General features: G+C 31.5%; 1 protein-coding gene across 1 annotated transcript; it reads right to left on the bottom strand.

Annotated features, from left to right (window-relative positions):
* Positions 1-37216: 37216 nt before the first annotated feature.
* HTR7 (5-hydroxytryptamine receptor 7) lies at positions 37217-59966 on the bottom strand (the record flags this gene model as incomplete). Its single annotated transcript, XM_012944163.3, has 3 exons — positions 37217-38110; positions 41340-41424; positions 58740-59966. The coding sequence occupies 3 exons, from the start codon at positions 59964-59966 to the stop codon at positions 37779-37781; spliced, it is 1644 nt and encodes a 547-aa protein (XP_012799617.2). The 3' UTR covers positions 37217-37778.
* Positions 59967-72089: the final 12123 nt, after the last annotated feature.

Here is a 72089-nt window from a genome sequence, read left to right as displayed (position 1 = left end):
ACTTTACATTTCTGGTATATATATATATATATATATATATATATATATATATATATATATGCTAGAGTAACAACGAATGAAAAAACTAGAATGACAAGTGAAAATGTTAAGCATCCGTCTTTCAATAGAATATTTATACATATTGGTTGTTCAGTATCATTATATTGCAGTATTGTTTTTCTTACCTAAAGATTATGTATATTTTTATTCAGTGATTTTGATGAAGGTAATGTTTTATGATGGAACAGCACAAATCTAAATGAAAAGTTACGTATGAAAAATAAATATAATTTTAAAAGAATCTGGGTGATATAATCAATGAATGAATAAACAGCTATGAGAAGAGCAAGAAGAAATATTCACAATTAATAATACTAAGTGCTCATTAGCTGTTTACTATTTTACTGTTAAAATAAAACATGAAAGTCCTTATTTTTTTATACAAGTAAAATTAGCTAAAAAGAGAATTTACATCGACACTGTGAAATTACTGCAAATCGATAAATATGGTGGTTTGTCAATTTTCTTTAGGATATTGAAGACTGGTGTGGAGTTGATATCAGGCTTATTGATAAGATATCACCTTCCGTTGTTAACTAATTTGTGTTGCGATGATCTTTCAACATTCATAATATAAGGGCTGTCAATACACGTACTTGTATTTTAAGTATTTCATAAGGAATTGTAACTTTGATGAGATTGAAATGAGTCGATTTCAATATTATCTAGACCAGTTCTTTCTAAAGTTACTTGACCATAGAATAGTTGAAAAGATTGGCTGATTGGTACCTGTAAAAGAAAACCTTAAATACACTTCAGAATTATAGAAATGGCTAACTATTTCAGGTTGTGAATTATTGAGATCGGTAGTTTTACTGGAATTGATTTAGTTCCAAATTTGTGGATGAATATAAGTCATCCTTAAGTAATAACGAACATAATGTGAACACTGAAAAGGATTGCTTTCCTGAAGTGGAGATAACAATTCTTATTCAATTTAATCAAAACATATACTTGACGATTTACCAGGCTGAAAGACACTTCAATTTGCTTAATATTACAATAGCAATAAAAACGAATATGAAATAAGGTCTTATCTACAGACAATGCATTCTTTAAACTGCCCTATGATATGCTTCATGTGAATAACAGCTTCGTCTAATTGTGTATTAACTTCAAGATTTGCTTTATGAAATTAATAATTCATAAAAATCAGAGGAAGAAGAATTATAAATGTTTTACTTCACTTTGACTAAATTGTGATAGTTATCTAACTATGTCAATTATGTCAAATTATCGTATTAAATTAGTTTGTTTGACAACACTAAACTAGCATTAGGGAAATATCAAAATATATATATTAACTATTCTTCGAATAATTGATTAGTCTGAGAAAAATTATAACGCACTATAGATTGTTAAATAATTATGTCCACTCAATTGAAATAATCGTGAGATAACAATTAGCAAAATTTTTAGGACGACACATTTTTGTATGTCTGACATTAATAGAACGTGTAAAGTTGCTAAATGAACAGTAAAGAGGATGGAAGTATAAGCTACGCCAATGAAAATATTTTTTCTGATTTAAACATAATATGATGAAATGTATGAATACAGTTTATATAATGTAAATAGGTGCCGATAGTTGTCTTAGATACAATGTTACACCTAATCTTTTATTTCCGATAATTTATTAAAACAAAGATTGTCATAAACACTTACAACAGACCACACTAAGCATAAAACAGTAGCTATCTGTTGACAATCAAGCAACAAACTACACGCTGTTTATAATATTCGTTCAACTTTCTGGATAATTCTTATCAGGAATTTAACATTCTGTAAAATGTACTGATTGCAATAACTTTTTTAGTCTTATTTTAAAAAGGAGACTTTACATAGAGATAAAAAGCAATCATTTCAGAGAGAAAAATGTCTTTCTATTTTGTCTTCCATAGGTCCGACAGAAGTAGAAAGTGTACTGAACCTGTGAACAGGTAGTTATTAGCTGTTTTATACTCACAGGTTACAATGCGGCTTAACGGTCAATTTAACAATCTAGTATATACTTGTTAAGTGACTTTTTTTTTACAAATTTAGTAAGTGAACATTTACAATATATAAGTTATTTAGTGGATTTTATTTCATGGGGTAAAACAATTAAACTATACAGAAGTTTATTCAATGAACACAATTAGTTAAGGTCAAGGTAAAGACAAAAAGAGGACAAATTCTTTTGGGATACGCAATTCAGATTAACACTTGTAAAAAGCCAAACATTTAATTCCTTTAAATAATACAAAACAAAATTTGTGAACCAATTTTACGAATGGATTTGAATCTATTGAATGATAAAATTAAGTTGTATGTTCAAGGATCACATTCATATCCAATGTCCTTTCATTCTTTTCAGAATGTAACTGCAATGTGTTTTAGACGAATACTGGCTATGGTTACAGTATGTGATGTTAGGTGAACGAATAAACAAAACTCAGATGTTTATTCGACAATAAATCATTTAAGTCAACGATTAAATGTCATCTGTGACCACTTCGTTATTGACAAAACATTATCGGAAAGAAAGATATGAAATAGAAAAAAAAACGTGGAGAGGGAGAGAGAGAAAGAAAAGATATTTTTTACTAAAGTAAAGAAAATATATAGCTCTTTTAAGCTGTATCATAACCGTCAATATAGTTTTGATTTCAACAAACTTACCCAGACCCATCAATCCATTTTTACCTAAAATTTAATATTTCAAATTAAAATCTAACGATATAAATAACAGTCTTATCGTTTAGTTTATCCGATACAATAAAATATGTTCTAATCATTATTCAAGTAAATTAAATCTAGTGCTTCTTGATTTTCAACTGTAGTTAGCCTATGTTGTTAATGAAAAATTGAATGAAGTATGGCGAAACTATAACTGTTTTACCATATACATATATATTTCGTAAATACAATAGTATTCTGCTTGAAAAAATTCCAAATCATACAAATTGTTCAGATTTCATATTTTAACTTAGGTCAATCAGATTGTTGGATTAATTCTGAACTCATACAAATTTTATGATAATGCAAATTATTTTTATACACAAAAATAGTAATCAAAATATGAAATGTGTAAAGTAAAGGAATCCCAATGATCAAATAACATCACAGGATAGACAGATATCTTCCTCCACTGAAAAAAAATTTTGGTTGAGACTGGTCAGAAGGTTGACATCAAGTCAGCATTTGTAGTGTTGTACAAAAGTCTTTAGAGACGTATACTAAAATTTATTGAAGTCTTGGCTATACGGAAACTGAAACCCCCTTTATGTGTTCTAAAAAATTTGTTCTTACCCTTAACGTACCCTGATAATTTTGATAACCTTCGTCTTCTCAACGCATTAACGAATTTTATCAAAGGGACTATTTTTAAAAAAAATTTAAGCATAAAATCTAATTAATGGATATGTAGAATTCTTCGTTTAGGCTTAGTTTATCAATCTCAAATTAAGTAACTACTTAAAAAAATTAGAATTATAAGTTTAATCTTTCTATTTTTTTAATCTTCTCATGTGATCAGCCTTTTAGTTACAAGTATGTAATCATGTACTTAAGGGATGTATAGCTTATGTTATTTCAATAGTTGATATCATGAGTCAATTGAAGCTAGACCACCATGGAAAACCTGGAAGCACTCGATGGCCGTTTGGTCCTAGTATGGGACTCCTCAGCAGTGCGCACCCACGATACTGCTCGCGGAATTCGAACCCTGAACCTATCGGTCCAGAGCGCGAACTCTTAACATTCAGAACACTGAGCCAACCGGCATTCAACTGTGTTAATGTCTAAGTTCAACTAATTCACGAAATTAAGCGACACATCCACCATTGTCTTCAGTGAATTACTATCTCACAACAGACCCGGTTGAACTTCACTGGTCACGGCTTCTCACTAGAACTCCATAAGTGTTACTTGAAGTCAGTCAACTAATCCACGAAATTGAACGACATCCAACTATTGAAATTACTTTATTCTCCACTAAGCCCCTTCTGATAATAATCATCTGCTCACTAGTGACTGATTTCAAGTTGCAAATCCTGCAGTTCTAGTGAGAAGCAGTGACCAGTTGAGTTCAATCGGGTTTGTTGTGAGACAATAACTCACTGAAGACAATGGTGAATGTGTCGTTCAATTTCGTGGATTAGTTGAACTTAGACATTAACACTGCTGGATGCCGAGCGGCTAAGTGGTGTAGAGGTTAAGCGTTCGTGCGCGAGACTGATAGGTCCTTGGTTGCGCACTGCTGAGGAGTCCCGTACTAGGATGAAACGGCCATCCAGTGCATCCCGGTTTTCCATGGTGGTCTAGCTTCGATTAAATCATGATTTCAACTATTAAAATTACTACGATCTCCACAAAACCCCTTCTGATTGTGTTATTCCATTTGTTGTTGTTATCGTCGTCATTTTTTCTTCTTTAAAAAAAATAATTCCTAAAACCAGTTTCGTGTCATTTTTTTTCTCTTCTTGAATTATCATAAAACTAACAATTAAGCAGCTGGATGTTTTTTTGCTTTAATAGCATAACATGGACTGAAAAAGAAATAATCTCAGTTCACAATGAGCCTAAGTGAATCTTATGGTTATTACTTTTAAATGAATAAATTGATACAATATAAAGAACATTTTATTTCTGAATACAGTTAAACATTTAGATATAAAGATAATATTGTTTAATGTCTGTCATATCAAGTGAACAGTATCGTTACGATTTTTACAAGTACTTAAATGATGTGATTTGTTTGATTAATGTAGTAAAGATAAATATGTCAATAACAGTTTTGTATGAGGAAACAACAGTTATTTACATTATGTAATACTGGTTATGACAGATTTATTTGTGAAATAGTTTTGTTTTTGGTCAAAAATAGGACAAATAAGTTAATCATATGTTTAATTGTTATGTAATGCCTGCTTATTCTCAATAATAGATGAATTGTGAGCTACCTCATTTCAAAACATGATTCAGTGTTCTATATCACTATTATTATTATTACTATTATTATTGTCTATTAATGAACAGCCTCATGTGTGCAATCTTCATTTGTTTAAGCTGTAATGAATTAGTCCAACACTTTTTGTTCTTTATTGAAATTAAATCTAAATAGTGAAATAGTAAAAGGTCAAAAACAAAGTTGAAAGATGTTATGTTAATGGAAATTTAGTGAATACTATTATTTTCATTATCATTTAACAAAACATTTTTAACAGTTTCATATAGTACAGCAGAGTTTCTGTCATATCAAGATGAAATACTTTTATGTATATTGCTTCTATAGGCTTATTTGAGTTTATATATAGGATATACTAATATATGTAGATATACAGCTAGTGTTTCGTACGAGTTATCGAGAAGACAGGATTTTCAAACCTCGTTTATTTGTTCAAATAAATTAAAATGAATTGATATATTAAGGGTAGCTTTAAAATAATAAATATTTATATGGACTGATGATTAAGTTTGTGAAAGAAACTGGTTCATTGTATTTAATTTATGTGTAAATATGTTAATCGATTTCGTGAATCAATTGAAGCCAAACCACCAAGGAGTCTCATACTAGGATGAAACGTCCATCCAGTGCTTCCAGATTTTCCATGGTGGTTTAGCTTCAATTGACTCATGAATTCAATTATTAAGTTACTATGATTTCCACAAAACCCCTCTCTGAATATGGGTAAAATTTTCGAAAACTATATGATGCGTTATAAGTGAACTTCAAAATAAAGGGTTAATGTTACCTTAAAGTTGATTGATAAAACTGTTGATTAACTAGATGTTTATCTAAAATCTAAACAGAGCAAGTACAACAAGGTTTGCAGAATAAAATGATGTCATTCTCTTTCACAGTTTCTCACCAGCTGCATACATCCTAAAATTACAATTATATACAATTATTAACAAATAATTTAGCAAACCTTAGTTTGTGAAGTGTAATTCCGCCTGGAGCCCCTCTGGGGCGACTGCCGGTCCCAAGCCCGGATAAAAGAGGTAGGTTGGGCATGGAGTTGTCGAACCCATCACATGGTAAACTAATTCGCTAAAAAAACGCTAACCAGAAAAAAATATTCAAAGCACTTAGACTCTCCCTGTGAGTCAGGTCTTCATTTAGAAGAGTAATGACGCCTCATGATGAAAGCCGAGTTCCTTCGAAAGTTACGAGGCCGATGCCCCTTCTGACAACCAGAGCGACCATTTATTTAGGTACATGGATTGCTCGTACAATGTGGGACACCGGGAGAGCCCTCCGAATCGCTGCAGAAATGAGAAGATACAACCTGGAGGTGCTTGGGATCAGTGAAACACATTGGACGCAAGTTGGACAACAGCGATTAGCTTCAGGGGAGCTTCTATTATACTCCGGCCATGAAGAAGAAAATGCCCCACATACACAAGGAGTTGCATTGATGCTGTCCAAACAAGCACAAAAGGCACTTATAGGATGGGAATCTCATGGACCAAGGATCATCAAAGCCTCCTTCAAAACAAAGAAAGAGGGCATTTCAATGAACATCATCCAATGGTATGCGCCTACCAACGACTACAATGAAGACGCTAAAGATCAATTCTATGATAGGCTGCAGTCAATCATCGAGAAGTGCCCAACAAAGGACCTGACCATTCTGATGGGAGATTTCAACGCCAAGGTTGGAACGGCCAACACTGGATATGAAGACATCATGGGACGACATGGACTGGGAGAAAGGAACGAAAATGGTGAGAGATTTGCAAACCTATATGCCTTCAATAAACTGGTCATAGGCGGCACCATATTCCCACATGAGCGCATTCACAAAAGCACATGGACTTCACGGGATCACATCACACAAAACCAAATCGACCATATCTGCATCAACAAAAGGTTCAGGAGGACGATGGAGGACGTGAGAACTAGGAGAGGAGCTGATATAGCATCAGATCATCACTTGCTGGTCACCAAGATGAAATTGAAATTCAAGAAGCACTGGACAATGGGGCAGACAATATCACAAAAGTTCAATACGGCCTTTCTTCAGGATACTAACAAACTCAACAAATTCAAGATAGTCCTTAGCAATAAATTCTAGGCCTTTCATGATCTACTCAATGGAGAAGGAACTACCATGAAGAGCAACTAGAAGAGGGTCAAAGAGGCAAGTACTTCAACATGTCATGAGGTTCTGGGCCGACAAGAAGCACCATCACAAGGAATGGACCTCTGTTGATACACTGGATATGATTCAAGAAAGGAAGAACAAGAAAGCAGCAATCAATACCAGCCGGACAAGAGCAGAAAAAGCCAAGGCACAAGCTAAATACACAGAAGTAAACAAACAAGTGAAGAGGAACATTAGAACCGACAAACGTAAATATGTGGAAGATTTAGCAACGACGGCGGAAAAGGCTGCAAGAGAGGGAAACATGAAAGACTTGAACGACACAACAAAGAAACTCCCTGGAAATCACCATAAACCAGAACGACCAGTGAAAAGCAAGGAAGGCGAGGTAATCACTAGCATCGAAGAACAACAAAAGAGGTGGGTAGAACACTTCAAAGAACTCTTGAATCGACCAGCCCCACTGAACCCACACATCATCGAAGTAGCGCCCACGGACCTCACAATCGATGTTGGCCCACCAACAATTGAAGAAATCAGCATGGCCATCAGACAAATCAAGAGTGGCAAAGCAACAGAACCAGACAACATTCCAGCAGAGGCACTAAAAGCAGACGTAGAGGCAACTGCGAGGATACTCCACATTCTCTTCAATAAGATTTGGGATGAGGAACAAGTACCAACAGACTGGAAAGAAGGACCTCTCGTCAAAATACCGAAGAAAGGCGATCTCAGCAACTGTGATAACTACAAGGGCATCACTCTTTTCTCAATACCGGGAAAAGTCTTCAGCAGGGTATTGTTGAACAGAATGATGGACTGTGTAGACGCCCAAATTCGAGACCAACAGGCAGGATTCCGTAAGGATAGATCGTGTACAGACCAAATCGCAACTCTATGGATCATTGTGGAACAATCAATTGAATGGAATTCATCACTCTACATCAACTTCATTGACTACGAGAAAGCATTTGATAGCGTGGATAGGAAAATACTATGAAAGCTTCTTCGACACTAGAGCGTGCCTCAGAAGATAGTCAATATCATACAGAGTTCATATGGTGGATTACACTGCAAAATCGTGCATGGAGGACAGTTGACAAAGTCTTTCGAAGTGAAGACTGATGTTAGGCAATGTTGCTTACTCTCACCCTTTCTCTTTCTCCTGGTGATCGACTGGATCATGAAGACGTCAACATCTGAAGGGAAACACGGGATACAGTGGACATCTAGGATGCAGTTGGACGATCTGGACTTCGCAGATGATCTGGTCCTTCTATCCCAAACGCAACAACAAATGCAGGTGAACACGAACAGTGTGGCAGCAGCCTCAGCAGCAGTAGGTCTCAATATACACAAAATGAAAAGTAAGATTCTCCGATACAACACAGAATGCACCAATCCAGTCACAATTGACGGAGACGATTTGGAAGATGTAAAAACCTTTACATATCTGGGCAGTATCATTGATGAACATGGTGGATCTGATGCAGATGTGAAGGCGCGGATCTGCAAAGCAAGAGCAGCATATTTACAATTGAGGAACATCTGGAACTCGAAACAACTCTCAACCAACATCATGGTCAGGAGTTTCAATACAAATGTCAATACAGTTCTTCTGAAATCAGGAAGAAGTGCTGGAAGTGAATAGGACATACAATGAGGGAAGCACCCAACTACGTCACAAGACAAGCCCTCACATGGAATTCTCAAGGCCAAAGGATAAGAGGAAGACCAAAAACACATAACGCTGAAAAATGGAGTGAGATATGAGAAAAATGAACAAAAATTGGATAGAACTAGAAAGGAAAGTCCAGGACAGAGTGGGTTAGAGAATACTGGTCGGCTGTCTACGCTCCATTTGGAGTAACAGGCGTAAGTAAATAAGTAAGTTTGTGAAGACTAGATAAATGCTCGAAATGTAAAAAAATCATAGTAATCAGAAGAATATGGATAAAAAGTTTATGATTAAACATAGTCAATATCGATGTGTATTTATGCGTTTGGAAGTAATAATTAAGAGGTTATGTAAGGGTAATTAAATTAATAAGTGATCAGGTAATTGCTCAACATAATAAAACAAACAAATACATGAACATTAATAGAATTATGTAATAGTTGAATATTTGAAAACGAAAGAATAATGAAAGGTTGATGATAGGGTTGAAGAAAATGTTAAAATTAACAAAAGATATTCGACAAATGAGCAATCAGCATTGCAGAGAAATGTTAATCAAACTTTCCTTCTGTAGTCTTTGTTTTTGACAAGCTACTATTTCTGAATTTCTAATAAGCTTAGTATCACATTAAAAAAAATTAACTGAAAAATAAGATGTACCGCTTGGTCAAATAAAAGAACTTGACAATATATAAAGTGAAAAATCAACTACACTATTTTATTTAACACAAAGCTTTCAGATCTTCCAAGTTCCTATTAACCATCTGTATCATGATGTGACATAAGGAATAAAAAGTATGTATCTTGTTTGTGACTTCCCCGTTATATGAATATGAAAGCAACAGAAGTTAGTACAGTCATAAAATTTCTGATTATATTTTTAACACGCAAATCAGATTGTCTGAATAGGATAAATACTCTTATGTTTATATTTTTAATGGAACTAACAAAATTTGAATATTATCTCTTTACTATGTTATAAATCTATATTTTACTTACTTGTTACACTTTTTTTAAAATTTTCAACTGATTTCATTACTGTTTCAACAGTTATCTCTCAATTTGATTCTTGTTCAATTGTTCTACGAAAAAGGATCGGTCATCGTTTGAATTAAAAAAAAAACTATCGTTTCTTAGATACACACTTTTTCAAATCATAGGTACTATTAATCTTGATAAAGTGTACCATACACTAAGCATTTGTTATTAGTAATGAAATAAATAAGCGTTCAGTTTCTGCTGTTCCTAACGTAAAGCTAAAGGAGTATGTTATCAATGAATAAATCCATTTAATGCTGAGCTAGATGTAAAAATATCCAATGATAATTTTCAATTGTCCTAGGTTTTTAATCAGCAGATAGATAGCTAATTACTACTTGGTCAGTCACGGAAAATGAAATTATATTTCATGTCGTATATTTAAGTTGTAAATAATAGTTTCAACGTTTATGTATTCTCAGCAGAAACGATCTCTTCAATAAAAAAAAACATTTTCAGTATAAGGTTGTGGAGATTATTAGGTCTTCTCATAGAGATCATGAAGCGATTGATGTTAGACTACCACTCAAAATCTGGAAGCACTGAAAGGTCGTTTCGTCCTATTGTGGAACTCCTTAGCTATGCACATCTACGATCTCTCCAATAAAAATACATTTTCAGATTTTTTTATCGGTCTTATGTGTGAGACATCTACTGACTAGTTTAATATTCTAACATCTAAAATAATATGTAAATAGATTTTCCTAAACGGATTTATATAACTCAGTAAATAATTTATCTTTTGAAATGATGTCCAAAATATAACTTTTCATAAGATGCCAATGTATGAAAGTACATTAAAATGATAGTTATGTATATTTTAAATGCAATACTGTTATCAAAGCAATAATTGTCATTGAAATACAAGTCAAAACTCATGATGAATAAAACTTCAAAATAAATGAGAATTAGAATGTTATATTTCATGATTAGATGATATTCAAAGAGTACTGAATATAAATTAGATAATTTTGTCATTTAGTATATTTCATGTTGATATTCTACACAGATCTTCCATAGTTGAATCAGTGACATGTGTACAAAAGTCCTTTTTTGTTGTTTTGACTCTTTTATGTAAAACATCAACGATTGGGAACTCATTAAAATTGAAAGAAAAAGTAATTGGTTGTTTAATACGTGACGTTATTCATTAACGAAAAAGTGTAACGTTGTTTACGATCAATCATTTAGGTAGTTAATGTTCTTTCATAAAGATCATGATGCTCAAGAGAAATATGAATCAAAATGGATTTTTCTATTTTTACTATCGATTTCTGATTTTTTGTTTTTTATTTTTTAAATCGTTAATTAGGCCTTTAAGTTTATTTAAATAATTGTTCATATGGTAACAACTGCGTTATTCAATACGTTATGATTATAAATAGTAATCTTTCTAACCCCCTGCTGCTACTGTCATTATGATCTATCACTTTATATTAAATGTTTCTAACGAATTTTTTACTTTTATTTTGTATATATATATTTACATTGATGACGATTATTCGATCTGTTTTACGTGAACTTATGAACAAAAGTAAAGAAAATTATAAGGAATGTAAATGAAAGTGAACATTGACGGATAGTGGCTAGCAGCAGGATCCAGGACGTGCATTTCGTTCTAATTGGGACTCGTCAGCTAAATGTACCTGCATTTCATAAATCATGTTCACTCCGAAACTCGGACCCAGTACCGTTCACTTCAAACGCAATCGCGTTATCTACTTAGCCGCTGACTCCGGATAGTCACCTACTTATCTCAAATCGGACGAAGTGCACGTCCTGGATTCCACTGCTACCTACTATCTATCTTTGCTTATAAAGCTTGTGACTTCAGGTAATATCCACGCAGTCCACACAGTATACACATATACCAATAAAAGACTGATCAATTGCAGTCTTAAATAACAATGGGAAGATACAAATAAAAAACATCAAGTAAAAATAAACATGATTTATGGTTATACCATGATAACAAAACATTCAGTATCGTCCGAATAAGTGTTGCATTTCACGAATATTAATAAAATTTCAGTGAACTATTAACATTTGTTCATAAATTTGAATAAAATTGTAAAAAAATTTGTTTGAACAACCGAGTGAATCACGCAAATATTCTATAAGTTATTCAAGCTGATTGCTATACAGTTAAATTGAAAATATTTTCATGAAAATTCAACTAATCAATAAATGTGATTGCCTGACTGAATTAATATTATGAAAAACCAAGGATAAAACAGTTACACACTGTTTTCATGTGAAAGTAGTCGTATATTATCACGGAAAAATTAAAATAAGACATACAAACTACTGAATGGCAGCTCATTATTCTTAAAATTAAGCTTTCACTGAGAGACTTGTATGTACTTAATTAGATACCCCGTAAGCGTGTGGATGCGCACTCTTAAGAAGTCCGATACTCGAAGAAGTCGGCTGTTCCTGTTTTTAATCACCGTCGAACTAGGATGAGTTCGTCGTATAAACTATGAAGTAGTATTTTAACATGCGAAGTGACTATGTAGGACTTAATAGATCTATTTTTAGGAAAGACATGTCACTGTCGGGAGTTATCATGTACAGAAAAGGATTACAAATATCTATAATAGCATACGATGCACGACAAAGGCTTGCATGTAACATCACTGTGTTTATAATGTTTCGGTAAACGCGATTATAGTTGTTGAGATTACTTAACTCCAATGACATGAACGTATTTATTACGACAAATTATACTCATTTACTTACATGTACAACGGGTGTGCCTAATTCTATGAAAATCCTTCAATTCGTTTTTCATTACTTCTCATTAGTTACAGACATTTAACTGTTACAATAAGATATTAGTTTAATTTAACTACAAGCGATGCAAAATATTTCAACTATTATATAATCAACAGGTGTGTACAGATACCCTGAAGGTAAACATATTTTACCTAACCAAATAGTCTGACACTTAAAAAACAAAGCACGAAATATTCTTATTACTTTGTCGCTTTTTTTCTGATTGCTTCCCATGTCTTTTCTTCATTTCAGCATACAATATAATCAACATTTGTTTTCTTTTGTTATTAAAAATTACTACAATCGAGGCTTGTCTTAAAAATTCTTTTTACGTTCAATGTTATTAATTTTTCCAGTGTACATGATAAAATAATAACATTTCTGATAAAAGAATGAAAGTTATATCGAGAAGTACATTGTTCTGTTGTAATGGATCTCATATTGATAGTTATTCATTATATACTAATAATGTGATGTGTGCTACTTATATTGACATGAGTAGTATAAAACGCGAGTCAGGAATGTAATGTCCGTCAGCAGAAGATTGGGAAGATCAAGAAAGGAAGAACGGGAATAGAAAGCAATTAGTATAGAAATGTAAAGACAGCGAAGTTCGAGACAATTATTGAACATTTTGTATATTAGGTATCATAGTATGATTTTTCTATTTTACCAAGTAACTCTGCAATGTTGTGATAAATATAATTCGGTCGTCCTCACCTGTGTTCTCCTTCACTACAATATGGTTTAATTTTCTGAATAATGGTGATTTTAGAAAAGTTGGAAAGGAAATCTATGATCAAATTAAAAAAACAAATTTGTAGGTACAATGCAAATTCGTTTCTCTATGTTTTGCTACTGTTTATAAACTTCATCACTGTCAAATGAAGTTATGAGATATTGAATGCATATGCTAATCAGTCATACAATAAATTTATGTAGTATCGTAAATTAGTAAAAAATCTGGTATATCTCAATCACTGGTAGTTTGAAAACTTAAAACTATGACATTTATATTTACATATGTCAGTTGGAATCAAATAACTAGAATGAAATTGAACTTGAAACTATTCACCGATCATGAATGCAATTCTGTAACATTCAGTGAAATATTTTATAGAAACCATTTTAGGATCTTTTCTCTGAAGCATAAATAAATGTCACTGCATTATGTTTTTTTTGTCAATTCAACATGAAAGTGCATAAGAAAAAAAACCGGTTTTCTGTAAATGTAAATACAATAGTTCAATGTTACAATTTTTAGAAGAATGTCATTTTCATACCAGAAAGTTCATCCAATTTACTGTCTTAGTCATATAAATAGCCTTAAAATTATATTTTGTGTTTAGAAAAAATGTGTTTTATATAGAGTTCATTTTGATAATAATAAATAAAAGCTTAGTTCTTGTATTCATAAATAAACCAATATCCGTACAACACTGTAATTTAATCGAATCGTTTAAGGATTAATAAAAAATCTGTGATTTTAAGATCATTTTCGGTTGATTTTTTAAGATAGAAATATTATATATAAGTTCTCTTACACTAGCTATCTAACTGTTATGTAAGAATTTCCTATGATTTATTATGACGAAAAAAATATTAGTTTTATAAAATAATGAAAATAGTAATGATTTTTACATAATAAAGATTGATATTTAATTTTGAGTTCAAAGTGATCTGTTAGTAGATAACAGAACTAGTCGGTAGTAAAGATTATTGTTCTGGTGAAATAAGCTTATTATACTTTACTGTTTACTAAACTAACTTAAGGCAACTAAGCGCATGAATAAATATTGTGTTTAGGAAAAATACATGCCTATACACAATATTCAACAAAGAATTTTCTACATAATCATAAGTTTTTAGGAATAATGGGTACTAGAAGACAAAGGCTATCTAATATACATGTAACGCAAAAAACTTAAGATCAGACTGTAAAGTTTGCTCTTCATATAAGTAATATAACTCAGGATTTTACTTCAGTTGGAGTTGTTATTTATATAATAGCTTTTTATAATTTTTCATTCTTGACTTTACCTCATTGATTAAGTCAAGAGTGGATTTAGTTGATTTAAAGCTAATCCACCATAAATAGATAAGTTCATTTAAAAACTACATCAAAACATTAAACCGAAACCTTAGATTATTCATTTACGTCTATGTATAAATTATTTTCATTAATAGAATGACATATAATCAGTTAATATAGAGATTATTAGGATAGAATGTGTATATCCTTCTGTTTATTTGAAAAATATCGATTTTTGTATCTGCCAATTTCTCCTCTTGAAACAAACATCTAAATAGTAATAAATAATGAAGAAAAATCTATCAATTTTAATAATTATGTTGCTGTAGTAACATTTATTTTTAGAAGAATACAAATACAACAATAATAATATAAATAACTTTTACGCTTGATAATTGTTCATACCCACAATCAATAAGAATATTTTAAGAAAGTATCTTGATTTTTGTTAAGTTCATTGGATTGTTCGTTTTTCTAAAACACTTAAGTCACAAGAACAAAGTCTTAACATTTTATTATATTTTGTACTTGTAAAACTACAAAAGTACAGAATTATGTGTTGGACATATTGACAGTTATGATTGTTTTTATTTTAATTTTAATTTTGAAACAATAATACAAGTATTACAGACTATCAATTAGTAGTTTGTACACTTTTTTGGCTTCAGTTTTATTCATTACTAAAGAACAAACAATATTGGCTCAGTGGTCTAGAGGTTAGGCAGTCGCGCATGAGACTGATAGTTCAGGGTTTGAATCTCACGAGGCCAGATGGTGGATACACACTGCTGAGGAGTCCAACAATAGGACGAAACGGACGTCCAGTACTTCCAGGTTTTCCATGATGGTCCAGCTTCAACTGACTCATTATCTCAACTATTAAAATATTGGATGTGTTTGAAAAAAAATTAAATAGTACGTCTGGAAATACCGTATTAACATTTGTAAGACATACACATTTGAATGAAGTAAACAAACATTGAGTATGAATTTAACTAGTGACAATTTCATTTTATTGGTGATGTTTTTTATCACAATAAGTTCACACATCATATATTTTATTTTCAGTGTTAATCATTAAGAATGTGGAAGCAACAAGTGAAAAGTGGTGAGTTATATGAATGTATACAATCCGTATACAGTAAAGTTAGTTGAAAGTCGATAAAAAAGTTTTATAATGCTAAAGTATGCCCATATGCTATAATGTCTCGAAAAAATGTTTTAAATTATCAGTATGGAGTTGTGGAGAATATTAAGTTTTTGATTGAGATCGTGAACTGATTGATCGGTTCTATTTCAAGATATAAAATAATTGCTTCGCATAAGGAATATTTAGAATTAACGAAATTTCGGAGATGTGTATAAAGTATAGTTGCTCAGTAAATGCTTTTAAGTAGTTATGGTTATGAATGCAGAAACATTTCACTCTGTTAGAGTGTATTCTATGGACGTATATTACATAACTTTCAAAATTTGAAGAACTGATAAAATCAATAAAACTAGCTCACATCTTTTAAAATGATCATTGTTTCACGTAAAATCAATACGAGTTCATTTATATAAGTAATTATTCCATTGTTTAATCAAACTCTGGGTAGATAACACTTACCATTTATGCATATTTTTGTAGTATGTTGAACCGTTTTTCAATTCATAATGTAGGTATTTAAAATCATAACAAATGTTTATAATTTTTCTTCATATATTAAACAAAAGGCTTAGAATTGTGGTTCTCAGGGAAAATAATTTGTGGAACATTTTAGTTTGGTACGTAACATATATCTATCAATACAATATACATTAGTGCATATCAACACATGCTTTATTAAATTATGTTTAATTCATAATTATATTATTTATTCAAATCTGGTTAACCATTAAGTAACGATGTAAACACAAATGTCACACACAGCATACATTCATTGATCTACTTGTTGAAATAATTCTGTAATAGTGCTAATGAACTATGAAACATTCTGAAGTAAAAAAAACAAGCATCTATTTTGTTTCTGTTCATGTTAGCAAAGAAACAAATTTGTTATTTGAATTATTAATCAATAAGTTATTCTGACAGTTCCTGACAAAACATACAAGAACTACTTTTTCTACCAAAGATAATTTGTGTTGTTGTGATCAAGAACTTTGACGGGGATAACTAATCTATTGTTTAAAGCAAAATTACAGTATCTCAGTAAAAGATAAAAGTCATAAATTAAATTCATTATTTGCACATCTTCCTTTAGATGTCTTTCAGATACTTTGTTATTCATCGTATTGTGTTGTTACTTTGATTCTTCTCCTATTTCCTATTTGTTCTCTTCAATTCAATCTTTCGCTGCCATGCACACTGCTTTTATGTCAGCATATGTAGCATACATCACAGTATTTTTACTTCTTTACTTATATGATGTTCATTAGTCTATAATGATAATGTATTGAGGTTGAATTAGTATGGCAAAATAACAAGTATGTGTATCTTTGATCAAGAATTATTTATTATGTCATTTGTATGGTAAATTTCAATGAGAAGTGAACTGAAAATGCATTTTAAAGGTTTAGTTTGAATTCATTAATTCTTATTTTTGGACTAAGTTCAAGTAATTCTTATAAAACTTATTTTAATGAAGGAAGGAAAACAATGAATAAAGAGTAGTCTGAATTCATTAGTTAAGTGGATTGTTCACAGTTGTTTACAACTAAAATCAGTAGTATGATATTGGTAGGATTCTTGCTCTTATTAAAATTTGCTAACAACGGAACTGTACCGAAGCTAAATGATTAGGTAGGGAGGCGTTTATTGAAAAATTTCATACACATAGTTCCCTTTGTCATTTTGATGACGACAAGAATAAACATTTGAGCTGAATAACATGAATTCATTTCATTTTGTTCGATTTATATCAGCTGCTTACAACCTGTGGTATACAAAAATCAAAATTACAAAATGGGTTTGAATTACTTCGGTGAAAGTGCTTAGTTAGAGTTTAGTATGAAAACACACACCATTTTACCATTAATATTGTAGAATGATCTTTTGTATAAGGTATATATATATATATATATATACGATATTTTGTTCATTGTTATACTATACTGATATATCTTCGAAGTAAATTCCAACTAAACTATTTCATGCAAGTAAGTTAAACCCATTTTTTAATTATGATTATATTAAATATCACAGGTTGTAATCAACTGACAAGGATTAAACAAAATAAAATGAATTCTTGTTATCCTGCCCAAATCTTTGCTTTTTCTTTTCCTAAAGGAACTGTACAATAAAACTGCCAGTTTTCAATGCACACTGATATTGAAGAAATCTTGTCATGAAAAAAAATGTTTGAAGTTAAGAAGTCGAACTGTATTTGAAATATAATTCAGTATCATTCTGTCAATCTCTTTATGTCCAAATTTATTATAATTATTTTTCAGGAAGCTTCATCCAATTATTATTAGCTTTATTCAATGTTATATTTTTCGTACAATATAGAATTCTCAGCAAAGAGTATTATAATAAGTATCCATTTCTTATTTCTTGATCGATCCTTGCAATATGTACTGAGTGGTTGCCAGTTAGATATTAGCATTTTTAAAATCACAATTTGAATAATGTATATACTTTTTGATGAATATTCCCAAAAACCACGATGTCTCTGATTAGGCTCTTTTGTAAGTTGTACAGCGAAATGTCGTAAACGCTTGACAAACGCACCTATAAAGGTTATGCAATTAATTGACATAATGATTTGTTAAACTAAACAAGATAGCAGATAACTAGTTGAAATATCTAGATGTCAAGAACAGGTAGCCCAGATATTCAAGTAAGCCCCCTTGGTAATAATGCATGATCATCGCAGTTTAACATATGTCATTATTGAAACGAATGAAATATGTTTTTTAAATATTATATTATATGAAATCAGGTGATATTAAAATAAACTCTGTTTTTGGCAACAATTCAGTCCAAGGTTTTTTTTTATTATTATTTAAAATTAAGATCTGTTAATCATTTTTAATGTTTTTCATTATGATTAAATAATCCCTTAAATTTCGTAATTTAGAAAGTATTATCGAGAATAAAAATAAAACGTTATTTGTGATTTATGGAAATTAAAGAAAAACAGCTATTCATAGATTAGTCGTGTCTTATTTTTTCTTTCTTTCTTTCAGTTTTCTCTCTGATTATATTCTCCTGAATGGCGTAAGAATCATTACGAAAAGAATTTTTTTGTAGAATAATCTCAGCTATTGGAACCTGTTTATGAAAACCCCCTTTAAAATACCAGAATATTTATTATTAGCTTTAAAGTAATTTTCATTCTAAACTTTTTGCACTATAAGTGATCTACGAAATTTTTAAACAAAAAATCTATATTCATGTACTTTATACGAATATTCGTCAAGATTAGAGTGAACGGTGAGACTATAATTTATGAACGACCTTTAAGCGAAGCTAAACTGAACTTGAGAGTGTTTGACTAATAACTACGACCAAATAAGGGTTATAAACCAGTGTGGAGAATCAGAATTATGATTTACAGTTGATGGATAAGGTTAGGAAATAGATATAACCAAATGGATTAGTGAATTTCGCGTCGAAATCCGAGACATATAAATTATAGTCTCGCCAAACGAATACTTTGACAATAAGTTATTATATGTGAAAAATGTATTTGAAATAACCTCAGTAATTGAAATTTAAAATAATTCCAACGTTTCGTTCAGCTAACTCGTCTAGACTTCTTTCGGGTAATAATCAAAATCATCAAAGAAATACATGGCGTTTTAACAATCAAATCAGATAAAATCAAAATTAATTATTATTATTAATACTATAAGCTTTATTCAATATTATATTTTTGATACAATATAGAATTCTCAGCACAAAGTATTTCAACAAGTCCCCGTTTCTTACTTCTTGGTCGATCCTGACGATAAATATTGAGTGATCGCCAGTTAGATGTTAGTATTCCAGTAAATGAACATTTGAATAATGTATATTCTTTTTGCTGCATATTGCCAGCGACCACATTATCTCTTATTGGGCTTTTTGTAACTTTAACAATGAAAAGTTGTACACTTTTCAGAAATCCACCAGATAGGTTATGCGATTAGTAGACATAATGATACATCAAAACAAACAAAAATAGATAACTTGTTGAAATATGTAGATGACAAGAACAGGTAGCCCAGATACTCAAGCAGACCAAAATACTTCAGAAAGATTTTAACACTCATAAAGAAAGATTTAAAGTAGAAGCGCTGTATATATGGGCAGACAATAATAACCTGAACCAAAAGGATGGTATTCAACTAGCGACTACTTGGCAAAAATCTTTATTCAACCTGTTTATTTCACATTCATCGTTATTTTAACTGAAATTAATCTGATTTACGTTTAGCAATACAATTATGTATTTGATGATTCTCATTTTAAATGCACATCAATGATTCATAAAAAATTTTTCAACCTTCAACTTGCACTTTTATTTTATTTTGTCTTCATATAAAGACATATTAACACCTAATTTCAACTGTTAATAACTCAACCTTACACATATATATACACAATTCGTTCAGTCATTTATTTTCACATCGTGAACTTTTCGCATGATTCGCATCCAGCTGATTTATGTTATCTTGTTTACTAAAGTCAGCATCTAAATATGATTGGATTAGTACAGTATAGATTTGATTTGATGTGATTGTTAAATGCAATATATTTCTTTGTTGGTTTTGATTTTGATTATTACCCTGAAGAACTTCAGACAAGGTCGTTGGACGAAACGTTGGAAATATTTGTTTAAATTTAAATAGCCGAAATTATTTCAGATATAATTTTCCCATATAATATATTTACGCACATGTTTTTGTTTTTGACAGCATTCAAGCGTTATACTTTAATACATACATTCTATTTCATTTAGAAGTAATGCCTGACATCTGAGAAGTGCATGTAATTATGAATTCATGATTATGAAAAGTTAGATTAGATACAAAAGAAAACAATCAGTATTCGAAATTGTAACAATAATATACTTATAGAACTCGTCTATATAAATGACAGTCATTAAATATAATTATGGTAATAAGCATAGCACAGCATATTTAAAAACCAATCTCATAACTACATTAATTGAATGAGTATAACATCTTTAATTTTACTGAGGTAGATATGTGTCCCTACCTGACATGGAGAACGTGAATGCTTTGGCTCTAGATCACTGAGTTTTCACGCGAGAGACCAAAGGCTCTGGGTTCAAATCCCACGGGTGGAATCGTGGATACGCACAGCTGAGGAGTCCCATAATGCGACGAAACGGCCGTTCAGTGCTTCCAGGTTTTTAATGATGGTCCAACATCAATCGGTTCATGATCTCAATCAAAAACTTAATAATCTCCACAACCACATGCTGATAATATAGCAAATAATGTTTGAAACTGATGAGAATCTATTGTTATTAAGTACATCCCAATCAATGTACATTTTTATATGCTTATCCAACCTTTAAAATTAGTTTTGTGATGCAATTAATCTCAGATACTCCAAATACGGTGACTTATTTTTCACATATCAAGATAAAAACCTGATATTCCCATTAAGTTAACAGAGGTTTAATCTAGTAATCAAGATGATTGTATCAATAAAAAATTATTTCCCATGATTTAAACCTTTACTAGCCTTTATAAATAAATTAGGTATAGTAAACAGCCCTCTTAAATCAACATACCAGGTAAACAAGTCAAAAGAATCGTTTTTGATGGAACAATACAACAACTCTGTAATTTTTACATGAAGTTCACCTATACATTTATTAGATTTTAGTTGATTTGTCAAACAAAATTTAAGACTGATCATCATATTTTCACAATTGAATTCACGAATCGATCTAGGCTAAATCACCATTGAGAACCCGGAAGCATTTGAAGGCCTTTATGTCGTGTTAAGATACTCCTTAGTAGTGTGCAACCACGATCCTGTACATGAGACTCGTTCCTAGGAACTTAGTTCTCGTGCGCGAGTACTTAACCATTAGACTGCTGGGCCCGTATCTATACTGAGACGAAACGGCCGCTCAGTGCTTCAAGTTTTCAATGTAGGTCTATCTTAGTTTGACTCATGGAAATAACAAAATCTCAGCAAATCTCCATACGGATCATTTTATTTGTTCACTATGCATAGATACCGAATGTTCCCAACTGTACTTAAATTTAGTGAAATAAAATAAAATGACATCAATTAAACATTAAAGTAGGTACAAAATATATCGGTATATATTATTTCACCCATGAATAACATTGTTTGTGATTAGTCGAAGCAAACTAAATGACATTTTAATAGCCTAATTGAATATGATGTTTGTATATTGAGTAAGCTTTACGTATCATCCATGTACAGCAGTTAAAGTAGAACAAAACACGAAAAAATTTTATTGTCGAAGATTTGTGATGTCGAGGATACTGTAAATGTCAATCTTATCATACTATAAATTAAATAAACAATTTAGATTGCTTCCATACCATGTTGCTGAAAGGCTATGGTTTTACATAGTTTTTGAGTAGTAATTTGATATTCATGAAGTTAGGCAATAATTTTAAATTACTAGAACTGTTTGGTCATGGATTATTCAAAAGTCTTCTGCAGATTTTTGTTAGGTCCAGAAGCGGGAATCAGTTATTTTAGTCTCGGTAAAATGTTTGTAATATACGTGCGGATGACGGAAAACTTGTTCAAAATGAATAACCATTTTGCTTTACAGTATTATAAATAAATAACTTGGTTTAGTAGGCTTTGTATAATAGCTTAAAAATATCTAGCAGCAATGTAGTAGCGTGATTAACGTATTCCTACACCGAAATTACGAGGTTTCAGGGACGGAATTCCTAGAGGAATGGTCATGATTTCTTACATAATAGAACTTAAAATTGTCTTTCGACACACAGAGATAATAGATTGTAACTAACAATTTATGATTTGATTTATTATTTAATAATATCTGTTTAGGTTTATAAATCATTGGGTCTTCAGTTATTCATCAACTACTTTTAAAACTCCTTAATAAAATTAAAAGGGATGTGAAACGTGATTACACTAGACATTCCCATTGAAATGGATACATTCATATGAATGTATCCATTTCAGACTGATTAAATATACTTCATTCAATTTTTAGAATTTGGAACAAGTAAATAAACATGGTCATTAGTAATCTATGTTTTTACTGTCGTTTTCACTGACTGTAATATCAACAGTGGTTTATTATAATTCATGCATCATATATGGTTCTTAAAATGCTTGACATCGTTACTTCTCCAGAAACAAATTTTTATATCATTAGAATGTGTTGAAATTGGCCTACCAAATGTACTTGTACTCATCTACTATACGACATACTAACTAGATTTATCACAATTTTCGGCTCTTAAATATATATTTGCGTTATGACTGTCTGGAACATTGAAGACAATAAAATTTACATTTGAGTTTTCAATTAATACACAAGAAATAAAAACAAAATTAAGTATTTTAATAATATATTAACATGAACATCTTTTGTGTATTTCATCAACATTAGCTCCCAAACTATGGAAAATTGGAAATGACTTAACATCTATTTCAAACTTATTAGAACTAGTTAGCAATCCATTGCCTACAGTTTCACTAGGGATTGAACTCTTAGCTTCAGATGACTTAACGAGCTTACTATCTTTAGGCTGTACAGCTGAAGACAAATACGGCATATTTCCAACTTCAGTTAATTACAAAATGCTTTGGTTTTCAGCACTAACTTGTTCATTCAGAAAAGAAATATTTATTTAAATGCCTAAATTACACTGGTACTTTGCTTATCAGTACTTTATGCTTCTTTAATGCTGATATGAAGATTTGAGTACAATTCTTCAGTTAGTTATGAACCTTTCGTTGTTGTTCTTTCCGAATTTCCAAACCGCTTATTTAACTTGTGTCAACTGATTTAGTCGAATAAAAGTGGTGTTTATTTTTCTTTTTAAGTGGAAGTTGAAAATGTTCTATTTTATGTATATTTCTTTAATAAAAAGCTTAATCTTGTTAAATGTTGAAATACATATATACAACAGTCATGATGATTTTATTTTTTTTCCTGTTTATTTTCAACAGTTACTTTTATGATATCACGAAGTACATTTCACCATGTTGTTTACTTATTTGAAAACAAATAAGCTGATTACCAGACTAATTGTTGTATAGATACAATGGTAAACATCTCTCTAGATTATATTTAGGTAAAGTAGTTAACAGAGCAATAAATTAGATGAGTTACGCATAAATAGCAATTATTTGAGTAAAGAGTAATTACACTTTAAAAAAGATTAGTAATATCAGGCGAATATAAGTATTTTATGTAGTACGGTATGTAACTCGAAACTACTGTAGGGTTGTAAGTGTTGAAGTAAAATAAGTACTTGTGCATTTCTTTCTGAATTAATAAATTCATATCAGAAGAGGTTTTGTAGAGATTGTAGTAATTTTAATAGTTGAGATCATGAGTCAATTGAAGCTAGACCACCATGGAAAACCTGAAAGCACTGGATGGACGTTTCGTCCTATTGTGGGACCCTCCAGTAATGCGCATCCACGATCCCACTCGCGGGATTCATACCTAGGACCTATCACTCTCGTGCGCGAATGCTTAACCACTAGACCGGCCGGCATCCAACCGTGTTAATGTCTAACTTCAACTAATCCACGAAATTGAACGACACATTCACGCATGTCCTCAGTGAGTTACTATCTAACAACTGACTCGGCTGAAGTCCACTGGTTACTGCTTCTCATATGAATTCCAGCAAATATGTCTTATAGCCAGTCACCCGTAAGTATATGTTGATTGGGATCAGATGTAGTTTTATGTCGATTGTAGTAATTTCAATAGTTGGATGTGTCGCTCAATTTCGTGGATGAGTTGAAGTTAGACATTAACACCGTTGGATGCCAGTCAGATCAGTTTTCCATGATGGTATAGCTTCACTTAGCTCATGATTTCAACTATTGAAGTTAATAAATTCATACTTTGAAACTTCACAATCTTCTCAATTGTTCTATATGAATTCATTGTAATTTAATTTATATTCACTTTACAGTTTGAAGTTAATACATTAATTATATAATCAGCCAATAAAAGCCTCATCTATTTTTATTATACAATTTGATTTGTTAAATACTGACTTCTATTTTATTGATTTTATTTATTTATATTTTTAATACGAAATCAAAGTAATTAGTTATTGGATCAGGGAAAAAAGAAAGCAAAAACCCAGAAAGAATTTACACTCTATGGAACTGAATTTTTCTGTTGAAATAATGGGATAATAATTTAAGTCATAGAAGTGATTCGATTCGTCAATCATGATTAGAATTGTTTGTTTGGCTTATGAATAGGTAATGACTTGATTTCTTTTCTTCTTTCCTTAAATAAATAATAGATAAGTATGACCATAATTTGATTTATTTAGTACAGCTTCAATGTAACCTTATTTTAGAAAATGTCAATTGAATGAAAGTTCTTAAAAATCATTTTATGAGTTAAATTATATTTTAGTTAGATGCATACTTACTTACTTACTTACGCCTGTTACTCCCAATGCAGCATAGTCCGCCGACCAATACTCTCCAACCCACTCTGTCCTGGGCCTTCTTTTCATATTCCATCCAATTCTTGTTCATTTTTCTCATGTCTATCTCCATTTCCCGGAGTAATGTGTTCGTTGGTCTTCCTCTTCTCCTTTCGCCTTGAGGATTTCATGTGAGGGCTTGTCTTGTGACGCAGTTGGGTGCTTTCCTCAATGTGTGTCCTATCCACTTCCAGCACTTCTTTCTGATTTCTTCCTCCACTGGGTTCTGGTTTGTTCTTTCCCACAGTACGTTGTTGCTAATAGTGTCCGGCCAACGGATCCGAAGTATTTTGCATAGACAACTGTTAATAAACACCTGTATTTTCTGGATGATGGCTTTTGTAGTTCTTCAGGTTTCTGCCCCATACAGTAGAACTGTCTTGACATTCGTATTGAAAATCCTGACCTTGGTGTTGGTTCACAGTTGCTTTGAGTTCCAGAGGTTCCTCAGTTGTAAATATGCTGCTCTTGCTTTGCAGATCCGCGCCTTCACATCTGCATCAGATCCACCATGTTCATCAATGATACTGCCCAGATATGTAAAGGTTTTTACATCTTCCAAATCGTCTCCGTCAATTGTGACTGGATTGGTGCATTCTGTGTTGTATCGGAGAATCTTACTTTTCATTTTGTGTATATTGAGACCTACTGCTGCTGAGGCTGTTGCCACACTGTTCGTGTTCTCCTGCATTTGTTGTTGCGTTTGGGATAGAAGGACCAGATCATCTGCGAAGTCCAGATCGTCCAACTGCATCCTAGATGTCCACTGTATCCCGTGTTTCCCTTCAGATGTTGACGTCTTCATGATCCAGTCGATCACCAGGAGAAAGAGAAAGGGTGAGAGTAAGCAACATTGCCTAACATCAGTCTTCACTTCGAAAGACTTTGTCAACTGTCCTCCATGCACGATTTTGCAGTGTAATCCACCATATGAACTCTGTATGATATTGACTATCTTCTGAGGCACGCTCTAGTGTCGAAGAAGCTTTCATAGTATTTTCCTATCCACGCTATCAAATGCTTTCTCGTAGTCAATGAAGTTGATGTAGAGTGATGAATTCCATTCAATTGATTGTTCCACAATGATCCATAGAGTTGCGATTTGGTCTGTACACGATCTATCCTTACGGAATCCTGCCTGTTGGTCTCGAATTTGGGCGTCTACACAGTCCATCATTCTGTTCAACAATACCCTGCTGAAGACTTTTCCCGGTATTGAGAAAAGAGTGATGCCCTTGTAGTTATCACAGTTGCTGAGATCGCCTTTCTTCGGTATTTTGACGAGAGGTCCTTCTTTCCAGTCTGTTGGTACTTGTTCCTCATCCCAAATCTTATTGAAGAGAATGTGGAGTATCCTCGCAGTTGCCTCTACGTCTGCTTTTAGTGCCTCTGCTGGAATGTTGCCTGGTCTTGCTGCTTTGCCACTCTTGATTTGTTTGATGGCCATGCTGATTTCTTCAATTGTTTGTGGGCCAACATTGATTGGGAGGTCCGTGAGTGCTACTTCGATGTTGGGTGGGTTCAGTGGAGCTGGTCGATTCAAGAGTTCTTTGAAGTGTTCTACCCACCTCTTTTGTTGTTCTTCGATGCTAGTGATTACCTCGCCTTCCTTGCTTTTCACTGGTCGTTCTGGTTTATGGTGATTTCCAGGGAGTTTCTTTGTTGTGTCGTTCAAGTCTTTCATGTTTCCCTCTCTTGCAGCCTTTTCCGCTGTCATTGCCAAATCTTCCACATATTTACGTTTGTCGGTTCTGATGCTCCTCTTCACTTATTTGTTTTTTTCTGTGTATTCAGCTTGTGCCTTGGCTTTTTCTGCTCCTGTTCGACTGGTATTGATTGCTGCCTTCCTGTTCCTTCTTTCTTGAATCTTACGCAGTGTATCAACAGTGATCCATTCCTTGTGATGGTGCTTCTTGTCGGCCCAGAATCTCGTGACATGTTGAAGTGATTGCCTCTTTGATCCCCTTCCAGTTGCTCTCCACAGTAGTTCCTTCTCCATTGAGTAGATCATGAAAATCCTGGAACTTTTTGCTAAGGACTATCTTGAATTTGTTGAGTTTGTTAGTATCCTGACGATATTGTCCGCCCCATCGTCCAGTGCTTCTTGAGTTTCAATTTCATCTTGGCGACCAGCAAGTGATGATCTGATGCTATATCAGCTCCTCTCTTAGTTCTCACGTCCTCCATCGTCCTCCTGAACTTTTTGTTGATGCAGATATGGTCGATTAGGTTCTGTGTAGTGTGATCCAGTGAAATTCATTTGGTATTGTGTATGAGTTCATGTGGGAATATGGTGCTGCCCATGACCAGTTTATTGAAGGCACATAGGTTTGCAAATTTCACCATTTTCGTTCCTTTCTCCCAGTCCGTGTCGTCCCATGATGTCTTCATATCCAGTGTTGGCCGTTCCAACCTTGGCGTTGAAATCTCCCATCAGAATAGTCAGGTCCTTTGTTGGGCACTTCTCGATGATTGACTGCAGCCTATCATAGAATTGATCTTTAGCGTCTTCATTGTAGTCGTTGGTAGGCGCACACCATTGGATGATGTTCATTGAAATGCCCTCTTTCTTTGTTTTGAAGGAGGCTTTGATGATCCTTGGTCCATGAGATTCCCATCCTATAAGCGCATTTTGCGCTTGTTTGGACAGCATCAATGCAACTCTTTGTGTATGTGGGGCATTTTCTTCTTCATGGCCGGAGTATAACAGGAGCTCTCCTGTAGTTGGTCGTTGTTGTCCAACTTGCGTCCAATGTGTTTCACTGATCCCAAGCACCTCCAGGTTGTATCTCCTCATTTCTGCAGCGATTTGGAAGGCTCTCCCGGTGTCCCACATTGTACGAGCAATCCATGTACCTAAATAACTGATCGCTCTGTTTGTCAGAAGGGGCATCGGCCTCGTAACTTTCGAAGGAATTCGGCTTTCATCATGAGGCGTCATAGCTCTTCTAAATGAAGACTTTCTGACTCCCGGGGCAGAGTTTAAAAGGTCTGAATAATTTTTTCTGGTTAGCGTCTTTTTAGCGAGTTATTTTTCTACGGGATGGAGTCGCTAACCCCATGCCCAACCCTCCTCCTTTATCCGGGCTTGAGACCTACAGTAGCTCCCGGAGAGACTTCAAGCGGAGTTACATGCATGCTACCATAACATTATAATATTATACATGGTTTATATATTATGACATTTATATAAATCATATGATGACTTGCCCCTGAATGCTTTGGTACTTCCAAGGATGGAGAGAGTCCGCTCTTCTTCACGAAATGCTCTCACATAGCCACATGTACACACCCACTGCCAGGGAAGTCATACTCACTGTTTTTCGGAGGCGGGGGTGTTGATACGAAATTGAGAAGATGTAAAGCGAATGTCCAGAGCTTTAACCGAGTTGGTGGATTTGGAAGTTTCACATAGAGGAGTTGGAAAACCTTGATTCCAAACCAATGGCGCGCATGGTCCCAAGGATCCTGAGGGAACAAATGACGTATGAACCAATTGTTGGTCACCAGCTATCATGGGACCGCATCTCCTGACGTTGATCCACTACGTTGTGGATTCGACCTTTAGGTTGAAGGCTCTGGGAGTGGCCCAATAACTAAACCACCTACTTCGGTTTGGGCACCTGGGCAGTATCACAGCCCACATACAAATCAAGTGACTTGTGTGGCGCACATTTATTCGGTGATCATTTGTACCAACATTTATGCGTCCAAGTAGAAAAATATATATATTATGACATAGACTTATATGTTTTTACTGAACTAGATCGACTCATACTCACTTAGTTTCTAAGTAGTAAATATCGAAATCAGTCTGTTCATACGGTAAAAATAGATGCTTGTCTGTGTCACAAGAGTGCTTATTCTTTCCTACCCTTATTGAATTTTATCATATTATAAAAACTGTAATAAGTTACATTATATACTAGCGAAACAATCATATTCCTCAAATATGTATAATTTCTACATATACTTTACTAGTAGTTTGTTTCTATGTGTATAACTAAATCCATATACAGATTTTCTATACTGGACGTTGATGTACTTACTCAATAGGTTAATTTTTGTTTACTGTAAGTATATTTTGTATTTTATTCAGTATATGAGTGATATTTGAAAAACCCTAGAACCTAAATAATATTTTAGAAGCATATTCTTTGTATTTATCATATTCATCATGAAATATTCGTACAATATCATGGAAATACAATAATTATTGTTTTGTTTCTTAACCAAAGTATTCAACGCTTTATCATAATCATTAATTTGTTTTTGTCCTTCAAGTGTCATAATCGTAAAAACAGTAGAGACTTCATTATTAACCATTTATTTCCTGTTTATTTCATTAGTTCGCAATGTATATTTTAGTATTTACCATAAATAATTTCGTAACCATACTTTTTCTTTTATTGTAAAACACAAAAACTCTAGTTTAACATTTCCTTGTTTAAAACATAACAGTTAGAATTTGTACGTGAAAGAAAAGTTATTCTCAGGATTTTGTTTTATTTGGGATTTGTTCAAACACTAACTCACCCTATTCATCTTCTGTTACATATTACATCATATAATTATGCTGAACAAGTTTTTTATTTTAATATGGGACTCGTTGGCAGTGTTTATTCATGAATCTATTACGAATTCAATTTAGGACCTTCAGTCTCACGCTTGTGTCATGTAGATGTACTGTTGATAAGCGATATACTTGTAATAAAAGCTGTGCAATGTTTCTTGGCTTTCGATGGTTATCTAAGTAAGGTCAATCCATGGCGATTCTAATACTGCTCATCTACATTGATCATCGAATACAAGATAGTTCTTATCAATAAATCTTCTGGAATTTGAAAATAATCAAATTTTTGAATTTTTTGGATATTTAAATAAATCAGAAAGATGTAATGATCTCTTCATTCGACACATATACAAAAATAAACACTTGTAAAAGAATCGAATAACTTCAACGTTTTTCATTTTCTGACTTGATAAAAATATTTGATGTTTAGGATCAAAACATCCATTTATTTAAAATGACCTATGTTCACCTTGGTCCATGACTTGATCATCAGATAGGTAAACTGCATAATATAAATCTCTTATCTCCCTCCCAATTCCTTTGTGTCTATAATTTTTTAATCCACACATTCATCTTTTCTAATTCAGATGAATTCTTTTTTACCTTAATTACCTTGATAACACCCTTCTTACTACATATTACATTCATACATTATTTTTATTATTATTTTAATTATTAGTATGTTGATTAACAAGATGAAATCCTCCCACTATCCATTTTATTTATACGATTTATTATATCACTATTATATTGATTATGAATTGACACTTTACTCCAAATCATTCTGACCTTTATTAAGTAAACTTTCTAATTTACAAATAGCACAATTTCGAAATATTTATGTCTTAACAAATGTAAATGTTCACTATTTTCAGCATTGTTAGGTTCATTAATGCATATCTTCTACTGTCATTTGTAAAAAAATTTAATAATTATGGACTTTTAACTGTAGAGCCTGATAATGAGGATATTGAAAACAGTTGTTCACCAAAATACTTTTCATTTTTAAAAAGTACATTTCTTCAAAATAATATTTTTCTTATAGAATTCAACCGTACATTATAATAATATTATAATAGTACAATATGTATATTTCAGTTGATTGAGATCATGAACCCATTGATGTTAGACCACCATTGAGAACCTGGAAGCATCGGACGACCGTTTCATCCTATCGTGGAACTCCTCAGCAGTGTGCATCCACAATCACGCTCGTGGGATTCCGACCTAGAGTCTTTAGTCTCGCGCATGAACTCCTAAATTCTAGACCAAGGGTGGTAGTGTCTAACTTTAACCAATCCACGAAATGGCGCCACCATCTTCAATTGTGCCGAGGTAGATACCTGTCTCTATTCGACACGGATTAGCTCCATTGGTCAAGGGTTCTAACTAGAACTCCGATAATTTCCTCCGTGTTGGGTAGAGACAGGCATCTACCTCAGTACGATGAAAGATAGTCGCGCAATTTCGTGGATTGGTTGAAGTTAGACATTAACACCGACGGTCCAGAGGTTAGGAGTTCGTGCGCGAGACTGGAGACCCTGGGTTAGAACCCCGCGAACGTGATCGTGGGGGCGCACTGCTGAGGAGTTCCACAATAGGATGAAACGGTCGGCCGGTGATTCCAGGTTTTCAATGGTGGTCTAACATCAATCGGTTCATGATCTCAATCAAAGGCTTAATGATCTGCACAACCTTATACTGATATTTCACTTGCAACTATTCTTTTGCGTGTGTATAAAATGATCCTTTTCTCTTCTAAACAAAATAATCTAACTAAACCATCAAATCTAGCAAAATCCTATTGAATAAATAAATAAAAACATAAAAAAGAATTTATTTTCAATTATATATATGAAGGAAAAGATATTTGTAGGAATCAAAGGACTGTCCAAATTATTTCATCCACTATATTTCTTTTTCAGTATATTAAATTATTATCATGTCTGTATATGGAAATAGATCACTTTTGCAACAAAATATATCTAAATCTTTTACGCTGATCATTACATAAGATTATGATGATGTTTATTACTGTTTAATTCACCACTGAATTCAGTTCATTCAGTGTTGAATATGGTAGATTACAAGATTCATTAAAAACGTCTAAGTATGACGAAATGATTAATATACAAGAAGAAGTACAATCAGGAAAATGATTTCAAGTTGAAGCTACAAAATAATTTAAATTATTGTTTCGTTATCGGTGAAAGGTTGTCGAGATTGTCGAGTTTTTTAAATTCAGACCATGAACCGATCAATGTAAGACAACCACTTAAAACCTGGAAACACTGGATCGTCGTTTCGTCAGTAGTGAGCATTTACGATCTCATACTTGCGAACGAACGCTTAACTTATGGACTACCATGTCGGCATTTATCCCGTTTTCTGTTTCTTACAGTTTAGTTATCAAACGCTTTAAAATGCTTAAATAATAAATCCTTACATTGGTCTGAATGAAATTTATTGTGCGATCTTTATCTCGAATTTGGTTTGCGTTAATACTGCATGCTGCTTCCTGAGTGGTTAAATTGTCCGTTCGCTTAACTTTAATGCTAAGTGACCAATCACCTCCGCGATCTTGATAAACTGTAGATCATTGCTACCTTGTCATGAGTAGCATAGAATACTGATTATGTTAAATATTTTTAACAAAATTGATAAAACTCATATTTATGGACATTTAAATAAATTATCATACAAAACGCAAGCTGTTACTGCCGAATGACCTCAATATTTATGAAAATTTTCAAGTGAAGAATAGCCACATAAGTAAGCATAGATGGATGGTGGCTTGTAGTGAAATACAAAAATGAATTAAATCCCAGAAATATTTAAGGGAGACAGCAGAACAAAAGTACAGGACTATTTAATATTAGTTTTTCCTATGTTTATTTGTCTATTAAAATCTTTGTTTAACATGAACTCTTCAGTTGAGTTTGTCCAAAGATGACTTAAGTTTAAAGAAAATTTACTCAATCAATGATGACACAATTTTCGGCCTAGAAATTAAGTCTTTTATATTCAAGCTTAAATAATTTTCTTTCGCATTAAAATATATTGCATATAGCTTACCAGTTCTTTATTACAGTTGATCATAGTTTGATTAAGAAATATAATGATAACTTTTTCATTAAGCAGATAGATAACAATTTGGTGAGGTATGCATTTGAAAAGCTACATTGGGATGATATATTAGGAAAAGTACAACGAAAGTTTTCCCATCTTAAAAAAGAATTGATTACATTGTACTTTTAAAATATCACAACTAATATGTTCAAAGTATACTGTCAATCTATTCTAATCATATATTTTATTCAAACAAAATACTCTATCCAGAAATTCCTTATAATCTATAGTCCTCATTTATGTATTTAGGACAAATGACAGTTTCGCTTCTATTAAAACTTACATAGATATTAAATTTACAAAAAATTTCAAATGATGACAGTTTTTCTTACGTAAGTTTATTAAAGATACAAGTTAGTTATAATTTCTATTTCCTGTCAAAGTAATAAAAAAGACGGAAATATGTTTGACAATATTATGAAAGAACGAGTCAGTTTCTCATTAAATAAGTCCTGAAAACAAAAACAGTTTTTGTAATTTGATTGGCACCTATTTATTCGATCATTAATGATGATCCATATTACATTTCTGTAATTTATTATCCTTGTCAATAATTTCGATAATGCTTGTCGATAATGTATATCGGTTTTATGTGATATAAATCATAACATCATATTGTATAATATGAAGTTTAGTATGAACGATTATATATGACAACAATAAATCATAACACAGGAACTATACAGAAAAAAAAGGAAGTAGTAAAATAGAATAATTGCAGACTTCATTTTTATTCATTTTTGAATAATATTATGATCACGATCCAGTCAAGCATTTATAATAGATCTTAGTTTTTACTCATTATTGATGAATAGCTGTATATGGTATCATTTTAATTTCTGTTTTTTAGTAAAAACAACAAACAAGATCAATTATTAGGGGTACATTATATTGTATTAGGAATTATTATAAACCAAAGATAATTGAATCCAAGAACACTTTGTAGCTATATTTGTTGTACTAAACAAATCTATTAGAGATGGAAAAAACAATAATTTACAAATTTTGTGAAGTAAGTATAATAATAAATTACCATTTAACAGCATCACTAATGTCAGAAGGGATTTCGTGGAGATTGTAGTAAATTCAGTAGTTGTGATCATGAGTCAGTTGAAATGACTACGATCTCCACTAAACGCTTTTTGATACTAATCAACATATGCTCAATGGTGACTGGCTTCAAGTTGCGAATCCTGCCGTTCTAGTGAGAAGCAGTGACCAGCTGAGTTCAACCGGGTTATTTGAGAGATAGTAACTCACTGATGACAATGGTAGATGTATCGCTCAATTTCGTGAATTAGTTAAAGTTAGACATTAACACCAGTGGATGCAGGTCGGCTCATTGGTCTAGTGGTGAAGCGTCCGCACGCGAGACTGATAGGTCTTGGGTTCGAACCCCGTGAGCGTATTTATGGATGCGCACTACTGAGGGGTCCCATACTAGGACAAAACGTCCATCCAGTGCTTTCGGGTATTCCGCTGTGGTCTAGCTTCAATTGACTCATGATCTCAACTATTGAAATTACTACAATCATTTTATTTTATCTAAATCAATGAGTGAACTCAACTGTCAATTATTTGAAAACGAAGATATTTATCAAAAATGATTTGAAATGACATATCTGAATGCCATTACCAGTAAAGGTGACTTTTGTAACTTATTGTTATGCAAATAATAATTATATTTACATAAAAGTAGATTTTATGTTAATCACTATATAGATACAAGTTTGTGTATTTGAACAAAGTGTATAGTTTAAAACCTAGTTGATTTGTTGAAAATAACATAAATACTTAAATACAATTGTCATTGAGAGTTAAATAAATAGTCATGTCACTCAATGCATATTTTTGAATCTATTAACTATGTCTTAGCATTCAACACTTCAGTTTAATCCATCAGACAGACAATTCGTTGGATAAGGTTTTACTGTCAGGAATGATTTATTTTAATTTGATTAACTTTAGATAACGTGAAATAAACAACTACACTAATCATTAATTTGACTGTAATATGGTTTTCTACAACTGAATTTATCAATTAGGCATCATATACTGAATAATATAAAATAAACAAGAATTGGACAGAACTGGAAAGGAAGGTCCAGGACAGAGTGGGTTGAAGAATGCTGATCAGCGGCCTATGCTTCATTGGGAGTAACAGACGTAAAGCAGCTGAATAATATTACAAAAAAATTCAAATAGCAAGAAGTTTTTTTCAGGTGACATTTATCAAATAGCAAATTATTGTGAAACATTACTTGAAACCCGATCGTTATAATGGATTTTGTTAAATTTTATTCTTTACATCACTGAATGATCTTAGTTAAACCATCAGTAAAAAACCAAGAAGTACTAAATATCTATTTCATTCAATGGTTTCTCGTTTTAAGTGATTGTCTAATTGTGGTTAGTTAAAAACAAAGAGTAACAAGTAGAATATTTTCGTCTAAACTTTCACTAAATGAATAAACGGAAGAATTATCATTAGTGTTATTTCATGTTCCAAGCATTTATATAATGCTTTAAAATGTAGATATAAATAAACATCATTTAAGTAAATTGTTCTTTCTCTCTAATTTCTAGGTTTATATTGTTTCGCATGTTACAACGTACACAACAACTACAATATCTCTCATCTCTACAATACATCTAGTACTTAATATAAGTTAAAAACAGGTAATTACCTTCCATTTAAATATAGATATGAAGATATTGACTATTACTTAAAGATCAATCAATCAGTCTAAGTAAGCTATTTTCCGGTTACTTATATTTTGTATTGATAAGAATATCATGCATTGAATTCAAAGATAATACTTCAAGGAATATCAAGGCAGTCCACACAGAATGCACATATATCAACAAGAAATTGACCAATAGGAAGATACAATGAAACAACATCAAGTGAATACAGAGTTTTACTTTGTTTAAAATACATAATCAAGAAATTTCTTTTGATCCAGTACAAATCTATATACAATAAATGATAAAGATTTTGATTCTTTATTTTGAATTTAAAAATTTTTCAATATTAAATTCCATGTTCAATTCAATCATAATGATTCAATTATTACTGATGTTGAAATGAAATAAGGTTGTAATTTTGAAATAACCAGTAACAATTAGCTTAGGTTATTGTTATGAAACTATTATGGTTTCATTTATAACCAGTAAAGAAATCCTATTCTTGTGAAAAGATATAATAGGGTTAAATTAAAAAAAGCGCATAACTATAGGTAAAAAATGTTAGAATCAAAGCTAATTAACTAAATTGAAAAAGAAAATAAGAAAGAAATTGAAACCTTCATCTTTATTACCAAAAATCACGTTTCAGGTTATATCAATTATAATATAAAATGGTCATGAAGTGAAAGGATTTTCATTGTCATATATCCAATTTTATCACGTAGCCAATAATATGCTTAAAACCATATTATATTTTATAAGTTTGGTTTTTATGGGGGGGAATAAATTTACAGATTAATCTTTGTATTACATCCAAGTTTACTTAGCTATATACAACACTTTACATATATATATATATATATATATATTTGACAATGAGGTTAGTGAAATCCAATTTAAGGTTATCTATTTTCTATTGGTGCTTTTATCAAATGTTGCTTCAGAATACAAACCACTCACTGAGAAAAAAAGACTCAGTTTACCAATTTAGATTTTGGTTGCCAGCTGTTACCGGTACCTAAACACATAAGTTCGTGAAAATCAGTTACTTTTTGATGCAATATACAATAAGTAAGAATATATATTGTGACATATGAGACGCGATTTATTTGGGGTTTAGGAAAGTAAATAAAAATATTGTGTCTTATGTGGTTTTTCCTATATGTTTATACTGGAAACTAACATATGAACAATAGACATGAGTTATAGAGTAAACTTTATAAAGTTATATTTTTAAATTCATAGATAAGTTCCACTTTGTTTCACATAATTCGTCAGTACAAATGATAAAGATACTACTGAAATGTAAGTCTTTTGAATGTAGAATCCGTTTGGTTTTTATAAAATTATTACAATTAGTGATTGTAAAGATTCGTATGTATGGTGTCCTCTAAATATAAACCTGGTATTTATTTCCTAACACACGTTCTTGACAATTACTAAACTAAAGGAATATGTATCATATATTTCCTAGTTTATTATTGACAAAACAAAATCCAGTGCTATGTTATTTTATTTGATCTTATTTTTCTTTTGTACATTAATTAATACACAATTTCAACATGATTTACAAAATTAGCGCTTATTACATGTGACTAGTTTGAAGTAGAAAAAAAAGCAACAAAGAAGAAGTATGTGATAAACCAAACAAGAAGAAAATTTACAAAAGAGAAAAAAATACATCTGTAAACACTGTCTTGTTACTTAGAAAAAATATGAAGTTGATTCTTTGAGAATAAATAAAATTAGTTTAGTATGCTTGGTGAATAGTATTTCATTGGAGATAAAATATTATAGTGAATTTGTTTTCTTTTCAAAAACATTTTTCTGTTGTTTTTTTTTAAAATGTAAAAATGATGAACAGATTGGGAGAAAACTGTTAAGTAGATCACAATGTACAAATAAAGAATAAAAAGTAGATAGTTTTGTGTAAAAAAAATGATCCCAATCATCCACTTATCTACGTATATATGCGTATATGTATGTATATGTATGTACTATGAGCTTTATTCCATATGATGTCGAATTTCGAGACATGTAAAAATTATGAAAAAAGGATTATCTTTCATCCGTTCGCCCTGAAATAGCGTTTCTGAAATTCATTTGAGGTCTTCGACGTGGCCTTATGGGCACGGCACTAGAACATCTCTGATTTACAGACTGCCCTAGACATCTTGAAGCCATATCATTACGTGTATAAAGTGAAGGTACAACAATACTTTGACGTTTACTTGATGAACTTGGTAGACCATATTGGGCAGAATAATGAACTGCACGTAATCGTGCATTAATATTACGACAATGGCACAGAAGTATCATTTTAAAAGGACCACGAAATTCACGATCAAATTTGGCATATATAAGTGGATTTAGAAAACTGTTCACGTAACCTGTCAACATAAAATATACGAACAATGAACATTTGATTGTAAAGTTTGGTTAAATATTTTTTATTATAAACCATCAAACTGAAAATACCTACAATAAATAAAATTATAATTTGCAAACGTCAACGTCAAAATTAGTGTCCCCAACTACTAAGATCAATCTGATAGGAAGACGTGATAACCGAATTTTTAAATTCTTGTTTAAATATTTTGTAAAGATTTACATTAATTACGACTTAAAACAAACAAACATACTTAAACGTTTGTGAATCGGATACGAAATTCTCAACAAAAAGTACTTAATAAATACATTAAAACGAGATCTTGGGAAAGAAACATGCTCACAGAGAATAGAAAATTTGAAGTGAAGTGTGGTTTTTGGTAAGTGGTTTACTATGTTAAACAGTCGTTATTCACTCCTTATGTTAATTTCTCACTTTACCACTTACAATGTTTCTCATCATACCTCGGTATTTACCGTAGAATTCTATATAACTCTATTCTGGTTACTGTTATACTTTTATATATTGCAGCAAAAGTTTATGAAAAAAGTAAAGGTGAATATACGTGTTAATGTTGACAATTTGCTTAATGTATTTATCACCATAACTGGTTACAAATAATTTCACAAAAAGCACTATTAGTCAGTGATAAAATTAAATTTACTAAGCTCATTAGTTAGTACGTCCCATTTGGATAGTTGACTAGTGATCAGACACTTCAAGCGTATTACATTCACTTAACAGCAATTTTTTCTTTTGTATGACGATTTGTCATAGTATAAATCCAATTTTAGAAAACAAGAAAATGATGCAATGACAACAAAAAGCCTTAGAACTAAAACCACAAGCTTATATATATATATATATATAGAGAGAGAGAGAGAGAGGGAGAGAGAGAGAGAGGGAGAAGAAAAGAAACAGACAGATAGATTGTTCGGTAAATCAGTAAATAGATGGATAGATAGATAATTCTATTACGTAAACTATGCGGATGCAAATGTAGTTCATTCTAGCAAAATAGGATTTTCATTATCAATTTATAAAGTGAATAACTTTTTTTATTGAGCAAATTTATTTGATCCATTTTTTCTAGTGAACAGGTTACGAATCATATCGCCATTTAATGTGAATGTTTACAGCTGTGTATTTGAAAAGATCGCATTTTATATTATTTATCATTGGATTGATATTTTGTTTTTGATTGTTTAAGAAATAACTCAAATAGACTGTTTCCAATCGTTTTAAACGAAATACATATGATTGTTGAACTGGGTTCCTCTAAATGAAACTCTATTGAAGTAAGCTTAATTTAGAAAAAAAATTTCTTTCACATGTTTAGAACATTATGTTATCATTATAATTGATAGACAAAATGATCGTTAGTTAATCATGAAGAAAAATGAACCTGAATTTCGTAGATACGTATCGAAAAATTCATAGACAACCATAGAATATGATTAGAAATGTTTTTGATGCTGTAAAATGGTACAACTGTATTTTCTATTCATTTCTACGATCGACTATAATTCATATTTAAATAGTGATTTCGCAAATATCAGCGAAAAGATGTCTTTTTTGAACAAACTTATTAACGACAGATCTGAACTTATTCTATAAACAACGTTGAAATCACCAAACGGACTGGTTGAGTGGTTAAAGTCAATTAAATGCTAATGAACAGAATTCCTATCCTCGTTTCTCTCATTCGAGTGAAATCATACTGAAATATGTGCTCGTATAAATGTTCAAAGTAAGTTATGTTAACGGTATGTGTGCCTTCGTCAACAAGAGAAGGTGAACTAATAGATGGACATACTAGTGATCGAACGAGATAGTTTATCCTTTATGTATACGATAAGTAATTTTCTGCTTGTGAACGTAAATCACAGTTTTGTTGCAAATAACTATTTTTCTAATTGCTATGGACAACGAATTCTTAAATATATCGTAATTTTGACAATCTTCACACTCTAGGTCTACTTAACGTACACCTTACAAACGGCATTTTCGAATCCTTCAATCCAGCTGCCTATCAGGTTATTCTCTATGAGGTGGTTTTAATAACCGTTTTTAGCCAAAAAATTTCTGAAGAAGTCAATTTCTTCAACTCGTTCAGCGCTACAGATCTTCCGTATCCAGTAAAATGAAGAGCAAATAGTGTTCCTTTGTTTCTTTTATAAAATCAAGCCACATGGTTACTTTTAGTGATCTATCACCCTTCCGTGTGAGTGAGATATCGAGAAATGAGATTGAATGACCTATCGCATGTTATGACGTGAAATTTGTAGAAAGAGGGCAAGTATTGAAAGAATGCAGAGTGCTGATTGCATGAAAACCCTGTTTATAATCGATGAAACTATCGTTCATTTGCCTTCTGTACAATTTAAACCATTTGGTGGCAGAGCTAAGTTGATTCTTTTCAAGTTTAAACATGAAGATATTTAGTAGAACTGAGCTCAATAGGGACCCCATTGTAAATTCTTTGTACAAATTGATAGTAAATTGGTTTGAAAAATTTCCTAAGCCGAATTTCGTTTGGTTTTAAAATGATCTAATATTTATTCAGTCGTTATTTGAAGTGCTTAATTTATTCTTAAATGAGTAATTTTCTGGTTCCAATTTATATGAATTCGTAAGCCACATTAGAAAGTTAGAAAAAGTTGCTTACTGTTATTCTAATTATATTGATCAGTTATAAGTATATTGTTTCGCTATTCCGAATCAAACTAAATCAAAACCAACAAAGTCTAAAATATTAAGAAATCAGTGCTCAGCTTCATATTTCACTATAACCACGATGCATACTTCAATAGTTTTAGTTTTTTATGGGATCGCTCAATGGCGTTTAACAAAGATACTATTGTGAAAAATATCTCAATCAACGATTGTTAACCAACGGGTGACGTTAAGAAAACACTTTGAAGCTTGTAAAAGATAGATTACAACCTTAATAAAATTGAGACAGGAATTATCGGTAACGACAGATGACAGTAGTGAGAGCTTAAGACAAGTAAAATGGTTAAATGTAGAACCGATATTTCCTATCAACAGGGACGGTATCTGTTCATCAGAAAACCATGATTTGTGATTAATTGTGGAACATTCAATGTTTAAAAAAAACGATCAGTATAAGGGACTACTAATGAAAAATCTATATGTGGTTTACGTTTTATAGAATAAAATGTAATAGATTATCAACGAACTTTTATTCACAGTTCAAACCAACTTACCTAACCATTGCAAAAATCGGAACACACTAACTGGAATCATGTTTGCAGTGTTGTAACCAGCTGCACTTAAAAGGGCCAAAAGTAGCTAAAAGTAAAAAATTTGAAATTTTAAAAGATAAATGTGAGATATCGTACTTCGAAATTATTAGAAAAGCAAATTATTTAATATTTTAAAGTATCGTTAGCTATTAAGTTTATATCAGTATAATAAAAGGCTATCGCTAATAGAATCTAAAAACGAACAGGTTATTACTTAGCTTCAGTGTTCAACGAAATGAGAAATATCTAAATCACTTATAGATTATTGATAATAGAATGGAAAACATTATGCAACAAATTGATAAGCATAATAACACCGAACAACTGTTAGCCGTGTTTTTCACAACCTATAAATGATAACCTTCACTAAAATAAGCAAACTGGAAGGATAAGCTGGTGGGATGTTTAAGTCAGATTTAAGTTTTTATTTTGAAAAATGGTTGATCACCCGTTTTTTTAAATTCATGTAACTATAAGCAGTTAGACGCCCGTTTATCCGACATTAAAGTACATCTTTCGAAAGCAGTATGCATAAACGAATATTACTGTAAACAGTATTCAGTCCATAATTCATGCCTTCATAAAAAATTAGACTTCAATGACGGGTATATGAAACTCCATTTGATTAATGACTTACCTAAATTACATTATACCATAAATTTTAAAGCACAGTTACAGTAATATGTTGAAACAGATTTATTTCAGGTAAGTGTAACCATATTAGAAGAGATTATTTTGCATTAATAATTACTCTTAAACATGTTAAAACGATGATATCAAACACATTTCCACTAAATGATGAAGTTCATAAAAATAACAGTAAAAAACTTAAACATATTCTTATGTTGTACAGTTTTCACAATAACGATTCCTAGTTAAGTAACTTCAGACAAAAACTAGTATAACCATTTGGAAAATAAGAATATTGTAATCATCAGTATAGGGGTTGTGATGATTGTTTAGTATTGATTGAGATCATGAACCGATTGATGTTAGACCACCAGTGAAACCTTGGAAGCACTGGACGGCCGTTTTGTCCTATTGTAGGCCTCCTCAGCAGTGCGTAAACACGACCTTGCTCGTAGGATTTGAAACCAGGGCCATCAGTCTCGCGCGCGAACGCTTAACCTACTGGACCACTGAGGCGGCATCCAATGGTGTCTAATCTAAGGTGTCTGCGTAACTTTGTGGATTGGTTGAGATTTAGTATCATAACAAAAGCTTTGTTAATGATGACCCTAATGGAATTGAAAAATTCATTTAAATTAATCCATTAAATACCAGTTACGAGGATTAGAAATAATAAACTTTAGTAAGTATCACTGTACACAAACTGTAGCAAAAATATAACGAAAATTCATTTGGTTATTTAATACGAACATTTTGAAAATTGACCTTATATTCACCTTCAATTCCATTTGAATCAGTATTGATTTCCTTCCGCTTGTCGTATTTGGAGACTGTATATCCCAAACTGTTTATTAAGCAAGATAAAAGGACTAGAAATTGTGCAACAGGATTCATGTATATCCACATACTAAATATGAAATATATTTGTAACACACCATTTTCCAATGAATTTTGCCTCGAATTAAGTTAACCTTATTATCTCCACACTGTTCCTTCAGTATTTGTATATATGTCTTGGAATAAGCAGTTATATTTACTTTAAAAAAAAGTGATTCAAATACAGTTTTTTTGTCAGTGTGAAATTTTGTTCATATCACTTCAGTGATATGTCAGTGATGTATCAACTGGAGACACAAATAAAAATAACTTTCATCGAGATAACTGATATTCAGTTTTTTTTCTTTCAGATAAAGTTATTCAGTTTCACTGACAATTTATATCATGAAATATAACTATTATCAAAATAAATGAAAATAGAATATTTCCCATTGAAAAGAAAACGGCTAATAGTTATACAAAGTACATTAATTCATGTCACTTGGTTACTAACAACACGAGAACGATAAGTAGTATCTCTACATTACACTTAATTCATTACATAAAAAGAATATGCAAATATTCGTTGATGCATTCAATATACAAGAAAATTTTAAAATTATACTGTATCTCAAGCAAAATTTACAAAATTGAGTAAAGAAACTATGAAGTGAGAAAATGGAAAACACAATATAAACTGTTTTGATGAATTGAATATAGTTCTAATAAATAACTATTTAATTTATTATCACGTACTATTAGGGTGTAGAAGTAAATGTTCCCCAGTGTCGAGTCACCTAGACTGGTGGCCACATTGCAACATAATCGATAGCATTCGATCTGCACTAATAAGGACTAGACAAGCATGAAATTGATCACCACCCAGTGATCAATCAATTGTGATTACATCTCAGTCCTACAGGAGGTTAGTCACGGCTCGGATAGCTCAGTGGTAACGTCTCTGACTGTGAAGCTGGGTGACACGAGATCGAATCCGCCAGGGAGCATCAGTTCCCTCAAGATTATAGGTACACCTTGCTGACGAGTATCAAGTAGCACGAAACCCGAGTCCCGGGTTTCCTGTCGACCACCATCTAATTCCATTAATTTAGTTATATCAATGGGAAACTAATAAATTTCGTCAAGATTCTGGACCAAACCATTTGAGTGTATACCCAGTACTAGTTAATCTCATTTTGTCAGGGTCGGCTAATTTTCGTGGAAATTTTTTCTATAATTATATTTCATACACAGCACTATGAAGACTGTTGAATAGACCAGGACTCTTTAAATATCACGTAATCAATTTAATCAACACTGTTAAAACTCAAAATTTTACCATTAATAGTAAGTGGATTACCAAACATTTCAATTAGCTAATTATATGCCTATTAGTGAAATTTTGTTTACAATGATCACAGTAACTAAATGTTAAGGAAACAGAAGTTAATCATTAGATTAAAAGTAAATGAAAAAGGAATATGTTATTGAATTCCATTAGAAACACATAGATTACAATAGTCAGTTGTTTACGACTGATGAGTCGTTTCTCTGAGAATTCCTTCATGAAATTCAAAGTTTAATATATAGTTTAAAATCAAGAATGTTCGAATGAACGTGCTCCGAGAAATTTCTCTACAAAATCCCAGTTAATTTACATGTAAATATTAGAATTCATGTTAGTGGAACAAATACAGTAAAAGTGGATTTGGTAACTATTTTAAAACGAAATCTATTGTCTAAAGGCTTTGATCTGTCAACAATTTGGTCTATCATTTGTTAAAAAATGAGTATTCAACATGACAATGGATAGTGGAAACATAAAGATGGGAACAGTACTAGTTCTAAAGCAAATCTAGATACTTTCTTCTATCATTTTCCTTACAAACTAACACTAAATTCCTTTTTCTATTTCTAGCCAAATCAAATACGTATACTCTGCTGTTTTGTGCTATGTTCACTACATTCATACATAACCTCACAATTCTCAACAACTGAGCAATATATAGAATATGTTCAGAAGAACTATTTGGACAATCTAGACATATTAGACACTTTCGAATTAGATAATATTTAAAAAAGCTTAACAAATGTCCGATAGTATAGTTAGCAGGATTCAACCTCAGGATATGTCGTAATAGGATAAAAGATCAGGTTTTTGATATGTCTCACTATATACTGAATATTTGTAACAGAGAAAGCAAAAGTAGTTCAATATACTCATTCAAAACACCAGCAATTGACTTGAATTAGACATCTGATAACAAATAACGAACATTGTCCTCGTATTACAATATTGTTCTAACATTGTGGGGGGATTTGTAAATGGAACAGAAACAACATTTATTCTATCATATATATGTTTCATGTTCTTGTTACCCACTCTGTCTAGCAAGAAAGATTAATGAAGTCTATGGTTAGCAAAGATGATTCTTTTTTAATTATATCATTAGATTATTTTGTTTTTAAACGAAAATCATTAGTATCATCAATTCAGAAAGATGATTGTCAAATAATAATAAGACTTCAGATAAATGGTTATTTTACTACCTTGAATAAACTTACTAATAAATTTCAATAGTTGGGATCATGAGTCAATTGAAGCTAGACAACCGTGGAAAACCTGGAAGAACTAGACAGCTGTTTAGTTCTACTGTGAAACTCCTCAATAGTCCGCACCCACGATTCCGCCTCATGAGATTCGAACCCAGGATTTATCGGTCTAGCGCAAGCGCTTAACCACTAGACTACTGAGCCGGCCGGTATTCAACCATGTTAATGTCTAACTTCAACCAATAAATGTTTATATATATTTCAACATTTATGGATACAGAGAAAATATACAGATTAATGAAAGTGATTTTAATTATTAGTACGTTAATTTTCATTTACATCTTATTTAGAAGAATGAATAGATTTCTAGTAGGATTACTATACTGATAGCTTTAAGAATTCATTAAACAACAATTTCTAAATGGTATTTGTAAACATATTTACTATTTTATTGACCTTTTCAAATAAGAAATATTTGATAATCTAAATCTACTTCATATGTCATGTTCAAGACAAACAATCAGATGTGGTATCAGATCAAAAGTAATGCAAAGTATTAGACAAATGTATGTTTATAATGATAATGTAGTTGCTCTAAAGAAAAAATAAATTTTGTATATTATGGCGTAAACAGTTAAGGTTAGGATTATAAGATTCTCTGAAACTTGATATACCGAATAAGAGTGTTAGTCACTTCAATAGGAACAAACTGATTTGTACTTTACAAATAACACCAATACAATGTAACCATTTACTAAACTTTATATACAATTTATTTTTCTCCCCAAAATAAGAGAATAAAATAAGTTACACACTTTTATGGTAAAATGTATATCCAGGGTATAACCTGTTAGAACGTTTATCAAGAAAATCTGTATGGCATTGCTTTTTAAGTTATCCAACTTCATAAAGATTGTTTGGCTTAATATTTTGATTGATTAACTGCTTATTCTTAACAGCTAAATTGTAACCATTAAGTTCTATTCATCATGTTCAACATTTAGGCACATCAAATACCTTATTTATATTAAAAGATTAATATTTGAACGAAGAATATTCTTTTTGATAAATTCTCTTCAGGTTGCAAATTAATAATCCGAAAAATAGCCGGGTCTATGGTAAAGTGCACCGTTGAAAGCATGAGAATTTAGGTTTGTCAAAGCCGCTTCTCCTCCCTGTTCAAACTCAAGGCAATTTAACCAGTAGTAATCTCAGCTATTGAGTGACCTAATTTTACTATTGTACTTATGAACTTTCATACTCAAATGTAATTATCCCTGTTATCTATATTCACAAATCTTTGTACTATTATTATTATTATTACTATTGGTTAAACATCATTAGTAATCTCCCCAATATATGATTCATTTACTTCGCATTCAATCCACCTTATTTTTTACACAATATAGTCTTCCATCAAACATTCGACCAAATTGTAGTTGCACTATTATTTCTCTCACCCTATCTGACCCATATTTCTTCTTATCATGGATCTTAAATTTACACTTGACATATAAGCCGATTCGAGTTAACGTTCTACGTGAATCATATCAACATTAACAATTTTATAGTGGGATCTAGGGCGCGCGTTTCGTCCTATCTGGGACTCGTCAGACTGATGTTCACTCTGGAGCTCGAACCCAGTACGGTTCGTGTCAAACGCCCTCGCGTTATCCACTTAGCTACTGAGTCCTGACAGCTAATCGCTTGTGCAAGGGGGTGAAGTTGGAATTCACCTGATATAGTTTACTTGAATCTTCCCATCTTTATTTATGACTGCAATTGATCAATCTTTTATTGGTATAAGGGCATACTGTGCGTATTGCCTCAATATTACCCTAATTTACAAGCATTATACGCAAAGATGGATAATGGCTAGCAGTGGAATCCAGGACGCGTGTTTCGTCCTATTTGGGACTCGTCGGTCGGATATACCTTCATCTCAGAGTTGATGCTCACTCCACTACCCATCTTTCCTTAAAATGCTTGCAAGTTAAAGCAATGCGCACATTATGCCCTTATACCAATAAGAGACTTATCAATTGCAGTCTAAAACTTCAATGGGAAGATTCAACTAAGCAATACGTGAATTAACAATTTTATTGTATTTTGTTCGACAATCCTAAATTCACATGCTTCAGACGATGCACTTTACACTAAACCTTGCCATCTTTCGGATTATTAATTTGAATAATATAATTGTAGAACCTAAAGAAAATTTGTCGAAAAGTGTATCCAAATATTACTCTTATTTTTATGTTTTTTTAGTGTTTCATATAAACTGACTAGGTATTATTATCCAGTTTTTGTTGTTGTTTTGTTTTTGCTTTCAAACTGTTTGGTATATTCATAGTCAGTTTTCAGTGTGTACTAAATTGACTTAAAATTTTGTATAGAGAGCAGTATATACATACAAATATCAAATTAGAGAAAAAGGTAACCTAGTGACAAAAAAAACGAATTTCTTTAGAATGTATTCAAAAGGAACAAAAATGTGAATTTATTTAATCATTGATCGATAAGTTGACAAAGGTTATCACAAAAGGAAACGAATAAATAAACGTTGTAGAAAATTATTTAATACTGCTTTATTGTAAATACAAATATGGGATGTTCCGCAAGCAAACAAAATAATAACGCCTAATATGTCGTATTTAAATATATCATCGAAGAAGACTAAAATTAACGCTTTTGAATTAGTTACAAAAAGAATAATAGTCAAATTCTGAGCAACATTTAAACGAGTTTTACTGATCTGTTCGTTGTTTTCAGTTAGAAATTGTTTGCTTTCTCTGGTTCAAGATGTATCACCAATCACTGGGGCATTTTGAAATAAAATGGCGATTCTGTAATGTGTGGGGATGGTAGGTCGTCACAAATCACTTGGTAAACGTTTTATTATTATAATTTTATTTCGAAAATCTGAATTTCTCGTTTTTGCGCCAAAATCGCCCATTTTTGCTTTCAGATTGTATTTCCCACTTGAAAAGTCTCTAAATACCATTTGTCCATTTCCTCTGTTGTTATACTATTTTGTGAGGTTTCTCAAGGACTTGTTTATGCTGTATATATACGCTTGAGTTGTATGCTTGTTGTTGATCGTGCTTCTGTGCGCTTGTTGAATATACCTGGCCTTCAACTGAACCGTGTCTTCTCCTTTAAGTTAGCAGGGCTGAGACGCATAGGAATAGTTTAGCTTGTCTTGTCGTTGTTATTTTCCATTCCGTTCGTCGATTTTAAGCGACTTCGTAATCATGTAGATTGTGTAATTTTTCATCAACATCACCATCTGGCAGATAGAACTTCAATGTTTTTTAAATTTCTTAAGTGTGATAATATCCACAAATTTCACAATATTATTTCAGATGGGGATAATAATATGCTTTCATTTACAAGTTTCAACCGTTTGGGATAATCTCAGTTTTTATGATGAACTTGATGAATAATACAATATTATTTAACCACAGTGTTATTTTATTGTAAAACATATCTGCCGTCTTAACTAGGCAGATTAATTCTATGAGAAGTTTAGTGTAAATTTTATTTTTAATCTGTTAAATTCACTATTATATTGGGAAGAATACACAGAACGTAATTTTCATCTACGTCATATTCTATTAGATAAAAACAATTGTATTTTCTCAGAAGAAGGTTTAGTGGAGATTTTAGTATTTTGGTAGTTGAATTCATGAATCAACTGAAGCTAGACCACTAGAGAAAACCTGGAAGCACTGCATGGCTGTGTCATCCTAGTATAAGACTCCTCATCCTGCATCCACGATCCCGTTAGCGGGATTCGAACCAAGAACCTAAAGGTCTAGCGCGCGAACGCTTGGCCACTATGCCACTAAGCCGGCCGGGAACCAACCGTGTTAATGTCTAACTTCAACTAATCCACGAAATTGAGCGACTTATCCACCATTGTCTTCAGTGAGATTTTATCTCACAACAGAACCGGTTGATTTCCACTGGTCACTGCTTCTCACTAGAACTCCAGGATTTGCAACTTGAAGCCAGTCACTAGTGAGCATATGATGATTATAATCAGATAGGTGTTTTGTGGATATTATAGTAATTTTTCCGAACTATTATGGTTATTAATAGCACGATTAAATTGTCATCTATTTCCACTCTAATTAAAGAGAACTCCCTTTATTAATTGCTATATTATGGTTGAAGTTTGTTTATATGACACACCTGTTATCATCATTATTTATGGCTAATTTTCGGATATGTGATTATTCAATTCATCAAGAACAAAGACATTGCACATCTAAGATTTAATATTAACACGATCCTTCAACAAACCAAATAATCGTTTGTTTTTACATTATGGATACGACACATGCGTTCTCAATTATGAACGTGGATAATTATTTCAATATTGTTAGATAAGACGTATTGTAATTACTTTATGAATAAGAATTCAGCAGTTGCATTATTTTTTAACTACATCAGAAGACTTCGTTCTTCCAGGTAACATAGATGAAATTGTACAAAATAAGCTCAGCTGAAAGCCACACAAACATATATCACAAAAGATCCAAGCATAACACTAGTTTTGAAAGTGTTACTAGCCCAATTTAAAGTGGTTCTTATTGCTATTTGGACCCAATTTTATCCAAATTCATTATTTTAAATTTATTGATACAAATTTTAGACAAACTCACTAAGTATTTGTTAAGGCAGAATAGTAATCTTATACAGAATAGATAGAATCCTGAACACGTCTTTCAATTGGTTCACTCTGAGACTCGAAATCAGTACCATCCAATACAAACGGTATTGATTTATCCACCTAGCCACTGAGTCCGGATGGCTACCTTATATGTAGCAGGTATGAATTTTGATTCGATTTGTGGTGTTGTTGATATTTCAAATAGTCTTGATTGGCATTTGCACATCGTGTGCCAAGTGCCGCGATATGAACACTAAGGCACAAGTTGTTATGGAGTTGATGAAATTTGGCTATCATTATAATACAGCTGATACATCGATCTGACAAGTTACAAGCAGGATGAGGTGCACGTTCTGTATTTTACGTTTTATCTATTAGCATTACCTTGTGAAGTAATGACTACCGTAAGGCAGTCCACACGATATACACATAGGCGAACAAAGACTGAACAAAGTTCAGTTAAAATATAGATAATGAGATATTCTAAATCATTACAGATTAATGAGTTTGTAAGTATCAATGCTAAGGTTGAACGTGACGATTTCAGATAAATTGAGCATTTGGTAGAAGATTATTAATTATTATATATTTTTATATTCCATGGAGTAGAAAAATCGTGTTTCTGACGTTTCATGACTTAATGTAAGCCACTTCTTCAGAATAAATAAATATAATGTTCACTTACTCTGAAAAAGTGGCTCACATGAAGTCATGAAACGTCAGGAATACAATTTTCCTATTTACTGGGATACAACGAAAGATATATCAATTATTAACACTACAAATTAAATTAGAACAGGAATTATTCTCATTTTTATCTTTGCTTAATCGTATCTCTTTCTGGTACTAACTCAATTTGTAAGTCCATAATGTTGAATTGACAACAAACAATCAACCTCGTCCAAATTTCAGGTATTTTTTATAAACTCTGCTTATATATTTCAGAAAATCTAACTGTCCATTTGTTTTGTGTTACTGAAAATCCACGATTTCGTACATCTTTACAAAGAAAAGTTGTTTATGGTTGGTACTGTTTCTCGAGTGCTTGATACCTAAAACACTCAAGGTTTCAAACTGAGTGTGAAAAATACGAATTACCGTAAGATTTAGCTCTAATCACTTTTCGCATTCTACCCAGCACGTCATGATATTACATAAGAAAACAGAAATTCTAAAAGACTGCTTAGAATATTTTATTTCTCTAAATCTAAATTTATTTTATTTTGAGTTAAGAATGAAAATAACAGATGTGTTTATAAAATTGAGTTGAACATTGTTGAAGATATATTTAGAATCGAGAAATTGATTTCATGGGTTTCGTCTCTAAAGTCAAAATGTAATAAGTACAGTTTACTATTTATTGAGTAGCTTGATCAAGGAGACTTCGACAGTTAGTTTAAAAAATCTCGATGAAATTCTTCTGCCGCCTAGAAATAAGACTGATGTCTCTTTTTAGTCCTGATACAAATTGCACTCATGACATAAATAATCAAAGTTTAACTGCGCTTTTTGTCATTTTTGAAGTAAAGTTCAACGCATATCATGATATCATTAGTGAACATGTTTCAATGCTTATTAAAGGATTGGACGACTAGACAAAACAATATTTTCCTTAAAACACTTTCACAGGCTCGTTTTATCTTGATTGCAGTTTGTCTATTCACATGTTACTAATAATGATGAGTAATAATATACTTCTTTACAGCCTGTTTAATGAAATGGGAAATGATTAATTCGCACTATATTGTATAGATATATTCTTAATCAGTATACCTTAACTACGAGACTAATTATTACTGAAGAAGTCTAAAAATTTCATAGACTATTGAAAAATGTTCTACATACACATCCGCTTGTAATTCCTCTAGATAATGAAACGAAAACCTATTTAGCTTCCCAATATAAAAACCATAAATTTCACTTAAACTAAAATTTGACTACGAATCCATTAGGACCAGTTTCATTTTCAGTATGAGGGTTTTTGGAGATTGTAGCATTATAACAATTGAGATGGATATCCTGGAGTTTTAGTGAGAAGCCGTGACCAGTGTAGTTTAATTCGTATCGGGTGTGAGACAGTTATCCACCTCAGGGTTGAGCACAATCATAGACTGATCAAAGTTAGCCATCAACATCGTTGGATCCCAGTTTAGTGGTCCAGAGGTTAACCATTCGTGAATGAGTTCGAAGGTCCTGGTTTCGAATCACACGTAAGGAATCGTGGATGTGCACTACTGAGGAGTCTAATACTAGAACAAAACGGCCATCCAATGCTTTCATGTTTTCAGTGGAGGTCTAGCTTACATCGACTAGCGAATTCAACTATTAAAACAAGTGGTATTTATATGTATTTATAAATAATACTGTTCGATACAACAAAACTGAAGTCATAAAGTAAAATGTAATCAGTGTAAAATTTCACAGCTGAGACAAACTTCATAATAACTTTTAAGAAAGCAATAAACATTATATCGAAAAGAACAAAGATTCTGCTAGAATTTTTGTTCTTGCTCTTTTCAAAATGATAAAAGGGAACTATGTGTTTAAAACATCATACCATCAGTCTTAACAAATCACTAAAATTCCGAATTCTAATAGGAAGCTAAAATATACATCAATGTTTTAATTTATTATAATAATGGTAATTTTAATGTTTGCTTATGATTAACATTAAGAAATACGAACTTTATGAAAGGTATTTATTTTTCCGTCTCCAGTGAATGAAATCTAATTAAATGTTCTCTTGCGTTTCTTTTCAGATTTATCTAAAACTACAACTATCAATTCTTTCACATAGAAACAAAACAAGATATAATATACTATACTTAATCAAATCTCATATGAATTAATCAGTTTGAAAAAAAGTCAAGTCATTAAATATTGTATGAAGTATACTATTGTGTTGCATGCACAGTAACATTTGTTAAGTGTATTTTTAATGTAGAGGCAGAATCGGAGGCTTAATTCAAAGTAAATAGATAACATCTAAGAAAGGTAAACTTGGACATTTATAATAGTTCAATGTCTTAATAATTATAATATCCTGTAAACAGATTACTAAATATTATATTTCAGATTGTGTTGCTTAAAGCACTTGAAAAGGGAATGATAACAAACTATCTAAATAAGCAAAGATGGATAGTGGCTAGCAGTGGAATCTAGGACAGGCGTTTTGTCCTATTTGGGACTCGTCAGCTGGATGTGCCTTCATCAACCCTGAGATGAAGCTACATCCAGCTGATGAGTCTCAACTAGGACAAACCGCCTGTCCTAGATTCCACTGCTAGCCACTATCCATCTTTGCTTATAATGCTTGTAAATTAAGGCAAATTGAGGCAATATGCACTGTATGCACATATGCCAATAAGAAACTGATCAACTGCAGTCCTAAACATCAATGGGAAGATTCAATACCAAGTGAATTAAATTATCTGAATGTTTAAATTGCCATTTAAAGAAAATCTTATATTAAGTAATAAAATAAAATGACCAGTAGGTTAATATGTTCAGGTAGGGAAACGAATCATATCTTGGAGGTTTCAAAAAATGTCAAGTAAAATGTCATATAGCACTAGTATTCATAAAAGAAATTGGTTATTCAATTGACTTCAGTGATTTTCACTAGTGTTGTGATACTTTAGTGTTACGTACTTAGAAACAAGTGGTAAACAGTTGGTAAAATATTTACGTTTTTAATGATATGTAATGTATACATATGTATGTTTTATAGCATCACAGTTCCACATTACTCCTTATACAGTTTTCCCAAATAATGGAATCATATCTGGTGTTTTTCTGAAGCCATCATTTCAAATAGAACACATTACTGATTGGTTAAATAAATAGATTCTCATACTAATAGAACTACTACTATTTTTTATTTTACGCTATCACAAAATCAGATTAGATAAACCATTTTGATTACGAACTAGCGTACGTAATACATAGTTGAACAATAGGCCATAGAGAGGTTAAACTCAAGAACTTCACCATAGGAATTACGAAAACTAGATTATAAATCTAATGTCAACAATAATTAGGATTAAAAATATATTTGATGTATTATTATATATGAAACAACAGTTAGTCATACGAATGAGAATCGAAACACACTGTGTCCTCATTAATGCAATAACACAACTAGCTTTACTTTTCAAGTAAATATCACATCGGAAACTATAGTATTGATGAATTGTAAAAAACTGAATTCGCTGCACAACATCATATTGTAAAAGCAGATATTATTTACTTAGCCATTCATGCTTTCAACAACAAATAGGTCAGAAATTCAATGTAACAGCATATATGCAAACTGTCAGAAGCAATCAAAAATAATTTAATTACATAGAAACTTTGCTAAGTGAACGTTATAAAACGGTGACATTTATAATACCAGTTAAATTGTTCATTTAAGTTTGTTGGAAGTAAATAAATTGTAAAGTTGACAATGGATATAAAAACATGGATCCTAGTCTAGTTTTATTCTCTTACGATCGTATGAAATTTCATTTCACAAATTAACTGAAATGGAACACTTCAACGTATGTTAAATGAATTTACTAAAACAAAGAAGAATCTGTTTGATATTAATTAATTTGAAATTTTATTTTCAAAGTGTGAAATAAATCACCACTAAATAAAAGAACTAAAGTGGAAATAATATTACCCTCTCAAGATGTTATCTATGGTTGTGTGCCATTGAATACATAAATTGATTTTATAAGTGTATTTCAAGTGTACATGTAATGTTTACCTCTCACAATGAATGACTTTCATCTAATCTCCTTAAACTTAGTAGAAAATACATAATTAATATCAAATCCTAGCAATTAGCCTTAGTAGTTACCTGACTTATAACTTCTATCACTCTACAGGTATGTTTATCCTTGATAATAATTAAACCTTATTAAATAATCCAGTCAACTTTTCCAGAGATCCTTACCGAACTTACTGGCTGGGACGGCGTACCGGTAAATTGTGCAACAAATAACACAAAGAATAAAACCATTTCATATATATACTTTTACATAGATACGCATATATGAATTCTTTTTGTTGCGTTATATAAACAATATACAGGTGTATACATAGAACAATGCTAAACAGTGTTTTATTTATTTCTGTACAACATATAAACTGGTTTATTTGCTCTTTTCAGTCATTCGGTTAATATCCTTCTGATTGACTGGTTTAGAATGAAATACGTCTTATTAAAGAAAATATTTGTGCTTTTTTTTACTTTTTTTTATCGCATACTATATGAGATGTTAAACGACCTCTTCATTTCATTTCTAACTAAACAGAAATTGTTTTATATTCACGCACTGGTTATCAAGTATCTCAACCATATAGTGTTATATGGACACCCAGATGATTTGTCCCAAATAGGATGAAATATATTTCCGATGTTTTATTGATAGTATTGATACACATTATATGCATCATTACTGATTAATGTAAACCAAGCTTAGAAAAATATATGATATGTATTTTTAACTTATGCTTAATCTCAATAGTTGAAATCGTGAGTCAATTGAAGCTAGACCACCATGGAAAACCTGGAAGTACTGGATGGCCGTTTCGTCCTAGTATGGAACTTCTCAGCAGTGCGCAGCCACGACAAAATGACCGTCCAGTGCTTCCAGGTTTTTCGTGGTGGTCTAGCTTCAATTGGCTCATGATTTCAACTATTGAAATTACTACAATCTCCACAGAAACCGCTCTGATAATTACCCTTAGTCGTCATTTGGGTTCTAGACTTTACTATAGTTTACTTCTAGAAGATTGATAGTCACAGCACAAATAAAACAAGACAAAATGCGTTTCCGATTGCACATTTTCACTTGGTTTTCGTTACAACAATATTTAGGGCAAATATGTTCTAATGACTTTTATGATATTGAGATTTATTCCAATTTATGTTAAATATGTGAATATACAAATTACCCTTTATTATTATACTTTCTATATGCCGCCGGCCTATCAAAAAGCATATAGTTAAATATTTTACTTAGATTGATGTAAACGTGTTATTCTATATTAATTATAAATGTCTACGCATTTCATTTCTGAATAGAATTTATACAGTTGTCAATTTTCTTTGAACAGTTGTTATGCATTACAGAAAATGAGTCTTCATAAAGTCATTCAGACAGTTATACTAACATAAAAGTATTAGTTATGTTAAAAGAGTATTTTATTTTAACTGAAATGATATTTTGCGCCAGGGGAATTTTAGTGGTATATGTATCTGATTAGCCTTTAGTTTTCGTAATAGATATATATAGTAAAATAATGGTCATTAAGATATACAATCAATTATTTATGAAACCAAATGTTAAGAGGAAACTCTAATTCTATCTATATAGATGAAAGTACCATCCACTTAAGCATAATAAATATCAATTAACTGTTAAACAAAATACTATAGATGACATTGACTTGTGTCCATTCCTCAAAAGTGTAAAATTTCTTCATCGCAGTAATCAGTGAAGCATGTGGTCAACATATTAAACGGTGTACTATGTTATTCAGTTTCATGAAATACCTATCAACACACACACATTTACTTTGGTTGACAAGTTTCTCATCAAAAAGTTAATTAACATGTCTTTATTTTTTGTATAAGTGACTTAGAACTGTATTATCAAAATATTTGTTTCAGTGCCTTAAATAGAAATCGTAGATGAATAATTTCTAAAAGAACAGATAAGACGGGAATTTCGAACGTTTTTTTTGTTTTGGTTACAAAATAAACTATCCATATAATACAATCTAGGAAGGAATAAAAACTTAACATTAGTGAATTATAAGTTTAACAGTCTACATTTTTTTGTAATTGACGAAGATCAAAATAATTGAACTGTTTGAATATGAATCGATTCCTAACATAATGCTATCAGTTCACCAAAAGAACCAACTTAATATTCATTTGATAGAATATATTTCATATCTTACATAGGCTACAATTCAACTGGATTACCATAATTCATAAATGATCATCGTTTTCGTTGTGTTACTGTATAACACAAAACTGTGATAGATTCACAGCACATCATATTTATATCAAACTTATTTAAGCAGCAGTAACGATTAAAATAATGTTCATGTCAGTGCAAATACGATGTAAGAAAAGCTGTTTATAAACAGTAATAAGTTACAGAGTGATTTAACGGATAAATTACACTTAGAGAACATGTATAAAGAGTAAATAAAGATATTGACTCAAAATTTGACATCATAACAAATAGAGTAAAATTTAAAATTTGATAGTCATCAACAAACTGGAAGGTACTAGATTGCCGCTGTTAAATAGACCTAGACTAAAGTAAGATATTTGTGCAATATTCAGTGGTTTCGAATTGTTTCTCAGCTGACGTTTTCATGAAGCAAAATAGGCTTCATATTATAAATATACGTTAGTTAGTACATTACAACCATATAATAATGTAAATGCTTTTAGCAACTTAAGAATATTGGGTATTGTTAAATGTAATGTAGTGATTTAATAAACGGTTTACGGCAAACCATATAGATAAATAGTCTCATTAGAATGATTAAAAAAATGTAACTCAATCTATGTAACATGAACGTCATTACGTTACAAAGTGTACACCAGTGATATTTCTAAACAAAACGTTGAAGCATCATCAAAGTCAAGTAAGCTCACTAACTATGTTTATTAATTATGTCTTCAACTTGCGTTTTCTGGATTTGCTTTTATGCTACTTTAAGAATTTCATTTAACACATAACCTAATACAAGAAAATATTGCATGTTAACAAGTTTATTTTAATACGACTTTCATAATCTTGACAAAACACTTATTACACTGAACGTGATAATCATATTTCTATCATAATTATGAACTTACAACTGTAGATTATGATAAAAAGTTTACTAGATACAATAGTATATGTCCATGCATATGTGTTTAAAGCAATCGGTAATAATAAACATAATAGAAACGGTGATAAATATTTAGTTAAAACATAATTTCACTTTATTAAAATAGATACCTTCATAAATTGTACTTCAATAATTTATAAACTCATTTCTACTAATAATTATCCCTGATAAGTGAAGTAGACTAATTATGTATACAAGAATAACTGGTTATCACTAAACATTCAAAATAAATAACTGAGAAACCATATTGAGTTTTTAGTCTTTCTTCAGCTAATCTAAATTAGTAATAAAGATCGACCTCAAGTAATTTTAATTTAAAAGAATATTACTCATAATTCAATAAAAAAAGAGTTTGACAAGAATTAGACACTGAATATGTATAAGACATTAAAATGAAAATTTCGACTTTGAATAATCTCGTCAATTAAATTTTAGACAATTCCAATAATCTCTGGTGTGAATTTAAAGTTTAGTACAATCAATATCATTAGTCTGTTTTCATTCCGATTATATTCTTCTAAGAAATCTTCAGATGAAATTACCGAACGAAAGACTGGAATCATTTAGATTCAAATCAATCAGATTGTTTAAATACAATTTCTATGTTTAATGTAAAGTAACTGAAGTTTTACTAAACTCAATTATCGCTTTAGAGCACATTCGGATTTAGAACTATCAAACTATATATATATATATATAGTTTAACTTTGAAGTACTTATATCCTTAATAAATAATAAACATTTTGCATAGTTTTTGATAAATAAATAAAACTCACCTGTATCATAAAAAATGGAAGCCAACAAAGACAAAAACATCCCATTATAACTCCAAGCGTTTTAATTACTTTAGTGTCAGAATTCCCACGAGATCTTCTTCCATGAGCTTCTCTGGACAATTCATTGGTTAAATTCATAGAATCAGTCAATAGTTTTCTTGATGAGTAAGAGTTTAATCTTTTATCATTTTCTATTGCTTCGCAAATGTCATTTGTACCTCCATCTTTTTTCACACCATTATTAATTGCATTAGTTACTATGTGCTCATCATCTGACTGTACATATTCAACTATATTTGTACTTGTAATTTGTAATTCCTGTATATTCTTATCTAATATCGGTTCTGAATGTGAATTATTTGATATAGTTTCTGGCACTTCAGTTGACTTACATGATGTGCCTGGTGTCATTTTTGACTGACCACTGCGTGACATTTCTCTAGCCAATTTGAATATCCTACCATACAGAATAATCATCACTATAAGTGGTAGATAAAATGCAAAAAATGTTGCATACACCTGATAACCAACATTTTTACTATACTCGCAGGCACATTTTTGAAATGGCTCTTTCCAGCCAAAATTTGGTGGTATACTTATCAATGCTGAACCTATCCATGCAGTAGCTATCATAGCAGCCATACGTTGTGGTGTTCGTCTACTTGCATATGTCAGTGGTTTTGTGATAACTAAATACCGATCAATCGAAATTGCACAAAGATTTAATATTGATGCAGTACACAATAGTACATCAAAAGATATATACATATCGCATAAACCTTCATTAAACGGCCAATAACCTTGATATGCATCAATTATTGTAAACGGTAAAACTAACAAAGCTACAAAAAAATCGCTGAATGCTAAACTTCCAATAAGAATATTACTTGGTGTTTGAAGTTTTTTCACAAGTATCACGGCTAAAATGACTAGAAAATTTCCTCCAGCTGTAGCTATTGCAACAATTAATGATAAAATAAAAATTATCCCTGTTATCAATGCAGAATCATTTTCACTAATACATTCTGAGGTATTCAAATTGTTAATTGATAATGTTGATTTAATACTAGAATTATTCTGTTGTGAAATAGTCATGTTTGTATTATCAATGATCCAATATGATATATTCAATGAATTCACATTTGTAAATAAACCATTATATGAAATAAATAAATGAATAAGTAATAATTTAAATCGATGTTCATGTTTAGTTAGAATATACCACATTTTTCTTTAGAAAAAATAAAGATAAATAAACCTATGTTCAATGTTCTATGTTTATTTTGTTTATATGCTTTAAATGAAATTCATTATTGGTGATAATTTCAAAAATGGGAACATTTAAAATTTGACTCAATTTCTTTATTTTAAAAAAAGAATGATAATTGATTTATTCGACATTCTTGTAATATGAAACCATTGGATAATAGAAACAATATTGATATATTCCATTTATATGTTTATCATAATATTTAATTTAATGAGAATACATTTTAAGTAATAAAATTGTTAAACAAACCTTCCATATTATCTATTATATGAATTTGAATTGAAATCCTTAATATTCTAGAAAAATTATTGATCCCTAGCAACATTTAAAAAAAAAAAACAATATGTCATTAGATATTTTTCCCATTGTATTTAATTTAATTAATTGATTCATACTATTCAACGGTTTTGATGGATGATGCCTCATATATAATAAAAGTAAAGTCATTAAATTAATAGGCGGATATACAGTTGAATAAATGTTTGTTATAAACAAATTCAATTCTAATTCCAGGAATATAGAACCAACCATACCTTCAACTCCGATCTAGTAATATATGTACAGACATAAAAAAATACAGACAGACCTATTTATAAACAGACAGTTTAACAATACCTGTCATAGTAAAAATGTATATATATATATATATATATATATATTCTTTTTAAATACGTTGTCACATAGTGACAAGAGTTATGTGTATTTACATATCCATGTGTGTGTGCGTACGTGCGTGTGTGTAATTATAAGCAATGAAAACCTAGTAAATGTCTAATGATGGGGATAAAATAAAAAGTAATTATGATTTTAGTAAGCAGATCATTAAAACTTTCGTGTGACAAGTCACTGAAAATTCTTAACTGACATTGTATTCATCTATATTGAAATATTTTGCATTTTAGAGAGTGAAAATTTTTTTCTCAAGTTCATTTGGCGGGATTTTTTGAATCTTGATGTTGATATCAAGGTCTACAAATGATCAGTTTAATTTAGTATATGTACATCATATGCCGATCGCTCAAAAACTACCATGAAATCATAAGAATTTTAAGTAGAGTTTGATAAAAGCTAGTTCGAGTATACAGAATATGTGTTTTGTAGTGTTGTACACACGTCATCTGGATATTTCTGCATCAAAGTTTTGGTATTCACAGCAAAGATCAGTTGAATTTATAGAGGATCTTTATTAATGTTATTTCTTATAGTATCTTATCATGGTAAGGAGACAAATTATTGTACATCTAATCAAATGAAAGAAAAAATGCTTATTTAGTGCACTAAAATCATCGTAACAATTCAGAAGATTTGAAAGGTTTAGAAAAATATACCTAAACATGATAATGATTATTCATATTGAATTTACCATTCCTTTAAACTACCTAAGTGGTTGAGTCAGTCATTTGACCTATAAGTACAGTCAAGTTTTTGAACTTTAGAATTTAAATGTGGATACCATTGTGAATTTTAGATATATATTTGTAGATAATTGAATGACTATTAAATGGACTTTCTTTCTGTATCACTTTCATAACCAGTAAATACATTTAAGATTTAAGACTTGATATGTTTATGTTGAAAGTGGTTATAACTGTACCGAATTCTAAACAATCTAACACTAATAACATTTGAGATACAAACTTACGGTCATTTGGAAGCATTTAGATATTTTAATCCATTTTCTATAAATTATCAACATTTATCAAAAGGAAATCTCTAGTATAGTGGTAAAGAAGTTATGATGAAAAGGTCTAAAATGAATTGCACCATGAAATGTTTAAACACAGGAGGCTTATGTATTTATTAAGATCTTTAACAGAAATAATAAAATGATGGTAAATGTATGAAAAATTATTGTCCACTTAACAGATATGAAAACGTTGAGTGAGGAATTATTAACACAAATAGGATGAAAATTAAATAATTGAAAGATTGAAATATTGGAACGATGTATTCACAACTAGTCTGTCAGAAATGAACAACATAAAATATTTACGTCCATAGTACAATTTGGTCTGTCATATGTTTTTTAATAAAGAGTTCATGTTCAGGCCACTTAATTGCTAACGCCACTATAGTGCACGAGTTTTTGATTCGTGCTTCGTTCAGGAACCCTCTTTCAACCATATAGATTATTTTGAAGGATATTTTCAGTGGAGGAGTGATAGCACAAATGAAGACGTATTTTAATATTGAGCTGTTGATTATTTAACATTCTAATTTTGAAAGACATCCAGGAATGTATCTAGAAAGCCATCTTTATGAGTAAGTGATTAACATTTTGGAGTACTATGAAATATATGTCATATGCAAGACGATTATATCACGTGTTCAATGAAATTACCCTGTTTTATTATGAACTTGGTGTTGACTTTATCATTCATATTATTTTAGACAGATTTTTTATTTACTATAAGGTGATCATCGATTATCAGGAAAAACGATAATTCAGTAGTGCATATATTGTGAAAAGGGTAGAGACCAGAATATTAAAATTACTCCAAACATTACACACAGACAAACAGCAACATGTATTTTTGTGGAATTGACTTGAGTGTTTGACTTTTTTGTAATGAATTAAATAGATGTTATATAGTTGTTAAGAGAAGATATGTTCAGATTAAATAGGAAATTTACAATCATTCAATGGTTATGAACGTCATAATAGTTCTAAGGAAGTAATTATTTGCCGTTTTAATGTTAAGCCATCCTCTTGTATGCTATGTAAGACACATAAGTTGTGTAACAGAGATAAATATAGACATCTTCCATTTGCTTCACATACATATATAAAAATTATAAAGAGACTTTAATATAAATAAATGGTTAATTAGGCTATTTTTAGTATTTTTTCCACAACAATCAGCCTTTCCTCCAAGATATTGATATATTAACACTTTAGTGCAATCCTTGATCATAGAATCAAATTGAATTGTTGACAACAAATTTCTCAACAAATTATCAGACAGGTATCTACCGCAGTACAATGGAAGAAGGTCACGCAATTTCGTGGATTGGTTGAGGTTCAACATTAACACCGTTGGATGCCGACTCAGTGATCTAGAAGTTAAGCTTTGACGCTCGAGACTTAACACCCTGGGTTGGAATCCTGTGAGCGGAATCGTAGGTGCGCACTGCTGAAGAGTCCCACAATAGTACGAAACGTCCGTCCAATGTTTCCAGGTTTTCAATGGTGGCCTAACATCAATCGGTTCATGATCTCGATCAAAAAATAATTAATATGAGTTTTTAGGTATTAATATCAAAATTGAACTTGATACTTTGAAATAAATTGAGCATTGTGTGGAAAGTTAATGATAAATTTATTTTTTTATATCCCAATGATTAGAAAAATTGTATTTCTGACGTTTCGTGACTTAATGTGAGTATACAAATAACCGAATTCAGTTACTTGTCTACTCTGAAGAAGTGGTACATATATTGTTTTTTTCCTTACTTAAATAGCATATATATTCTTGTACAATAAAAATCTGGAGAAGTGAAAAAACGTTTTGATCTGTGAGTTATTTCCATTCGATCCAAAGTTTCGAAATTATGTTTAATATTTTTTTTATATTGAATTATATCTTTTATCAGTAATCTCTTTTGCTACCATTCTAATTGTCAATACTTTTTCTATCCTGTAATGATTTACTGTATCAACTTAGACGTACACAATGTTGCTAGGATAGTCCTACATTACATATGACTGGGTAATGTAGTAAATTATATTCTACATAAATATCTCTAAAATAACATTATTTTTCTTGATAAGCTATGTATAGCTTTGTATATATGTTCATTAAAGAGGATTATGAAACTATTTTATAAAATTCTTCACTGTCTACTAGATGTTTCACTATACTAGTTACCTACCTTATTATTTATAACAAATGAAAACAAGAATAAAAAGATCTAATTTCCACGTTTTGACAGTAACTATTGTAACCGGAAAACTGAAATTTTGTTTAATTTCCTGTTTTCATTATTAGCAAAATTTAAAATAATATTTTTTTTCTGCAATTCATTAAGTAGACCTAAGTAAAATGTGTTATGATGTTTATTTGTCTACCTTGATTATAAACAGATTAATTAGTTAATGATGAGATGAACTATGGAAAAAAAGAAACAGGAAATAGAATAGATGGGAAGTTAAGATCAGTAATTTACATTCTAAATAATGATGGAATACTTTTCTGAAAAAAAAGTAGAAACATTTTATTTTTATGAGAAACGCAATATACAATCATTAGAATATTTTGTTTGGACTTCAGTCAAATGATTCATCGACACAAATGAATAACATTCGAGAATACTACTAAAATATATACATTCATATCTCAATTTCATTGTCATAACTATGATGACTTTCGATTGTTTGTATGCTGGAAAAAAAATTTTAAACCGGAGATCATTTATAAAAATACATAATAGAAAATTCAATATAGTTTGATTTTAACTGACGTATGTTACTAGTGAAAGAAACCAACCAAGTTAGTAACAAAATTATAGCTCAGCTCAGCAATAGAAGTTTCCTTTCCGATAATATAATTCACTAAAGCTGTAGAACTATATTTTGGATTTATTATGGTTAATCAAAAATACTTTCAAGTACTAAAAAAATGAACCAACAGCTCAAAATGTAAATAGATTTAAAATGTAAAATAACAATAGGAAGCTGTGTCTATAGAGTTGTGTTACGTCATAACTTATTAAGAAATATCATATATATACAAATAAGGGTATATAATTATATAATAGCTAATAAAAAATTGTTAGGATAAAGATATTTTATAAGAGACAGATAAATAACCGGAATAATTCATTGTTGTAATAATAGCTAGTTAATGGTGCATGATACGAAAAATAGTCTTCAGTTGTGGAACTTGTATTACCGGTTAAAATAACATTGTCTATGTTTATTTCTAAAAGAAAATATATACGACTTTTTCTCCCAAAAAACCAGATAAATGTAATGCCATTATACGGGTTCAGCCGCATTTATACTTAGAATTAATTTTGTTTTGAATTTCTATTGAATTTCATTTGTTCTGTGTAGTACAATCGATGAGGAAACAGCTACTTAGTGATGCCTTAAATAATAGCAGTCTTTCATGAATCTAATCTTTAATCGACTCAGCTATCCACAAAGAATTAGAAATACCTGTAATTTCATTCCTTACGTGTTTCCTGTATTTTCGTTGATGGCTTAAATTTGTAATGAGATTCAGTCACAAGCCAATATTAATTGGATATTCTCTGAAGAATAGTTAATTTAATATATTTTTTCTTCTTGTATGTAACTCCTCCGTAATACATAGTTATAACCCTGTAGGTGACCGAAATAAAATCTCCAGATCTTCAACTAACAAAGTGCGAATTGAAATCTGTCTGGCATTCGTATTTTCAACATTCCTATAATTTTCACAGATTGAACTCACCAGTCAGTTGAAGCTAGACCACCGTTGAAAACCTGGAAGCACTGGACGGCCGTTTCGTCCTAGTATGGGACTCCTCAGCAGTGCGCATCCACGACCCCGCACCACCCGGGGCTCGAACCCAGGACCTACTGGCTTCGCGCGCGAGCACTTAACCATTAGACCACTGAGCCGGCATCCAACGGTGTTAATGTCTAACTTCAACCAATCCACGAAGTTGCGCTACCGTACACCATTGTCTTCAGTGAGTTCCTATCTCACAACAGACCTGGTTGAACTCCACTGGTAACGACTTCTCACTAGAACTCCAGAAGTGTCTCCTGAAGTCAGTCACTAGCTTCAACTGACTCATGAGTTCAATCTGTGAAAATTTCTAAAAATCTCCACAAAACACATTCTGATAATTCCTATAATTGAAACCAATCCTTGACATAACAAACGACTATGATTAGAACGCTTCAATTCAATAAATTTCCGATTAGTAAAATAAATCACTGTAATTAATGTTGACTAGAAAAAAATACTTGCTTCAACCTATTGAGAAATATGATCAGTATTTAACTATATATTAGGACCTTTTATATTTTTCTGTCCACTGAAAATTGACATCGGGACAACAGTATTATTTGATTGTTCGTGTCATGTTTAAGTGAATGAAAAACATGCCTGATCCATTTTTTACGATTATCTGATCTAAATAACATTTGACCGATAACTTGAGGACAAATCTTGTAGTCCTATAAACTACATCGTTTTTAGACAATAATGGTGTTTTTTCACATCATGAAGAATAATTATGTCATGATAAGCATAGTTCAACTTTTAGGTAGTATTGTTGCATAAGTCTGTTACAGTGTCCACCTACTATGATTGCTGAGTTACTTTCAACCATTTAAAGCATCTCTGAAGCGAGCTGTTGACTTTATACTTAAGGTAACTCGATGATCAAATAGATCATTGTTCACCGTTTGGGTTTTATTGGGCATGATAGAGTTTTAGTTCTAATCAACTTTCTTTCTGTCAGAAGTGATCGACACTTGATGATACAAGTTCAAGTGCCCAGGGAAGTCCCTATTACCTGGGGAATATTATTTCTAAAGCATGGAATATTTGGACATTTTTTATTTATTTAGTAATTACTCTTTGTCGAAATTTGTGAAACTGTGAAGCAACTATTCTATTTAAAAAATGATCGACTTGATTATACAAACAGTTTTCTCTTGTTATCATACTAACTGCATTAGTGGAACATATGGATTTTGACGATGAGTAATCGACTACTATTTAATTTGTATTATTGATTATCACTTAGTTTCCACTATCATATTCCAGATACACAAACAGAACGCTGGTGAATGAAAAGTTTTATTACTTGATGACTAAAAAATTTAGTTTCAGTTTGATAACCTTAATTCCAGTTATTGAATGTTACTGATTGTTTATCTCACCAAAACATCAAAGAAATAAAGACAAGAGATAATGAGTCAAGTTTAGCTACATTATTGAAATTTTACAGAAATATTAAATATCCCTTCTATTAAAAAGATCTTTGATAACCACTATTCATTCATGTCTTTAACAGAGAACCAGCATGAATCATATCGAATTGTGTATTTATTTATTAGTATTTATTTGTTATCCCTTCTATCTTATGGCTGAACACCGGGTACGACGCGCGATGCAGATTAGTGTTGAGGATGATTGGAAGAAAGTTAGGGAAGATCAAACCAAAACGTAGCATCAGTTCATAAAGTCACCAACTTTTAGTCTTAGCTGTGTTGCTAGATGCAGACCACTTGGTTGGGGTCCGTCTGACTGTCGTAACCAATGGCTGAAGACTGTGTGACATAACTCAGAATAGATCACAATGGCGTAGATGTGTACACTCTCTGTCTTCCCTCAAACTATGAGATTAAAATTACTTTGTCTTTCTTTCTGTACTATATCCTTGTATATAATCTTCCATATATTACTATAATTGAATTAACTACTTCTATGAATTCGGTGTTCATCTTGTTGTTCTAATGAGGTATGACAACTTGGACCGATGCATATATTTGCCAGGCCCTACTTTGTAGCTGACTGACTGACTTTGTCTACTTAAATAAGTCGGGTAATTTCTTTAATGCAATATACAAAGAACATTTAGATTAATTTACTATTAAATGCTTACTGACGAGATTTTCATTCTACTACATAGATAAATACAAATAAACAGTTTAAAGTAGAAAAAATTTAATCAGTTCTTTATACTGAAAAAGAACGGATCTGTCAAAGATCAAAGTCGATATCTAATATGTAGAATATCATGAAAAAACTGTGTACGATGTATGAACTTAGAATGTTATTTTATTTGCTGAATTGTGACAATTTGTGGAAACGTTTAAATGTCTTATCATGGACGTCGATATATCATGATTAGTTATATATGTGGATAGATTATTACTTTATTTGAAACAAGATTCAACAAAATTCTATTCGTTAAAAGGTGTGACATAATTGTCACAATCGATGACAAAACGTATTAGGAGAAAATCATCTATATGCTACAAAGCCTGTGAATAATTAATTTGATCATAAAATACCAAGCACGTTTTAAGGTACTGTTTAATGTTACACCATAGCTGATGTAATATAAATTACTCCTCCTTAATATAGACAACAAAGATATATTTTTATTGCGCATAGTTTATCTGATTTCTAAACCTCTCCAACGTTGTCTCACACGCAACACGGACTGAACTCGTAGCTTTTATATAGAACTGCAAAACTTCTCTCTCGAAGCTAGCCATTATTGAGAACATGGTAGTTTTCACAAAAATTAATGGAATATGGTCACTCATTATCGTGGATTAGTTGAACTTAGACCTGTATTCCACTGGTACCCGGCTCATTGGCCTATAAGTTTAACGTCCGGGTTCGATTCTCGGATGCGTTATCATAGGTGAGCATTGTGAGGGAGTCTACGCTAGGATGAAATCGCCGTTCAATGATCGGTTAATTTGGATCGGTTCGGAAGTTACATGAAATCCAACAATCTCCAGAATCCTATACTGATAAATAAATTAGGTTTTTCAATCATTGATGCAACCCAGTTTTGAAAATCATCTATTCTTAAGATTAACACCACTATATCGAAAGTTTAAATCTGCCATTCTCTAAAGAAATTACTCATCGAGTAAATTATTAAGCATCTGGAACAGTATGCCGAAATTTGTTAGTGAATTAAACGCACTAGCATCGTTTGTATTACACAGTAATACTTTGCTTTCTTCTGGTACTGTATTGAAATCCCTACACCAGCAGCTATATCACAATTCAATATTGAAATAATATATAGCTTAAAATTATGAACAATTTTACAATTAAGTATACCTGTAGTGAACAGAACACCCATGGGGACAATCGAATGTATTTAACACAAAATTACAGGACTTGTTAAGAAACCTAATAATCAAATAGTAAATACGTAATTTGCAAAATCTCCATCAATTGTCTCATAATGACCCAGACTTCATTTTCATACAAATTGCATTCTGCTTCCATTCTTTACTGTTCGATCCTCTTGTCTGTCTGCTGCCAGACATTCTGTTCACGACTAACATCATCTACTACTAATGTCAATATAAGTAGCACACACCACATACCTATTAAAATTTCACCAGCTCTGATTTGCTGTTAACTGAATTGATATCAAAGATTAGATTATCACTATTTCTCACTAACCTCAAACTTTATCGTTATTATGACATTCACATTTTCGTCATAACAATGAACACGGAACTGTTGATTACTAAATAAGCTTCATCTAAATCAGTATGTTATGGAACAAATGATAATAAAAGACATATCAAAGTAACTTTTCTATTATTTCGAGCATTCTTTTTCTGTTTTCTTGTCTAGAGCTTTCGATTATCATACTTAATTGGTAATGGGGTGGGATAACCTTTCGCTATATTATTCATTCATTACCATGATGTTCCATTTCTCTTACCAAGAAAATACTGGTTTCACAGAGCTACGGCCTGTGGAAGGTCTCATTTTTATATCGTTTAAGGTTGTTGGAAAGTCACTTAGTATGCGCTTATTCTTCGTATACTGTTTACTGAATGTAACTTTTGTTATCAAAGTTGCTGACCTCTATGGTGTAAATTGAAATAATATTACTGTGCCCTAAAATACTGTGACCCACGTTTATACATTTCGCCTTCATCAAATCATTAAAATCTTTTTGTGATAAATGTCCGCTGTAAACAATTTGTTAGTAAATGTCATTGAATAGAGCAGTTGAAAGTGGAATATTATTCTAAAAAAAAGAATCGCCCTTTCTTATGTTAAAGAAATTTACTCAAAACAAAATATTCCAGTTGCATTAGGAACATTTATTTTAGCTGTTAAAACTTGTACAAAGTGATATCATTGTAATTAAAATTTGAAGAATCACCCCCGAATATCCATCATTGATTTTTGGTACTTAATCATGTAAGCAACAAAGATCAAATTATGTAAGAAGCTGTACTTTTAATGTTTATTTTCAATAAAGCTTCACATAGACATTAAATAACACAATATTTAGCTAAAAGTTATAGGAATAGATATTGATTGTACAAAATGAAAGTCAATTGGATTCATTCTATTTTAAAACACTAATTAGAGGTCAACTGGTATAGAAGCACGTAATGAACGATAAATGAATGAATATGAAAGCCTATAGAACAGATGTTGAAAGAAGTTAAACTGAATATTATGCTTTATTATTTATTATACCATATACATTGATAAACAACTAAATTGATATTAGACCAACATTGGGGAATGAAAAATCAAAATACATTTCTTCTAAAATAGATCGTTATGAAATGTTAAGTTCAATTTAGATGATGTTGAACATACTGAAAATAGTTAAACTCTTAAATCTTTCTTGAACTTTATTATTATTAAAAAATAAAGTGTACTTTCCAGTGACAAGAAAAACAAAATGAAATTGTTTTTTATTGACGTTCAGATACTTAATAGTAAGAGGCTTATCAAAGTATTTATTGAACCGTCATATCTCTCTTATGAACTTAGCATATTCATATGAATGAAAATGTGCAAGATGTTTGAAGATTTGTCTTTTGACTAGAAAGCTTCTGAGTATCCGTAACTTCCCTGTATAAACTATTATAAATATCCCCTCAAACTTTCCACTCAACATGAATACAAAATGTCAGTGATATAAATACTTTGTAATTTGATTTATACATAGCAACAGATCATTTTAACATTCCTTAAAATAAGAATAAATGTTGACAGATTATTGGTAAAGGTTGGGGATTTAATTGTATCTGGTGTAATGAAGGTTTTGTTCGTCAAAAATGTCATAAGTTTCATGGGTGATGGAAGAATTTTCTTTCGTCTTTAGGTAGATCATACACAGAAGATCACATGATAATCAAGTTAGGTAAGATATTTTAACCAGAAATTAAGCAAACTTTAACGTAACACTAGTTAGTCTGGTGACCGGATTATAAGGATTATAACGTGAAAGTTAAATTTGTTATCAAATATATTTCATTGATTGATCACCCATTAGAATTAGATTTTAATGCACATTTTGAGATTTTTACGGTCTTAAGTGTTGTTCAAACAAATATTTTAGTGCATGCGGTAACTATGCTTATTGATTGAACAAAAGTGGAGATTTTTCCTCCGTTTTTGGTTTATAAATTATAACGTACCAGGAGTGTTTGGTTAGTATTATGTTAATCTATGAGATTACCACTCGTGCAGAAATAAACTCGTAGAAATAGATAAAGTTGTATACCTTACTGGTTCTAGCAAACCAGGATCATCCGGGGAAAATATAGAAAACTAATGAGTATCTGTCGCTTGTAGAGACTTCTCTTTAGTGTCAGAAAAGCAACCCTCAGTCAGTCAGTAACAACGTAAAACTTCGTATGGACGTACATCAGTTCGAATTGCCACACCACGTGAGCACAGAGATTCAGTTGTCGATTCGAATCCCATATTGGTAGAGGTAGTAAGAGTATAAGCAGTAATCAGAAATACTAGGGTTTGAAAATGTTATTCAAGGAGTATAATACAGTGAAATAAATTTGGAAAAAGGAAGTAAGGGACATGAAGAAATCAGATAAGAATTTGGGAGAACCCAAAGAGTGGATGCACCTGCTCCTTGCAAACGTTTTTGAGCCATGTCATTCAAGGTCTTTAACTATCGGTGGCTATCGTCTCGCGGGTCCCAACCAGATAGTTTACACGTACCAACATGACTCAGTCCACTTGTCAATGACTTCATGGACTTGTGCCATGTTTTGGTCTGGCCTCCTCTAGCTTTCATCCGACCTACTCCTACACGAGAAAACATCGCTCGTCAGGACAGTCGGTGGTTGGGCATACGTAGCACATGCCCCAGCCATCTCAACTGATGAAGTTTTACTACTTCAATTGATTTACCATCCTTACCTTGTACCCGTTTCCCAACAACTGCATTACTTACTCGTTGGTCCCAGGATATACAAGCAATGTTTCGAAGACACCTATGATCAAATACTAGTGACCTACGAATATTCTCCATTCTTGCCGGCTACGTTCCACAGCCATAAATTAGGACGGAACGAACTGCTGCGCAGCGAACCCCTCCTT

Source organism: Schistosoma haematobium, chromosome 1 (assembly GCF_000699445.3).
Source record: "Schistosoma haematobium chromosome 1, whole genome shotgun sequence".
Lineage (NCBI taxonomy): Eukaryota > Metazoa > Platyhelminthes > Trematoda > Strigeidida > Schistosomatidae > Schistosoma > Schistosoma haematobium.
Note: the sequence above shows the minus strand (reverse complement) of the source record. Positions and strands in the feature narration are given on the sequence as shown.